This window comes from Loxodonta africana, chromosome 18, assembly GCF_030014295.1.
Source record: "Loxodonta africana isolate mLoxAfr1 chromosome 18, mLoxAfr1.hap2, whole genome shotgun sequence".
In the NCBI taxonomy this organism is placed as follows: Eukaryota; Metazoa; Chordata; class Mammalia; order Proboscidea; family Elephantidae; genus Loxodonta; species Loxodonta africana.
The window spans coordinates 3,609,976-3,682,064 of NC_087359.1; the positions used below are offsets into that span (position 1 = coordinate 3,609,976).

General features: G+C 40.8%; 1 protein-coding gene and 1 pseudogene across 1 annotated transcript; both read left to right on the forward strand.

Moving 5' to 3' along the window:
• Positions 1–25,133: 25,133 nt before the first annotated feature.
• LOC135228140 (uncharacterized) lies at positions 25,134–33,545 on the forward strand (annotated as a pseudogene).
• Positions 33,546–43,793: 10,248 nt separating this feature from the next.
• NPBWR1 (neuropeptides B and W receptor 1) lies at positions 43,794–58,636 on the forward strand. Its single transcript, XM_010599542.2, has 3 exons — positions 43,794–43,850; positions 56,962–57,176; positions 57,523–58,636. Exons 1-3 carry the CDS (start codon positions 43,794–43,796, stop codon positions 58,634–58,636), a joined length of 1,386 nt encoding a protein of 461 aa, XP_010597844.2.
• The last annotated feature ends 13,453 nt before the right edge of the window (positions 58,637–72,089 follow it).

A 72,089-nucleotide genomic window follows, 5' to 3' on the forward strand; every position in this document is an offset into this window, starting at 1 on the left:
CAACATACAGAAACAAAAATCCTCACAACTGGACCAATAAGCAATATCACGATAAATGGAGAAAAGATTGCGGTTGTCCATTTCTGAAGCCAACTCTTCAGACAGGGATTGGACTGGAATATAACGGCCTCTTGCTTTCTTCATGTATGATGTCCTTGATATCATTCCACAACTCGTCTGGATTTCAGTCATTGGTGCTTAACACCTCAAGTCTGTTCTTGAGATGGTCTCTAAATTCAGGTAAGATATATTCAAGGTCATTCTTTAGCTCTCATGGACTTGTTCTAATTTTATTCGATTTCAACTTGAATTTTTGTATGAGTAATTGATGGTCTGATTCACAGTCAGCCCCTGGTCTTGTTCTAACTGATGATATCAAGCTTTTCAATCATCTCTTTCCACAGATGTAGTTGATTTCTTTCCTGTGTATTTCATCTGGTGCAGTCCATGTGTATAGTCGCCATTTAGGTTGGTGAGAAAAGGTATTTGCAATGAATAAGTCGCTGGTCTTGCAAAATTCAATCATGTCATCTCCAGCATTGTTTCTATCACCAAGGCCATATTTTCCAACTACCAATCCTTCTTCTTTGTTTCCAACTTTTGCATTCCAATCACCAGTAATTATCAGTGCATCCTGATTGCATGTTTGATCAATTTCATACTGCAGAAGTTGGTAAAAATCTTCAATTTCTCATCTTTGGACTTAGTGGTAGGTGCATAAATTTGAATAATAGTCATATTAACTGGTCTTCCTTGTAAGTGTATAGATATTAACCTATCATTGACAGCGTTGTACTTCAGAATAGATCACGAAATATTCTTTTTGACGATGAATGCATTGCCATTCTTCAAGTTTTCATTCTGGGATAGTAGACCATATGATTGTCCAGTTCAAAATGACGAATACCAGTCCATTTCAGCTCACTAATACCTAGGATATTGATCTTTATACATTCCATTTTGTTTTTTGAAGATTTCTAATTTTCCCAGGTTCATTCCAGGTTCTGATCACTAATGGATATTTGTAGCTGTTTCTTCTCATTTTGAGTCATGCCACATCAGCAAATGAAGGTGCTGAAACCTCGACTCCATCCACCTCATTAAGGTCGACTCTACTTTGGAGAGGCAGCTCTTCCCCAGTTGTATTTTGAGTGCCTTCCAACCTGGGGGGCTCATCTTCCAGCACTATATCAAACAATGTTCCACTGCTATTCATAAGGTTTTCACTGGCTAATGCTTTTCAGAAGTAGGCTGCTGGGTCCTTCTTCCTTGTCTGTCTTAGTCTGGAAGCTCAGATGAAACCTGTCTTCCATGGGTGACCCTGCTGGTATTTGAATACCAGTGGCATAGCTTCCACCATCACAGCAACACACAAGCCTCCACAGTATGACAAACTGATAGACACATGGAGGATGTCTCCTATTATTACTATTATTATGTAAATGGCTATTTTCACTGCTGTTAGAGTTTGTTTTACGTATTTTGGAATCCTGTTGTATGCATAGATATTTATTAAGGTTATGTCTTCTTGGGGAATTGTACCTTTAATTGTTATATAATACCCTTCCTTTTCTTTTATGCTTGATTTTGCCTTAACGTCTATTTTATCCAAGATTAATTTTGCCACTCCTGTACTTCTTTTGTTACTGTTTGCTTCCTGTATTTCTTCCATTGTTTGATTTTTAATATATATGTCTTTGTGTCTAAGAAAACCCAAGAGATTATTATTCTATTAATTTTTTCAACTAAATTTTGAATGGCTTCTTTTCACAAAACTCTCTTCAAACATGAAAAACAAAGAAGTCCTGTGCCAGTTATTGTGCCCCCAGAGCCCTCTCTACCCTCTTCACCTCCTCCCTCTGTCTGGGTTCAAGAGTCTTACCTCTGTGGATGGCACCCATAGCCTCCCTTGCTCTCTGGTTTCCCACTGGGGTCATCCAATGGGATTCTCCACAAGAAGTCAGAGGGCAGGGAGAAAATGAAGGGTGTTTTCCATGGCTCCTCCCTGTGAAGGAAGAGGACTGGATGCATCTTTCCACCTAGGCCCTTGTTCCCTCCATGAAGGCTGCCCACATTGCTGCTCTCTCTTTATTCTTTCAGGACCGTAGGTGGTATGCTACTTTTCTAGGGTGGTGACAAAGCACCACAGAATCAGTGGTTTAAAACAGGAGAAATTTATTCTCTCACAGTCTGGGGACAGAAATCCAAAATCAAGGTGTTGGTAAGGTTGGTTCTTTCCGAGGGAGAGTGTTCCATGCCTAGCTTCTGATAGTTGCCAGCTATGTGTGACTTTTCTTGACTTGTAGCTGTGTCACTCTAATCTCTGCCTCCCCCTTTACATGGTGTTACCCATTCTGTGGGTCTGTGTCTCTGTGTCCAAAATTTCTTCTTCTTATAAGTACATCAGTCATATTGGATTTAGAGCCCACTGTAAATCCAGTATTTTTTTTTTTTTCTAATCCAATATGACACAACTTAACTTGATTATTTCTGTAAAGAACCTATTTCCAAATAAGGGCACATTCACAGGTTCTGAGTGGTCATGAATTTTGAGGGGACACTATTCAACCCAGAACAGGTAGTAATGCCCCCTCCTCTTTCACTGTTGCTGGCTCTAAGTTACGCTATTATTTATTTCTTATTTATTTTCCTAAAACTACCTATTTCATAGTCCTTTTATTGTCAACAGCGTTGACATCGCATTGAGTCTGACTCATGCTGACCGTACGTGTGTCAGAGTAGAACTGTGCTCCATAGGGTTTTCAATGGTTAACTTTTTAGAAGTAGATCCCCAGGCCTTTCTTCTGAGGCACCTCCGGATGGACTCAAACCTCCAACCTTTTGGTTAATAGCTTAGCATGTTAACCATTTACACCACCCGAGAACTCCAGTCCTTTCATTAAAAAAAAAAAAAAAAAAAAAATTTTTTTTTCCGTGTTTTCAAATTACCCTGTTTGAATGTGCTGTTTGTTTACTGCTAGAGCTTGAACATACTCTACAAGTGTATTTCAACAAAAATCTCTGCATGTAGACTGCCTAAGTATAACTTGAGGAAACTTGAAGTACAGAGAGTTTATTTATTAGTTCACAGGATTTCAAGTTAAAAGACCTATTATAATTGAGAAATTCTATTTCCTTAGAATTATGGTCTCATTACAAATTCTTGTACCAAAGTTTATGTCTTAACTTTGTTTTAATTTTAAATAAACTTTAATTACTTAGAAGCTTTGCTAGAAAGATCATAAAATATGAATGTAAAAAATTATTTCACACTCTGCTAACATTGGTAACTACAACTGACCTATATCATAATGTCTAGCAGTCAGTAAATATTTATTAAATTAATGAATCACCTGTAATACCAAATAACATGTTATAACATAATTTCCTGGGTGTATTTGCAAGAGAGAAAAGTATTTATGAGATTAATTAGAGAGTAGAAAAATAAACATGATTTTTAAAAGGCAGCCTATCTTCTATCTGCAAATTAACAGCAGTTATCTGGCATAATAAATAAAAAGAAAATAGCTTAGTTGGGAAAGAGGTAATTATAGAATGACCTCATAGTTTTCTGTGACAGTCATTTCCTTGGTTTATCAGGAGTTGACAGGGAACAATCTGGATATGAGTGGGTTAGCACTTTACTGACATTTAAACACAATCAAGAACTGACATTTTAAGTTATGCTTCAGTTGGTAAACAGAAGTTTTTGCAGTCTGGCAAAATATTAGGCAATTGTTCAGTTTTATTGAACCTAATTCTTTATTATATGATCAATATATATATATATATTTTTTTAATTCAAAGAGCTTCCCTTTCTATGACTTAATAATATATCTGGAAATTGTATTTTGTTTCCTTGTCTTCTGTGTCACTAACTCATGTTATGTTTGCAGTGTGGAGGAGCAATCCGGAGCCAGGGTGTGGGAGCCAAACTACTGGGTCTGAATTCTTCCTTCTCTCCTATTAGGTGACCTTAAACAAGCAACTTAACTGCTCAGTGCCTCAGTTTCCTCATCTGAGGGATGGGGACGGTAATAAAGTAAATTTTTGAGAATTAGACAAAAAACCAAACTAGTAGTCAGAGTTGACTCTGACTCATGGAGGCCCCATGCGTGTCAAAGTAGGGCCTTCGATGGATGCTTTTCCGAAGTAGATCATTAGACCTTTCTTTTGAGGTGTCTCTGGGTGGAGTCAAACTGCCAACCTTTTGGTTAGTAACTGAGTGCCTCTCCTATCTGAGAATGAAATAAGATGATATAAGTAAAAACAGTGTCTGTCTGCCATAATAAAAATTCAGTGAATGTAAGTTGTCTTTCCTGAGAGTGATTTTTCTCCTGAACCGTCTCCAAGTACACCCAATTTCCATCTGGCTATAATGTGAGGTAAAATAAAACATCCGCTTTGGCCTCACTAGTGAATAATGTAAATTCCCTTGACCAATTCTTTAACACTAATCAGTCTTGAAATAAGTCAGACATCAGAGAAAAACTGAATGTATTGACTCGTTTTCCCTGGGATACCTACAATGTAGGGAGGAGATCATGGGAGCCCTTAACTCACATCATGTTTTCCTATTAACGCTAGAAGAGTGCTTTGGGTTTTCAGGGTACTCTTGCATACTTCCAGCACAGTGTTTTTGTTTTTGCTTTTTTATTACAACACGCTCTTGTATGCCTGAGACTGTCTTTGATACTCCATAGCCAGTGCGATATTTTAAAAGGTGAAGGCTATTTGAAGAGAGCCTACTTGGGGAGCCTGGCAGCAGAGCTCCTTCAAATCACAGCAAAGGGGGAAGAAAATCTGCTTTGCTTAAAAAAAAAAAAAATGAGGTAATAAAATCTGAGTAGTCATTACTATACACATATGATGGTTATTTTGCCATCTTAACCTGTCTCCAGCTCTCAGTATTATATTTTAAGTACCTAAGTAAGAACATACATGAATTATCAATATTACCTCTGTGTTCCTCACAAAGGGCCATAAAAGAAAGTAGATAAATGATAATAGCCTTTAGTCTTTTATTAAAGTTCTGTGACCTTTTAAGTTACAAAAACTTGGGCCTTACATAAATTGCCTACAAGCCCAGCTGACAGTGATGACAGAGTTAAGCTGGGAAAATGGCCAATATTAAGGACAGTCTCTCAAGCTAGTAGGCTGGCCAAGAATGATTGCAGAGACATCGTAAATAATGACGCATAGCCAGAACCCTTCTAAGTGTACACAACACAGGCAGCACAAAATGGTTGGATTTAAGAGCCATCATAGGCTGTCCTAGCTTACAACTATTTTTCCCACTAGCCAGTTTATCCCCAGAAATTGAAAATCTAAAGGCTTTCTGCTAGGTTGAAATATTATCTTTGAAATACTTTAAACTACAAAGATTAACTGAGAAGGTTCATCATTAACTCAAAGCAAGCTTTGATATATTGATTTGCATTTATTTATTCATTAAACATTTATTGTCCATCTACTAAGTGTTTGCATTAACAATACAGAGATGAAGTCTACATTCACTTATTTCAGTCAGCACAAAGCTTGTTGGGAAACATAGAAGAGGACATAAGGAATTAGAGTTTTTTGTGAGAAAGGCTCTGAGAGAACAGGTTCAAGCCGCACAGGACACAGGGGAGGCTCCTTGGACTTGGAGGTGTTGAAGTATGGATGAAGCAGTAAGGCATTAGAAATCTATCTTATAAGTAATACAATTCAATTGAAAGATCTTAATCAAGGAACAGTATGGTCAGGTTTGGTGTTGAGAGCTATTACCCAGGCAGGAGTATAAAGTAATGATTGGAGACAGGCTGATGAAGTAGAAGTGGGGAATCTAGGAAGTTATGGCTATTCTGTAGGTGAGATATTCTTTGCCAACACCATAATTCAAAGGTATCAGTTCTTCTCTGATCTTCCTTATTCACTGTCCAGCCTTTGCATGTGTATGAGGCAACTGAAAGCACCATGGCTTGGGTCAGTTGCACCTTAGTCCTTAGAGTGACTTCTTTGCTTTTTTTTTTTTTTTTTAAATAATCTTTATTGTGCTTTAAGTGAAAGTTTACAAATGAAGTCATCTCTCACACAAAAACCCATATACACCTTGTTATGCACTCCCAATTACTCTCCCCCAATGAGACAGCCCACTCTCTCCCTCCACTCTCTCTTTTCGTGTCCATTTCACTAGCTTCTTACCCCCTCCACCCTCTCATCTCCTCTCCAGGCAGGAGATGCCAACATAGTCTCAAGTGTCCACCTGATCCAAGAAGCTCACTCCTCACCAGCATTCCTCTCCAACCCATTGTCCAGTCCAATCCATGTCTGAAGAGTTGGCTTCAGGAATTGTTCCTGTCCTGGGCCAACAGAAGGTCTGGGGGCCATAACCACTGGGGTCCTTCCAGTCTCCGTCAGACCATTACGTCTGGTCTTATGAGAATTTGGGGTCTGCATCCCACTGCTCTCCTGCTCCCTCAGGGGTTCTCTGTTGTGTTCCCTGTCAGGGCAGTCATTGGTTGGAGCCAGGCACCATCTAGTTCTTCTGGTCTCAGGATGATGTAGTCTCTGGTTCATGTGGCCCTTTCTGTCTCTTGGGCTCATAATCACCTTGTGTCCTTGATGTTCTTCATTCTCCTTTGATCCAGGTGGGCTGAGACCAATTGATGCATCTTAGATGGCTGCTCGCTAGTGTTTAAGATCCCAGATGCCACTCTTCAAACACTTTAAAGAGGTATTTTGATGTATATTTGCCCAATATGATACATAGTTTGATTCCTTGACTGTTACTTCCATGGGAGTTGACTGTAGATCCAAGTAAAATGAAATCCTCGACAACTTCAATATTTTCTCCATTTATCATGATGTTGCTTAATTGTCCATTTGTAAGGATTTTTGTTTTCTTCATGTTGAGGTGTAATCCATACTGAAGGCTGTAGTCTCTGATCTTTATCAATAAGTGCTTCAAGGGGGTGCCAAGATGGCAGAGTAGTCAGACGATTCAGGTGATCCCTGTTACAACAAAGACCTGAAAAAACAAGTGAAACGATTATATATATGACAGGCTAGGAGCTTTGAATATCAAAGGCAAAGTTAGAAAATGAACTGAGTGGTGGGGGGAGGGAGAGACAGTTCAGAAGCAGTGAGGAATTGCCGGACCTGACTCAGCAGAAACCAGTGCCTCTCAGGCACGTACCTCTGGAGTGACCGTGACAGGGCTGGTGGTAGTGTTCCGGACTCAGTTTCTTCAGGGAGAGACAAGTCACATGGCCTACTCACACCTCAGGAACCAGAGAATAGTGGCACCCTTGGCAAAATCTAAGTCCTTGCATTTATTTTACTGGGCCCCCAACCCCCAAGGCAGCTTCAGTGGCTTCCTATTTCCCTGGGCCTCAAATAGGTCCTGCTGCACACTCTAAGTAATTCTCCCAGCCTTGGAGAAGGAATAAATTAACAAGTGGGGGAAAAGATAATCTGCCAGCTCCACTAAGCTGGGGAGCTCACAACAGTAGTAGCTCCTGTCCAGGCACAAAAGGTCTGCAGACTTTGAATACCATTCACCCCTGCATGGACCTGGGTGGGCCCATTTCAGGAGAATAGGCCCTTGTTGGCAGACTGCAACTGTTTCAGCTGTGTGGTGGAGAGGTGGGGGTTTTGATGTAGGACACCTCATTGCCTATTACACATGTCACCTAGCCACTGGTGACAGGATAAGTGCTACCTCCCAGTCTTTACAACCAAAAGCACTGGGTGCCCATGGTCTGGCTGCAGAAGCCACCCACTTGTACTATCTAGGAAACAGGGACACGCTTTCCTCACAGATACTCAGGGGCTGGTTTTCAGCCTCCTGCCTTGTTCAGAGCATAACCCCCTGCTGCAACCAGATACCAGTGCCTACACCAATCATCCCTACACCTCTAAGACTGTAGGACAGAGCATGTACCATATATTTTATGACCAACTACCTGGACACCTGAGCTAAATTCTACAAGAAAAGTGAATGGACCCCTTGGCTCATATACTTGGTAACAGCTCTGGCCATCTGGGGACAGGACGTTAGAGCTAATCAAGCTAGCTCACTCAAGCAACCTATTTGGGCATATCAAAAGAAAATAAAGCAAGAAGGTAGGATAAAGTAAGCAAACATAAAAAAATTAATACAATAACTTCTAAATGGCTCAGAGACAAGTCAATATCAAATTACATAAAGAAGCAGATCATGATTGCTTCAACAAGCTCTCAAAATGAAGAATCAAGGAATATCCTGAATAAAGGTGTATTCCTGGGATTACCAGATGCAGAATACAAAAGATTAATATAGAGATCCTTCAAGACATCAGGAACAACATCACGCAAAACACAGAACAAGTCAAGGAACACACAGATAAAGCAGTTGAAGAAATTAAAAAGGTTATTCAAGAACATAATGAAAAATTTAATAGGCTGCAAGAATCCATAGAGAGACAGCAATCAGAAATTCAGAAGATTAACAATAAAATTACAGAATTAGACAACTCAATATAAAGTCAGAGGAGCAGAAATGAGGACGTGAAATGCAGAATTAGTGAGATTGAAGATAAAACACTTGGAACCAATATATTCAAAGAAAAATCAGATACAAGAATTTTAAAAAATGAAGAAAAGTTAAGAATCATGTGGGACTCTGTCAAGAGGAATAACTTAGAAATGATTGGACAGGGAAGAATAACAGAAAATACAGAGAGAATTGATGAAGATTTGTTGGCAGAAAACTTCCCTGGTATCATGAAAGATAAGAAGATATCTATCCAAGATGCCCATCAAATTTCACATAAGGTAGATCTCAAAAGAAAGTCACCAAGACATATTATAATCAAACTTCTCAAACCAAAGATAAACAGGGAATTTTAAGAGTGACTAGGGGTAAACGAAAAGTCACATACGATGGGGAGACAATAAGAATAAGCTTGGACTACTCGGCAGAAACTATGCAGACAAGAAAGCAATGCGATAACTTATATAAAGCGTTGAAGGAAAAAAAATGGCCAGCCAAGAATCAAATATCCAGCAAAACTGTCTCTCAAATATGAAGGCAAAAGTAGGACATTTCCAGATAAACAGAAGCTTAGGGAATTCGTAAAAACCAAACTAAAACTACAAGAAATACTAAAGGGAGTTCTCTGGTTAGAAAATCAGTAATATCAGATACCAACCGAAGACTAAAATACACAGGACAGAGCAACCAGATGTCAACCCAGATATGGAAATCACAAAATAAATCAAGATTAAAAAAAACTGTGAAAACAGCGATGTCATTATGTAAAAGAAGACAACATTAAAACAATAAAGAGGGACTAAAAAATGTAGTCATAGGCCTTTCATATGGTGAGGAAGTCAAGGCAATATAAAGAAATAAAAGTTAGGTTTAAAAACTTAGAAAAATAGGAGTAAATATTAAGGTAACCACAAAAGAGACTAACAATCCTACTCATCAAAATAAAATACAAGAAAAAATAGAGACTCAACCAAAACAAAACAACAACAAATAAGAGGAAAAGATAAACTACTAAGCACAAAAAATTAAGTGGGAAAAAGAAACTCTCAACAACACACAAAAAAAGGACATCAAAATGACAGCACTAACACCTATCCATAATTACGTTGAATGTAAATGGGCTAAATGCACCAATAAAAAGACAGAGAGTGGCAGAATGCATAAAAAACACAATCTGTCTATATGCTGCCCACAAGAGAAACACCTCAGACTTAGAGACACAAACAAACTAAAACTCAAAGGATGGAAAAATATATATCATGCAAACAACAATCAAAAAAGAGCAGGAGTGATAATATTAATTTCAAACAAAATAGACTTTAAAGTAGAATCCACCACAAAGGATAAGGAAGGACACTACATAATGATTAAAGAGACAATATACCAGGGGAATATAGCCATATTAAATATTTATGCACCCGACAACAGGGCTGCAAGATACATAAAACAAACTCTGACAGCATTGAAAAGTGAGACACACAACTCCACAATAATAGCAGAAGACTTTTACACACCACTATACATTTAATGCAATTCCGATCCAAATTCTAATGACATGTCTTAATGAGATGGGGAAACAAATCACCAACTTCATATGGAAGGGAAAGAAACCCGAGTTAAGTAAAGCATTACTGAAAAAGAAGAACAAAGTGGGAGGCCTCACTCTACCTGATTTTAGAACCTATTATACTGCCACAGTAGTCAAAACAGCTTGATACTGGTACTACAACAGATACACAGACCAGTAGAACAGAATTGAGAATCCAGACATAAACCCATCCACATATGAGCAGCTGATATTTGACAAAGGCCCCAAAAGTGTTAAATGGGGAAAAGACAGTCTCTTTAACAAATGGTGCTGGCTTAACTGTATATCCATCTGTAAAAAAAATGAAACAAGACCTATACCTCACACTACGCACAAAAACTACCTCAAAATGGATCAAAGACCTAAATATAAAATCTAAAACAATAACGATCATGGAAGAAAAAACAGGGACAAGTCTAACAGCCCTAATACATGGCATAAACAGTACACAAAACATTACTAACAATGCACAAACACCAGAAAAGAAACTAGATAACTGTGAGCTCCTAAAAATCAATCACCTATGCTCATCCAAGGACTTCACCAAAAGAGTAAAAAGATTACCTACAGACTGGGAAAAAGCTTTTAGCTATGACATTTCTGATCAGCATCTGATCTCTAAAATCTACATGATACTGCAAAAATTCAACAACAAAAAGACAAATAACCCAATTAAGAAATGGGCAAAGGATATGAACAGGCACTTCACTAAAGAGGACATTCAGGTAGCTAACAGATACATGAGGAAATGCTCATGATCATTAGCCATTAAAAAAAATAGAGAGGTGCAAATCAAAACTATAATGAGATCCCATCTCCAACAATGCTGGCATTAATCCAGTAAAACACAAAATAATAAATGTTGGAGAGGTTGTGGAGAGACTGGAACACTTACACACTGCTGGTGGGAATGTAAAATGGTACAACCACTTTGGAAATCAATTTGGTGCTTCCTGAAAAAGCTAGAAATAGAACTACCATACGATCCAGCAATCCCACTCCTTGGAATATATCCTAGAGAAATAAGAGCCTTTACACAAACAGATATATGCACACCCATGTTTATTGCAGCACTGTTTACAATAGCAAAAAGATGGAAGCAACCAAGGTGCCCATCAAGAGATGAATGAATAAATAAATTATGGTATACTCACGCAATGGAATAAAGAACAACGATGAATCCATGAAACATTTCATAACATGGAGTGAAATTAGTGGGTTGCAAAAGGACAAATATTGTATAAGACCACCATTATAAGAAGTTAAGAAATAGTTTAAACAGAGAAGAAAACATTCTTTGATGGTTATAAGAGCGGGGAGAGAGGGAGGGAAGGGTTTTCACTAATCAAATAGTAGATAAGAACTATTTTAGGTGAAGGGAAAGATGTCACATAGTACAGGAGAGGTCAGCAAAACTGGACTAAACCAAAAGCAAAGAAGTTTCCTAAACAAACCAAACACTTCAAAGGCCAGAGTAACAGGGGCAGGGGTTTGGGGACTGTCATTTCAGGGGACATCTAGGTCAATTGGCACAATAAAGTCTATTAAGAAAACATTCTGCATCCCACTTTGGTGAGTGGCATCTGGGGTCTTAAATGCTAGCAAGCAGACATCTAACATGCATCAATTGGTCTCAACCCACCTGGAGCAAAGGAGAATGAAGAACACCAAACACACAAGGTAATTATGAGCCCAAGAGAAAGAAAGGGCCACATAAATCAGAAACTACATCAGCCTGAGATCAGAAGAACTAGATGGTGCCTGGCTACAACTGATGACTGCCCTGACTGGGAACACAACAGAGAACCCCTGATGGAGTTCTCCTGAGCAGTGGGATGTAGACCTCTAATTCTGGTAAAAAGACCAGACTTAATGGTCTGACTGAGACTGGAAGGACCCTGGAGGTCATGGTCCCCAGACCTTCTGTTAGCCCAAGACTGGAACCATTCCCAAAGCCAACTCTTCAGACAGGGATTGGACTGGGTTATAAGATAAAAAATGATACTGGTGAGGAGTGAGCTTCTTGGCTCAAGTAGACACATGAGACTATGTGGGCAGCTCCTTCTGGAGAGGAGATGAGATGGCAGAGGGGGACAGAAGAATGACAGAAGAATGGACACAGGGATACAGGGTGGAGATAAGGAGTGTGTTGTCTCATTAGGGGGAGAGCAACTAGGAGTATATAGCAAGGTGTATATAAATTTTTATATGAGAGACTGACTTGATTTGCAAACTTTTGCTTAAAGCAGAATAAAAATTTAAAAAATGAGTACTTTAAGTCCTCTTTGTTTACTGCAAAAAAGGTTGTGTCATCTGCATATTGCAGGTTTTAAATGAGTCTTCCTCCATTCCTGATACCATGTTCTGCATATAGTCCAGCTTCTCAGGTTATTCGCTCAGCATAGAGATTGAATAGGTTTGGTGAAATGATATGCCACAAACTTCCAGAAGAATGAAGAAATCTGTTTTGGAAGAGGTACAGCAGGAATGCTCCCATAGAAGCTAGGATGGCAAGACTTCATCTCATGTAGTTTGGACACATTATCAGGAGGGACCAGTCCCTGAAGAAGGACATCATGCTTGGTAAAGTAGAGGGTCACCAAAAGAGAGGAAGACCCTCAACAAGATGGAGTGACACAGTGGCTGCAATGATGGGCTTAAGCATAGCAATAATTGTGAGAATGTCACAGGACCAGGCAGTGTTTCCTTCTATCGTACTTAGGGTCATTATGAGTCGGAACTAACTCAATAGCACCTAACAACAACAACAGGTGAGATATGATGAAGGCCTGAATTTGGGCTGGGCTAGTAAGAATTTAAAGGATGATTTGGATTTAAGACATATGTAGGAATTGTGATCAGAGATTTGGGTAAGAGAGGCAGTCTGGCAAGGCTTACTGGATATGCATGTGGGTGCCACTCGCCAAGAGAATGTGACAGTCAGGTTTGAGGGCTGGGGAAGGCAACTGGTTGAGTTATGAAAAGTTGGGTTAGAGCTTCCAGTGCATATGCAGAAGGAGATGGCTCACAGGCACCTAGACTTATGTGCACAGACCTCAGCAGGGGAGACCTAGACTGAGGGACAGACATGAGTGTACCACTAAAACAGAGAGCTGCTGGAGTGCTGAGCGTGTGGTTATTTGTTTTTAACTACTATATTCAAAACAAGTGATAAAATCTGGATAACAAATTAACAAGTGCTACAAGTGTCTGTCAGTTTGTCGTACTGTGGGGGTTTGAGTATTGTGTCGATGCTGGAAGTTAAGCCACCAGAATTAAAACACCAGCAGGGTCACCCATGGCAGACAGATTTCAGCTGAGCTTCTAGACTAAGATAGACTAGGAAGAAGTACCTGGCGGTCTACTTCTGAGAAGAATTAGCCAGTGAAAACCTTATGAATAGCAATGAAACATTGTCTGATACAGTTTCAGAAGATGAGCCCCTCGGGTTGGAAGGTACTCAAAATACGAATGGGGAAGAGCTGCCTCTTCAAAGTAGAGTTGATCTTAACGACATGGTTGGAGTCAAGCTTTTGGGACCTTCATTTGCTGATGTGGCACGACTCAAAATGAGAAGAAACAATTGCAAAGATCCATTAATAATCAGAACCTGGAATGTATGAAGTATGAATCTAGGAAAATGGGAAATAGTAAAAAATGAGACGGAATGCATAAACATCAATATCCTAGGCATTAGTGAGCTGAAATGGACTGATATTGGTCATTTTGAATCAGGCAATCATATGGTCTACTATGCCGAGAATGACAGCTTGAAGAGGAATGCTGTTGCTTTCATCATCAAAAAGAACATTTCAAGATCTATACTGAAGTACAGCACTGTCAGTGATAGGATAATACCCATATGTCTACGAGGAAGACCAGTTAATATGACTATTATTCAAATTTAAACACCAACCACTAAGGCCAAAAATAAAGAAATTGAAGACTTTTATCAGCTTCTGCAGTCTGAAATTTATTGAACATGCAATCAGGATGCATTGATAATTACTGGTGATTGGAATGTGAAAACTGGAAACAAAGAAGAAGGATTGGTAGTTGGAAAATATGACCTCGGTGATAGAAACAATGTGGAGATCACATGATAGAATTTTGCAATACCAACAACTTCTTCTTCATTGCAAATAGCTTTTTTTCACCAACATAAACAGTGACTATACACATGGACCTCACCAGATGGAACACACAGAAATCAAATCGACTACATCTGTGGAAAGAGATGATGGAAAAGCTCAGTATCCTCAGTCAGAACAAGGCCAGAGGCCTACTGTGGAACAGACCATCAACTGCTCACATGCAAGTTCAAGTTGAAACTAAAGAAAATCAGAGCAAGTCCACAAGAGCCAAAATACGACCTTGAGTGTATCCCACCTGAATTTAGAGATCATCTGAAGAATAGATTTGACGTGTTGAATACTAATGACTGAAAACTATACAAGTTGTGGAATGACATCAACAACATCATACATGAAGAAAGCAAGACATTGAAAAGACAGGAAAGAAAGAAAAGACCAAAATGGATGTCAGAGGAGACTCTCAAACTTACTTTCAAAAGTCGAGCAGCTAAAGCAAAAGGAAGAAATGATGAAGTAAATGAATCAAACATAAGATTTGAAAGGGTGGCTTGAGAAGACAAAGTAAAGTATTATAATGACATGTGCAAAGAGCTGAAGATAGAAAACCAAAAGGGAAGAACACACTTGGCGTTTCTCAAGCTGAAAGAACTGAAGAAAAAATTCAAGCCTCGAGTTGCAATACTGAAGGATTCTATGGGGAAAATATTAAATGAGGCAGGGAGTATCAAAAGAAGATGAAAGGAATACACAAAGTCATTATACCAAGAAAAATTAGTTGACGTTCAACCATTTCAAGAGGTAGTGTGTGATCAGGAACCAATGGTACTAAAGGATGAAGTCCAAGCTACACTGAAAGCATTGGGGAAAAACAAGTCTCCAAGAATTGACAGAATATCAATTGAGATGTTTCAACAAAAGGATCCCATCTATGCCAAGAAATATGGAAAGCAGCTTCCGGGCCAACCGACTGAAAGAGATCCATATTTATGCCTATTCCCAAGAAAGGTGATCCAACTGAGTGAGGAAATTATCGAACAATGTCATTAATACCAAATACAAGTAAAATTTGCTGAAAATCATTCAAAAGTGGCTTTAGCAGTATATCAGCAAGGAACTACCAGAAACTCAGGCTGGATTCAGAAGAGGACATGGAACCAGGGATATCATTGCTGATGTCAGATGGATCCTGGGTGAAAGCAGAGCATACCAAAAGAATGTTTACCTGTGTTTTATTGACAGTGCAAAGGCATTGGACTGTGTGGATCATAACAAATTATGGCTAATATTGGGAAGAGGGAGAATTCCAGAATACTTAATTGTGCTCGTGAGGGACCTTTACATAGTTCAAGAGGCAGTTGTTCAGACAGAACAAGGGGAGTGGTTTAAACTCAGGAAAGCTGTGCATCAGGGTTGTATCCTTTCATCATACCTATTCAATCTGTATGCTGAGGAAACAATCCAAGATGCTGGATTATATGAAGAAGAACAGGGCATCAGGATTGGAGGAAAACTCATTAACAATCTTTGATGTGCAGATGACACAACCTTGCTTGCTGAAAGTCCAGAGGACTTGAAGCACTTACTAAGGAAGATCCAAGATCACAGCCTTCCATATGGATCATACCTCAAAATAAAGGAAACAAAAATCCTCACAACTGGACCAATAAGCAACATCATGATAAACTGAGAAAAGATTGAAGTTGTCAAAGATTCCTATTTCACTTGAATCCACAGTCAACACCCATGGAAGGAGCAGTCAAGAAGTCAAAAGAAGAAAAACTAGATAACTGGGAGCTCCTAAAAATCAAACACCTATGCTCATCCAAAAAGACTTCAGCAAAAGAGTAAAAAGATTACCCACAGACTGGGGAAAAGATTTTAGCTATTACATTTCTGATCAGGGCCTGATCTCTAAAATCTACATGACTGCAAAAACTCAACTGCAAAAAGACAACCCAATTAAAAAATGGGCAAAAGATATGAATAAACACTTCACTAAAGAAGACATTCAGGTAGCTAACAGATATATGAGGAAATGTTCACGATCATTAGCCATTAGAGAAATGCAAATCAAAACTACAATGAGATTTCATCTCACTCCAATGACGTTGGCATTAATCCAAAAAACACAAAATAATAAATGTTGGAGAGGCTGTAGAGAGATTGAAACATTCTACACTGCTGGTGGGAATGTCAAATGGTACAACCACTTTGGAAATCAATTTGGTGCTTCCTGAAAAAGCTAGAAATAGAACTACCATAGGATCCAGCAATCCCACTCCTCGGAATATATCCTAGAGAAATAAGAGCCTTTACATGAACACATATATGCACACCCATGTTTATTGCAGCACTATTTACAATAACAAAAAGATGGAAGCAACCAAGGTGCCCATCAACGGATGAATGGATAAATAAATTATGGTATATTCACACAATGGAATACTACACATCGATAAAGAACAGAGAGGAATCTGTGAAACATTTCTTACCATGGAGGAACCTGGAAGGCATTATGCTAAGTGAAATTAGTTGCAAAAGGACAAATATTGTATAAGACCACTATTATAAGAAGTTGAGAAATAGTTTAAACTGTAAAGAAACATTCTTTTGTGGTTAGGAGAGGGTGGAGGGAGGGAAGGGGGAGGGGGCATTCACTAATTAGATAGTAGGTAAGAACTTTTTTAGGTGAAGGGAAAGACAGCACACAATACAGGCGAGGTCAGCACAATTGGACTAAACCAAAAGCAAAGAAGTTTCCTGAATAAATTGAACACTTTGAAGGCCAGCATAGCAGGGGCAGGGGTCTGGGGACCATGGTTTCAGGGGACATCTAAGTCAATTGGCATAATAAAATCTATTAAGAAAACATTCTGCATCCCACTTTGGTGAGTGGCATCTGGGATCTTAAATGCTAGCAAGCAGCCATCTAAGATGCATCAGTTGGTCTCAACCCACCTGGATTAAAGGAGAATGAAGAACACCAAGGACCCAAGGTGATTACAAGCCCAAGAAACAGAAAGGGCCACATGAACCAGAGACTACATCATCCTGAGACCAGAAGAACTAGATGGTGCCCGGCTACAACCGATGACTGCCCTGACAGGGAACACAACAGAGAACCCCTGGGGGAGCAGGAGAGCAGTGGGATGCAGACCCCAAATTCTCATAGGACCAGATTGAATGGTCTGACGTAAGCTGGAAGGACCCCAGCGTTCATGGCTCCCAGACCTTCTTTTGGCCCAGGACAGGAACCATTCCCGAAGCCAACCCTTCAGACATGGATTGGACTTGACAATGGGTTGGAGAGGGATGCTGGTGAGGAGTGAGCTTCTTGGATCAGGTGGACACTTGAGAAAACTATGTTGGCATCTCCTGCCTGGAGGGAAGATGAGAGGGTGGAGGGGATTAGAAGCTGGCGAAATGGACACAAAAAGAGAGTGGAGGGAGAGAGCAGACTGTCTCATTAGGGGGGAGAGTAATTGGGACTGTGTAGCAAGGTGTATATAGGTTTTTGTGTGAGAGACTGACTTGATTTGTAAACTTTCACTTAAAGCACAATAAAAATTATTTAAAAAAATCAAAAGATGCATTGCATTGGGCAAATCTGCTGCAAAGAACCTCTTTAAAGTGTTGAAAAGCAAAGATGTCACCTTGAAGACTAAGGTGCACATGACCCAAGCCATGGTACTTTCAATCACATCATATGCATGTGAAAGCTGGACAATGAATAAGGAAGACCGAACAAGAATTGACCCCTTTGAATTGTGGTGTTGGTGAAGAATATTGCATATACCATGGACTGCCAAAAGAATAAACAAATCTGTCTTGGAAGAAGTACAACCAGAATGCTCCTTGGAAGCAAGGATGGTGAGATTACGACTCACATACTTTGGACGTGTTGTCAGGAGGGATCAACCTCTGGAGAAGGACATCATGCTTGGTAAAGTAGAGGGTCAGCAAGAAAGGGGAAGCCCCTCAATGAGATGGATTGACGCAGTGGCTGCAACAATGGGCTCAAGCATAACAACGATTGTGATGATGGCGCAGAGCCAGGCAGTGTCTAGTTCCATTGTGTATATGGTCTCTATGAGTCCAAACCGACTCGATGGCACCTGACAACGACAACAACAGCATTGTCTCTATTTTTTCTTCCATGATCCTTATTGTTTTAGATTTTATATTTAGGTCTTTAATCCTTTTCGAATTAGTTTTCATGTATGGAAGCCCTGGTGGTGTAGTGGTTAAGTGCTACGGCTGCTAACCAAAGGGCTGGCAGTTCGAATCTGCCAGGCGCTCCTTGGAAGTTCTATGGGGCAGTTCTACTCTGTCCTATAGGGTCGCTGTGAGTCGGAATTGACTCAACGGCACTGGGTTTGATTTTTTTCATATGCTGTAAGTATGGATCTTGTTTCTTTTTTTTTTTTAACAGATGGACATCCAGCTATGCCAGCACTGTTTGTTAAAGAGGCTGCCTTTTCCCTGTTTAGCAGACTGTGGCCGTTTGTCAAACATCAACTGCTCAGTGACGGATGTATTTACGTCTGGGTTCTCAATTCTGTTCCATTGGTCTATGTGTCTGTTTTTTTATCAGTGCCAGGCTGTCTTGACTACCGTCGCTGGATGCTAGGTTCTAAGATCTGGTAGTGTGAGGCCTCCCACTTTGTTCTTCTTCAGTAATGCTTTACTTATCTGGTGCCTCTTTCCTTTCCATATAAAGTTGGTGATCTGTTTCTCCATCTTGTTAAAGGATGCTTTTGGAATTTGGATCAGGATTGCATTGTATCTTGTAGATAACTTCAGGCAGAATTGATGTTTTCACAATGTTGAGTCTTCATATCCATGAGCATGGTATGTTTTTCCAGTTTTCTAGGTCTCTTTTGGTCTCTTGCAGTAGCGTTTTGTAGCTTTCTTTGTATAGGTCTTTTACTTCCCTGGTTAGATTTACTCTAAGTATTTATATTCTTGATGGCTATTGTAAACTGCATTGATTTGATGATTTCCTTTCAAAGTTCTCTTTGTTAGTGTAGAGAAATTTAATCAATTTTTTATGCTGATCTTGTATCCTGCTACTTTGCTGAAATCTTCTATTAGTTACAGTAGCTTTCTTGAGGATTCTTTGGGGTTTTCTGTGTATAAGATCACATCATCTGTGAACAGGGATAGTTTTAACTCTCCTTGACAACTTAGATGTCCTTTATTTCTTTTTCTTGCCTTATTGCCTTATTGTTCTAGTTAGAGCAATAAGGGTGGATGTTGAATAAGATTGGTGATAAACAGCATCCTTGTCTGGCTCCAGTTGTGAAGGGGAATGCCTTCAATCTCTCTCCATTCAGAATGATGTTGGCTGTTGGTTTTGTATAGATGCCTTTATTATGTTGAAGAATTTCTCTTCTATTCCTATTTTATTGAGAGATTTTTTACAGAACAGGTGTTGGGTTTTATTAAATGCCTTTTTTGTGTTGATTGATATGATAATGTGGTTCTTTTTTTATTATTATTATTTATGTGGTGAATTCTAATGTTAAACCATGCCTGCATACTTGGTATGAATTGCAGTTGGTCACGATGTATTGTTTTTTCGCTATGCTGTTGAATTCTATTGGCTTGAATTTTGTTAATAATTTTTATATCCATATTCATGAAGGATATTGGTCTGTGGTTTTCTTTTTTTGTGGTGTCTTGGTATCTGGGTTATGGTAGCTCCATAGAATTAATTTGGGAGTATTCCTTCCTTTTCTATGCTCTGAAACAATTTGAGTAGTGCTTGTATGAGCTCTTCTGTGAATGTTTGCTGGAATTCTCCAGTGAAGTTTTCAGGGCCAGGGCTTTTTTTGTTTGTTTGGAGATTTTTTATTTCCTCTTCAGTCTTTTCTTTTATTATGTATCTGTTTAGTTTTTCTACCTCAGTTTGTGTTAGTTTAGTTAGGTAGTGTGTTTCTAGGAGTCTGTTCATTTCTTCTAGGTTTTCAAATTTGTTGGAGTGCAATTTTTCATAGTATTCTGTTATGATCTTTTTTATTTCACTTGTGTCTGATATCACCCATCTCATTTCTTACTCGGGTTATTTGCTTCCTCTCCTCTTTTTGTTTTGTCAGCTTGGCCAATGGATTTTCACTCTTGCTGATTTTTTCAAAGAACCAACTTTTGGTTTTATTGATTCTTTCTATTGTTTTTCTGTTCTCTATTTCATTAATTTCTGCTCTCGTCTTTATTATCACCTTTATTCTGGCTCCTGAGGTCTCTTTTTTTTTTTTTTCCTCAATGTCCTTGCTTCTAATGTGCATCCTGTCTCTATTTCTTCCAAGACAGATTTGTTTGCTCTTCTGGCAGCCCATGGTATATTCAATATTCTTAACCAACACCATAATTCAGAGGCGTTAATTCTTCTTAGGTCTTCCTTATTCATTGTCCAGCCTTCACATTCATATGAGACAATTGAAAATACATGGCTTGGGTCAGGCGCACATTAGTCCTTAAAGTGACATCTTTGCTTTTTAACTCTTTAAAGAGATCTTTTGCAGCAGATTTGCCCAATGCAATATGTTGTTTGATTTCTTGACTGCGGTTTCCATGGGTGTTGATTGTGGATCCAAGTAAAATGAAATCCTTGACAACTTGTCTTTTCTCCATTTATCATGATGTTGCTTATTGGTCCAGTTGTGATGGTTTTTGTTTTGTTTATGTTGATGTTTAATTCATAGTGATGACTGTTGTCTTTGATCTTCATCAATAAATGCTTCAAGTCCTCTTCACTTTCAGCAAGTGAGGTTGCTCATGGGTCCATGGAAAAGTTCTAGGTGCTGGTCCTGGTAAGAAAAAAGCAGCCGACACCTGACACCCACAGAGCACATTATTTGTCTACCCGGCTATGAGAACCTCCTCTGCAGTGGATGACCTTCAATGAGCAATCACATGATTTACAAGGGATAGGCAGCCTTCTCAAATTGTTCGTGCCTCCTGATATTCATGTCCTTGTGTCATCTCCTATTTTTGTGTATGGGCTAGACCTAGCGGCTTGGTTCTAGTGAATAAAATGTGACAAAAGTAATGATATGTCATCTCAGAGTGCAGGTTATACAAGACTCTGGATTCTGTCTTATCGGTATTCTCTCTCTGGCTGTTCTTGCATGCTTGCCCTAATGGAGAGGGCAACCTGTCTAGGAATGAAAGTGGCCTGTGACCAGTAGCCAGTGAGGTACTGAGGCCATCAGTCCAACAGCCCTCAAGAAACTGAACCCTGCCAATAACCATGTGAGTGAGCCTAGAAGTGTACCCTTCCTCAGTTGAGCTTCATCTGAGACCATAGCTCTGGCTTACACCTTGATTGCAACCTTGTGAAAGGCCATGAAGCAGAGGACCCAGCATAGCTATCACTGGGTTCTTTTAATCCACTAAGTTTTTGGTAAGTACTTAATTACACAATAGATCATGATTACACACACACACACACACACACACATCTTCACAGTTTATGCCCATTTTGGAGTTCTAGCCACATAATTATTTCTCAAACTTCCTTGTAACTAGTGTTCCAATTCTATTCTTTATAGAACCCTGATCATTCAGCCAAGAAATTAGCTACTGCCCATGAATTAAGGTGTATTAATACTTGCTATGGATTGAATTGTGTCCCCCCAAAATGTATGTTAACTTTGTTAGGCCATGATTCCCAGTATTGTGTGGTTGTCCACCATTTTATCATCTGCTGTAATTTTCCTATGTCATATAAATACTGCATCTATGATGTTAGTGAGGCAGGATTAGAGGCAGTTATGTTAATGAGACAGAATAAGATTGGGTTGTATCTTGAGTCAATTTCTTTTGAGATATAAAAGAAAGAAGTGACCAGAGAGACAGGGGACTTCATACCACCAAGAAAACAGCACTGGGATCAGAGCACATCCTTTGGACCCAGAGTTCCCATGCTAAGAAGCTCCTAGAGTATGGGAAGATTGACGACAAGGATATTCCCCAAAACCAACAGAGAGAGAAAGCCTTCGCCTGGAGCTGGCACCCTGAATTTGGACTTCTAAACTTCTAGACTATGAGAGAATAAATTTCTTTTTTGTTAAAGCTATCCACTTGTGATACTTCTGTTATAGCAGCACTAGATAACCAAGACAGAATTTGGTACAGAGAGAGTGGGGTACTGCTCTGACAGACACCTAAAACATGGAAGCTGTTTTGAAACTGTGAATGGATAGAGGCTAGAAGAGTTTTCAAGTGTCTAATAGTAAAAGCCTAGATTGCTTTGACACAGTGGTTTGACACAGTGGCTGTAACAAAGGGCTCAAGCATGGCAACGATCATGAAGATGGTGCGGGACCAGGCAGTGTTTTGCTCTGTTATACATTGGGACACTATGAGTCAGAACTGATTCAATGGCGCCTAAAAACAAGAGCAGATTGTCTTGAAGAGACTGTTGATGGAATTATAGACGTGTAAGACAATTCTATAATTCCACCAACAGTCTCTTCAAGGCAATCTGCTCTTATTGTTTTTAGGCACCATTGAATCAGTTCTGACTCATAGTGTCCCTATGTATAAAACTCGACAGCACTGGATTTGGTTTTTTTTTTTTTTTGGTAAGACAATTCTGGTTAGGATTCAGAAGAAAATGAGGAGAGCTGTTACACTGGAGACAAAGCACAGGGTGAGAAGCAGCGTTAGAGAAATGGCAGCATCAGAGAAAAGGCAGCAGCAGAACCAGGAGATCAGAGGGAGACAGTGCTAGAGCCAACCCATGGAATGAGAGATCTGAGTGCCTTTTTGCAGGAGGCTTCATGGTGGACTAGGGTGCCTCCAGGAGCTTATCAGTGGAGCTAAAGAGCTTTGGAACACTTGCCCCAGCAGGGCAGATGCAGGCAGTGAGGGCTGTGGGGCCGAGAGCCAAAGAATCAGGAAGCAGAACCTGAAGACACAAGGGGCACAGGAAGCAGAGCTGCCTCAGTCTCCAAGGGTAGGGCCACGACCACTGCAGTCTCAAGGGGTGGAGCTGCCACACAGACGTAGTAGGGGAATGGGGCCACCCAGAGCTGAGGGAGCAGAGTTAAAGTTTCAGTGGGCCTGAAAGGCTGAACCAAAGCCCAGGGCCATGGAATCTCCACTCAGAATTCAGAGAGTATGGCCAACATCAGAGCCTGGAGGACAGGGCCTTTGCCTAAATGGCCTCAGAGAACAGAGGATTATTTGCAAGCCTTGAGTGCTAATGTAATGTGTTCTGCTGACTTGCTTAGTGCCTGCTGTCCTTTATTTCCCTCCAATTTCTCCCATTTGTAATGGAAAGGTCTAGCTTCTGTCTGTTCCACCATTGTACTTTGGAAGTAGATAACTTGTATTCTAGATTTCACAGATGAAGAAGAATTTTTGGATTTTGGACTTCAAGTTCATTTAAGGCTTTTGCTATGATATAATGGGGTGAATGTATTTTACATGTGGCAAGGACATGAATTTTTGGGAGCCAAAGGGTGGAATGTTACAGATTGAATTGTGTCCCCCCAAAATGTGTGTCAAATTGGCTAGTCCATGATTCCCAGTATTATGTGATTGTCTACCATTTTGTTATCTGATGTGATTTTCCTATGTGTTGTAAATCCTGCTTCCATGAAGTTAATGGGGCAGGAGTAGAGGCAGTTATGTTAATAAGGCAGAACTCAATCTACAAGATTAGATTGTATCTTGAGTCAATCTCTTTTGAGATATAAAAGAGAGACGCAAACAGAGAGAATTGGGACCTCATACCACCAAGAATGCAGTGTCGGGAGCAGAGTGCATCCTTTGGACATGGGACTCCTGCACTGACAAGCTCCTAGACCAGGGGAAGATTGATGACAATGACATACCCCTAGAACTGACAGAAAGAGCTGGCACCCTGAATTTGGACTTCTATCCTCCTAAGCTGTGAGAGAATAAATTTCTTTTTGTTAAAGCCATCCACTTGTGGTATTTCTGTTATAGCAACACTAGATGACTAAGACAATACTTCTGGCCATCTATTAGGCCAGACAAGGTGGACCCATTTCCCACTAAATAATTTATTTACATGGACAGATGGCTGGAAATCAGAGAGTTAGAATTAAATCTTACTTTCATTTTTTGAGGTCCTACTATATGACTATGCTTTATGTCATTAGATATAAATACAATCTTTAAGAAGCTTATATGTACTAGGATCAGAAATCTTACTCTCTGGACATAATATTGATCCTTCATCAAGTACTTTGCTTTCTGAGATATACAATTAATATCACAAAGCATTGATATCTGATAAGCTACTTTACACATTTCCGTATATTTGAATATTGCTTATAGGAGAAGATTATCCCGACTATTTATCTTCTCCTCATAACTTTTTTGTACTTCTAGGCTCAAATTTCCAATTTTCTCTTAAAAACATCACCAGGAACTTCTTTATAACAAATTCATTGTTGTTGTTAAGTGCCATCGGGGCAGTTCTGACTCATAGTGACCCTATGTACAACAGAATGAAACACTACCCAACTTTGTGCCATTGCAATCATTGCTATGTTTGAGCTTATTGTTGCAGCCACTGAGGGTCTTCCTCTTTTTTGCTGACCCTCTACTTTACTAAACATGATGCCCTTCTCCACGGACTGGTCCCTCCTGATAACATGTCCAAAGTATGTGAGACAAAGTCTCACTTCTAAGGAGCACTCTGTCTGTACTTCCTACAAGACAGATTGGTTTATTCTTCTGGAAGTCCATGATATAATCAATTTTCTTCACCAACACATAATTCAAATGCATCAATTCTCCTTCGGTTTTCCTTATTCATTGTCCAGGTTTCTCATGTATGTGAGGTGACTGAAAACACTGTAGCTTGGGTCAGGTGCACCTTAGTCTCTGAAATGACACCTAAGCTTTTCAACACTTCAAAGAGGTCCTTTGCAACAGATTTGCCCAACGCAATATGTCGTTTGATTTCTTGACTGTTGCTTCCATGGGCATCAATCGTAGGTCCAAGCAAAATAGAATTTTGACGACTTCAATATAGTGCATGTTTATCCCAATATTGCTTATTGGTCCCATTGTGAGGATTTTTGTTTTCTTTATGTTGAGGTGTGATCCATACTGATGGCCATAGTCTTTGATCTTCATCAGTAAGTGCTTCAAGTCCTCTTCACTTTCAGCAAGCAATGTCGTGTCATCTGGATATCACATGTTACTGAGTCTTCCTCCGATCCTGATGTCCTGTTCTTCATATAGTCCAGCTTCTCAGATTATTTGTTCAGTATACAGATTATGGTGAAAGGATACAGTCTGTACACACACCTTTCCTGACTTTAAACCATGAAGTATCCTCTTGTTCTGTAAAATGTCTACCTCATGGTCTATATACAGACTCCTCATGAGCACAATAAATTGTTCTGGAATTCTCCTTCTTCTCAAAGTTATCCATAATTTGTTATGAGCCATATAGTCGAAGCCTTTGCATAGTCAATAAAACACAGGTAAACATCTTTCTGGTATTGGCCAGGTAGCTTGCAATCACAAATTTAACAAGTCCAAAACAATTCCTTACCTCTGTTTTCTTTGCTGTCTGTCTTCACTTCATCTTCTAGCTTTTTATGTTCAAGTTGTTTATTTTTTCTTTTTTCCTATTACTGGTTAATGGCATCATCATCCTTATAGTCTTTTAGAACAAAACAGTCAGAATTACCCTCTTTCATTCAGGACATTTGATCAATCATCACGTTGAAGTGGAAATAGAATCAGTGCCTCTCTATGGCTGGTATCCTACTTCAGGTTTTAGTTCTGATCTTTTCAGCTCTCCCTTAAAACCAGAAAATGAAATCCATTGCCATCGAATCAATTCTGACTCATAGTGGCCCTACAGGACAGAGTATAATTGCCCCATAGGGTTTCTAAGGCTGTAAATTTTTATGGAAGAAGACTGTCACATCTTTCTCCGAGGGAGTGGGTCATGGCTTCATACTGCTGACCTTTTGGCTTAGCAGTTGAGCACTAAACGACAGCTCCACCAGGGATCCTAGCTCTCCATTGGACTAGTGTAATAGTCCTCATCTCTGAATTCATCCTCTTCAGAAGTCCCAGTGATGTTTTTATTAACCAAGTATGACAATGGACTCCCCACCATCCACCCCCTTCAATTCAAACACTTCAGAATCACCAATTCTAGACTGTGATTTTGGTGTTTTTGTTAGGTGCTGTAGTCAGTTCTGACTCATGGCAACCCTGTGTACAACCGAATGAAACACTCGCCATGCTAATTTCCAGTCTCATTTCCCACTCCATCTCTCCTGGACCCTATGTCCCAACCGCAGTGATCTGATCACTGTTCATGGGAAACCATGCATTTTCATGTCTTTATTCTTTTGCTCATCCTCTCTCTTTGACCAGGACTGTCCTTATCCTCATTTTCTACCCAGAAACCCAGTGCCGTTGAGTCAATTCCAACTCATAGCGACCCTATAGTATGGAGTAGAACTGCCTCATAGAGTTTCCAAGGATTTTCTACAGCCTTCATAAATAGCTGAAATGCTACATTCTCAATGGAGCGTTCCCTAATTTCCCCCCATTGGCAAAAAAACGTTCCTCTTTGTGGGACTTCCACAAGACTGCCCAAGCAGTACTTCACTTTTATTACAGTATTTATTCTGTCTTGCATTTTCTAAAATGAGTTCTGAAGAATACTAGTCCCCTATAAGCATTCACATAAAGAAGTGCACTTAAGTAACTAAATCTAGAAAATGTTGCCTATTGTTGTTTGTCTTAGAGTTCCCTGCTTTATATGCATACTCTGACGATTCCGAGAGGACCTGCAATAAAGAAACATTTTCAGCCTTAATTTACATTGTTTTTATCATTTTTCACTGTTTACCTACTATTATCATGCAGAACACTTTTGTCTTGTGCAATATCTGCTTCTCTCTGTCATATTTCTTAGTACCTGTGATGGTTAAGGTTGTGTGTCAACTTGGCTGGGCCATGATTCTCAGTGGTTTGGCAGTCATGTGATGTTCTGATTATTTGCATGGTGAGATTTGATACAAAGTGATCACTTCCATGATGGGTTCTGCTGTCAGTAGCCAGTCAGTTCAAAGGGAGTGTCATGGATTGACTTGTGTCCCCCTCAAATATCTGTCAGCTTGGCTTAGGTCATGATTCCTTTGTACAACTGTATGATTGCTTACCATTTTATCTTCTGATGTGATTTCCCTATATGTTGTAAATCCTATCACTATGATGTAATAAGATGGATTAGTGGCAATTATACTGATGAGGTCTACAAGATTAGATAGTGTCTTAAGCCAATCTCTTTTGAGCTATAAAAGAGAGAAGCAAGCAGAGAGACATGGGGACCTCATACTGTCAAGAAAGCAGTGCCAGGAGCAGAGTGCATCCTTTGGACCTGAGGTTCCTGTGCTGAGATGCTCCCAGACCAAGAGAAGATGGTTGACAAGGACCTTTCTCCAGAGCCAAAAGAGAAAGAAAGCCTTCCTCTGGAGCTGATACCCAGAATTTGGACTTCTAGGCTACTAGACTGTACGAAAATAAATTTCTCTTTGTTAAAGCCATCCACTTGTGGTATTTCTTTTATAACAGCACTAGATGACCAAGACAGGGAGTTTCCTTGGGCATGTGGCCTGCATCGAATATAAGAGAACATTCTGGCAAGGTTCAGAGGCTTTTACTCTTTCTGGATCCTGCAGCTGGCTCTGGTTCATCTGACCTCCGGTTCTTGGGACTTGAGCTAGCAGCTTACCTGTGGTCTTGCCTTCAGATCTTGGGATATGATGATCTTCACAGCCTATGAGCAAGGGCCCTGCTCTCTGATCTGCCAACCTTGGGTCCACCAGCCCCTGTGGCGTGAATCAGGAGAAACCTCTAACCTGACCCACGGACTTGGGACGTTACAGCCTCTACAACTTCGTGAGCCATTTCTTTGATATAAATCTCTCTCTACATATATATACTTATATGGTTTACTGGTTTTTCTTCTCTAGAGAACCCAGCCTAAGACATTTGGTACCAAGAGTGGTTCTAGAGAAACAAAATTGCAAGGATGAGTTTTCTAAATTGGTTCTCAAGTCTGGTTAATGTTAAAGATGTTGATGACTCTGCTTCCAGTAGTAAAGAGGGCAATGCTAATCCATGGCATGAAGTGGCAATACAAATACGCAAAATATCACCACCAATAGATCAGGTGTTGCTGAAAGGCGAGGCTCTAGGTGATTGCGTGTGTGATGCCTTTCTACAATTTTGTCATAATGAGAAGTATAAGCGTAACCTGACCCTATGAATGCCAGTAAGTTTCCATTAGTTCTTAAACTAGCCCAAGCCAGATTTCACCCACCCCACATGCACAGAAGGGCAAGTTGTGTCCACTAATTGACCTCAACAGAGGATGCAGCAACAGGTGGAATGAATCAGAAGGAAAATCTTCACTCGGACCCTATTCTGTAGCAAGAGGCCCAACAAGAACTACGTAACCTCCTGTTTCAGGGCAGCCTTCTAGAATTTTCCCTTCCCAGTACTCCTGCATGGCTGTCATCTTGCTGCCCAAATCACATGTAAGCCCTGTTTTCCCATAGCTCGGGGAGTCAGATCTGAGGAAATTCTTCCTGGTTCCTTGCTCTGTGAATTGCAATAAAGTTACTATCTCTTTCTCAAAGCCAGTGTCCAGATTATTGGCAGGTCTGAGTGTGCTAGACAAGGATGCACTTTCCTGAGTTCACCAACTTAAAGAAGCGGGTTGGTCGGTCCTACTTTCATTAGACAAACTGGTGAAAGACAGAGATGAGATCAGGGCTTCAGAGTCAAAGCTCAAGTGCTACATAAATGACCTCAAAGTTTCCACTTGTGCCTTGAAAGAAAACCTTATTTCTTATAATAACAGAGCTGATATTGCCAAAAATCAAATCTAGAGTCTTATCATAAGAGTGGCTAAATTACATTTCCAACTCAACTGCTAACCTCAAAGGATGTCTGAAGTTAAAGTGAGGGCATTGATTGGGAAGAAATGGGATCCTGAAACTTGGAATGGGGGCATATGGGCAGTTAATCAGGAAGCTGGAGACACTGAGCCCCTAAATACCCTTGAATCACTCATGCTGCCGACAGAACCAGCCCTCTCACTCCCGTCTGAAGAGATTATACCATGTTTGTCTGCTAATCCACCCTCCCCAGTAAAACCATTAGCCTCTCCACCCCCATCCAATGAGATTAACCCAGCTGCATCTAAAAAGTCAGTGTCTGAGTCATTGCCTGGGACATCGCCTGAGGCAGATGCTTTATAAGACAATGCTGAATGTTCCCATAAAACATTTCCCCACCTCTGATTTTGGCTTCTAGACCTACAAAGAGACTTAAGTCTCAGCAAGCCCCAGAAGGTGAAGTACCAAGTGTGACCCAGGTGGAGGTATGCTACACTCCAAAAGAACTGCTTTACTTCTAATATGTACAAACAGAAACCTGGAGAATATGTGTGGGAGTGGTTATTAAGGGTATGAGATAATGGTGCAAGGAACATAAAGACAGATCAACCTGAGTTTACTGATATGGGCCCACTAAGCACAGATTCTTCGTTCAGTGTTTCAACTTCAGAAGTTGGGAAAAGGTTTAATAGTTTATTGGTTGATTTGATGAAGTATGGATTACGAGGCGGCCTATACTAAATCAAGTTGAAGCACCAGGCCTGTCTTGGTATACTGCAGAAGAAGGTATCCAAAGGCTTAGGGAAATTGACATGCTAGAGTAGATTTCTCAGGTTAGATCCACAGATCTACACATGGAGTGCCCAGAGGACACAACTTTTACCACAATGATGGGGAACAAATTTGTGAAGGGAGCCCGTGCACCCTTAAGGACTGCTGTAATTGCTATTTTATGTCAGATTTGACAGTGGGAACTGCCCTAACTGAACTAAGACACCTAACAACAATGAGGTTGATTGGACCCGGTGGTGGTAGGGGCAAAGTGGCTGCACTCAATTGACAAAGGCAAGGTGGGCATGGTTACCATAATTGACAGCAGAGCCAAAGCAGTAATCAGAATAGTCTGACTTGTATGGTCTTATGCTGTTGGTTACTTAGTCATGGTGTCCATAGAAGTGAAATACATAGGAAATCTACTAAATATTTACTTGATCTGTACAAGAGGATGAATTCTAGGTCTACTGAACAGCAGTCTAACTTTAATTGCCAGAATACACAGTCACGATCCCTTAATTCCCAGACTTGAGCAAGTTTAAAGACCCACAACCCCTTGAATGAAGAGGAGGCCAGTTCTCCTTGAAGAAGGACTCCGATACACTGCCCAAAACTTATACTGTTAACCTTTCTTCCAGCCTTCACCAAAGGGATCTATGGCCTTATATGAGAGTTCACTGGGAAAAAGGAAGTAATCAGATTTTGGGGGATTACTGGATACTGGCTCTAAACTGACACTAACTGTAGGAGATCCAAAACATCACTGTAGCCCACCAGTCAGAGTGGGGCATACAGTAGTCAGGTTATTAATGGAGTCTTAGCTCATGTCCCTGTTGTAATAGGTCCAGTGGGTCCCTGAACCCATCCTGTAGTGATGGGCCAGTTCAGGAATGTATAATTAGGATAGATATACTCAGCAACTTGCAGAGCCCCCACATTGAAGCCCTGACAAATGGAGTAAGGGCTATTAAAAAAAAAAAAAAAAGAAAGCCAAGTGGAAACCATTAGAACTGCCCCTACCTAGGAAAATAGCATACCAAAAGCACTACCCCATTCCTGGAGCGATTACTGACACCATCAAGGACTTGAAGGATGCAGAGGTGGTGATTCCCGACACATTTCCAGTCAACTTGCCCATTTGGCCTGTGCAAAAAACAGATGGATCTTAAAGAATGACAGTGGATTATAAAAAGTTTAACCAGGTGGTGACTCCAACTGCAGCTGCTGTTCCAGATGTGGTTTCATAGTTTGAGCAAATTAATACATCTCCTGGCACCTCTTATGCAGCTATTGATCTGGCTAATGCCTTTTTCTCTATACCTGTTTCAATGGACCATCAGAAGCAGTTTGCCTTTAGCTGGCAAGGCCAGAAATACACCTTTAGTTGCCTACCTCAGAGCTACGTCAATTCTCCAGCCCTATGTCATAATTTAGTCTGCAGAGATCTTGATTGCCATCCCCTTCCACAAGATGTCACACTGGTCCATTACATTGATGATATTATGCTGATTGGACCTAGTAAGGAAGAATTGTCAATGGCTCTGGACTTATTGGTAAAGCATTTGCATGCTAGGAAGTGGGAAATTAATCCCACAAAAATTCAGGTGCCTACCACCTCAGTGAAATTTCTAGGGGTCCAGTGGTGTGCAACATGTTGAGATATTCCTTCTAAGTGAAGAATAAGTTATTGCATCTGGCCCCTCCCACAACTCAAAAGGAGACACAACACCTAGTGGGCTTCTTTGGATTTTGGAAGCAACACATTCCTCATTCAAGTGTGCTGCTTCAGCCTATTTGTCAAGTGACTCAAAAAGCTGCTGGTTTTGAGTGAAGCCCAGAAAAAGAGAAGGCTCTGCAACAGGTTCAGGCAGTCGTGCAAGCTGCTTTGCCCATTGGGCCATTTGATGTGGCTGATCTAATGGTGCTTGAAGTGTCAGGGGCAGATAGAGATGCTGTTTGGAGTCTTTGGCAGGCCCCTATTGATGAGTCACAGCACGGACCCTTAGGATGTTGGAGTAAAGCCCTGCAATCTTCTGCAGATAACTACTCTTCTTTTGAGAAACAGCTTTTGGCTTATTACTGGGCCTTAGTAGAGACTTAACTCTTAACCTTGGGACACCAAGTTGCCATACGGCCTGAGCTGGCCATCATGAACTGGGTGTTGTCTGACCCACAGAGTTATAAATTTGGACAGGCACAGCAGCACTCCATCATTAAATGGCAGTGATATATATGAGAATGGACTGAGAAAGACCTGAAGGCACAAGTGGGTTGCATGAGGAAGTGACCAAAATGCTCATGGTCTCCACTTCTGTCACATTACCTTCCATCTTCCAATCTGCACCTACAGCCCCAGTGGGAGTTCCTTATGATTAGTTGACTGTAGAAGAGAAAACTCTTGCCTGGCTTACAGATGGTTCTGTGTGGTATGCAGGCACCACTCAAAAGTGGACAGCGGCAGCACTACAGCCCCTTTCTGGGACCTCCCTGAAGGACAGTGGTGAAGGGAAAAGCTCTCAATGTGCAGAACTTCAAGCAGTGCACCTGGTTGTTCACTTTGCTTGGAAGCCAAAATGGCCAGATGTGTGATTGTATACTGATTCATGGGTTGTGGTCAATGGTTTGATTGGATGGTCAGGACTTGGAAGGAACATGATTGGAAAATTGGAAACAAGGAGGTATGGGGAAGACATATGTGCATAGACCTCTCTGAATGGGCTAAAGAAGTAAAGATATTTGTTCCTCATGTTCACCAAAGAATGACCTCAGCAGAGAAGGATTTTAACAATCAAATGGGTAGGATGACGTGTTCTGTGGAAATCAGTTATCCTTTCCCAAGCTACTCCTACCATTGCTCAATGGGCTTATGAACAATGTGGCTATAGTGGCTAGGATGGAGGTTTTGCATAGATTCAGCAACATGGACTTCCACTCACCAAGGCTGACTTGGTTACAGCCACTGCTGAGTGCCCATTCTGCCAGCAGCAGAGAGCAACACTGAGTCCTTGCTATGGCACCATCACTTGAGATGATCAGCCAGCAACCTGGTGGCAAGTTGATTACATCTGACCACTTCCATTATGGAAAGGGCAGTGTTTTGTTCTTACTAGAATAGACACTTACTCTGGATACGGATTTGCCTTCCCTGCACACAATGCTTCTGCCAAAACTACCATCCGTGGACTCAAAGAATGCCTTATCCACTATCATAGTATCCCACACAGCATTGCCTCAGATCAAAAGACTCACTTCACAGCAAATGAAGTGTGGCAGTGGACCCATGCTCATGGAATTCACTGATCTTACCATGTTCCTTATCATCCTGAAGCAGCTAGCTTGATAGAACAATGGAATGACCTTCTAAAGACACAATTGCAGCACCAGTTAGGTGGCAATACATTGCAGAGCTGGGGCAATGTTCTTCAGGAGGGTGTATATGCTCTAAACCAGGCTCCAATATATTGTGCTGCTTCTCCCATAGCCAGGATTCATGGCTTCAGGAATCAAGGGGTGGAAATGGCGGTGGCACCACTCACTACTATCCCTAGTGACCCACAGTAAGATTTTTGCTTACTGTCCCCACGACCATATGCTCTACAGGTCTAGAGTTCCAAAAGGAGGAATGCTCCCACCTGGAGACATATCATTGATTCCATTGAACTGGAAGCTAAGGATGCCACCTGGTTACCTTGGGCTCCTTATGCCTCTGGATCAACAGAGTTACCGTCTTGATAGGTGTGATTGATCCTGATTACCAAGAGGAAATCTGATTGATATTATATAATGGAGGTAAAGAAGAGTATGTCTGGAATGTAGGCGATCCCTTAGGGTTTCTCTTAATACTACCATGTCCTGTGATTAAAGTCAATGAAATACTACAACAAGCCACTTCCAACATGGCTACTAATGGCCTAGACCCTTCAGGAATGAGGGTTGGGGTCGCCCTGCCAGGCAAAGAACCTGCTGAGGTGCTTGCTGAGGGTAAATGGAACACAGGATATGTGGTGGAAGAAGGTAGTTCCAAATATCAATTAGTACCATGTGTCCAGTTGCAGAAACAAGGACTGTAATTGCTAGGAAGAGTATTTCTGGCTTGTACGTGTGCATCAAATATTTTTTTCTTCACTTATAAAATATAACATGTAAACAGAGCTAGTGCATTTTCCATTTTATGTGTGTTCATGTTAGGAACAAGTATGACTTTACAATTGTCTTTATTCAGAGGTTATCTATGGTTTAAGGAGCTGTGTACAGGGGCCAAGTTGACAAGGGGTAGACTGTGATGGTTATGGTTGTACATCAACTTGGCTGGGCCATGATTCTCAGTGGTTTGGCAGTCGTATGAGGCTGTGATCACTTTCTTGATGAGATTTGATATAATGTGATCTGTTGTGAGTAGCCAATCAGTTGAAAGGGAGTTTCCTTGGGCATGTGGCCTACATAAAATATAAGTGGGCATTCTGGCAAGGTTCATGAGCTTTTACACTTTTGAATCCTGCAGCTATCTCTTGTTCATCTGACCTTTGGTTCTTGGGACTTGAGCTAGCAGCTTACCTGCGGTCTTGCCTACCAATCTTGGAATTCAATGATCTTCGCAGCCTGTGAGCAAGAGCCCAGCTCTCTGACCCACTGATCTTGGGTTCATTAGCCCTTGCAGTTACATGAATCAGGAGAAACCTCTATCTTGACCCACAGACTTGGAGCATTCCAGCCTCAACAACAACATGAGCCATTTCTTTGATATAAATCTCTCTATGTATATACTTATATGCTTTACTGGTTTCGCGTCTCTAGAGAACCCAGTCTAAGACAGTACGTGACACACTGTCTTGTGTACTATAAGTACTTGGTGATTGCTAGACATCTGTGTATTCTCCATATGCTGAGGCAGGTGAGTCTCAAACAACCTTTTGCTGATATTTTCCTCTAGGAAACTCTGGTAGAACTTTAACCAGACCATCAGAAACTAAAGGGAATAAATTATTAAACTACCACCAGAGGGAGCTGACTGAGCAATTAGAACTGCTAAGACCACTATTAGGGAGAGAAGTGAAGAACAAGAACAAACTACACCATAGAATTTTAACTGGAACAATTATAAACTCTTGAAAATATATCGCTGGCCTGATGGAATAAGACTCAAGAATTATAAGAAGCCCAACATTCAAACTAAACGCTAGAGCATTATTACAGTCAGTAAAGCATTGATGAGTCAGCCCTTTCAGAGAGCATCAAATCTACACCTACTTGTATCAATGTAGAGTTCGTCAGGTCTGCACAGTTCAGGTATACACTCCATACTATGAATTTAACTATGCTGTTATATGAGTCAAGGAGCTCTGGCCGCACAATGGTTAAGTGCTCAACTGCTAACCAAGAGGTGGGCAATTTGAACCCACCAGCTGTTCCACAGGAGAAAAATGTGGCAGTCTGCTTCCATAAAGATTATAGCCTTTGGAATCATGTAAGGTAGTTCTACTGTGTCCTATAAAGTCACTGTGAGTCAGAATCAACCCTAAGGCAATGGGTTCTTGGTTTGGTACATGAGTCTGTGTGCTATAGCTCTGCCTTCTAATTAATGTGGTGGAGAGGAATCTGTTGGTTTTTCCTGAGATTTGATTAATAAAGTCAGTGACCACTTTCCTTTGATCAATTTCTCTTTTAGTAGACCCCTCAGAGGTACAATGCTCAGAAATCAGAACATGCTGTCAGCTTAGTGTCACCAAAAGCATTTCCTTTTGAAACAGTAATAACCAAGCAACTCTAAGTGGCTCCATTCCAAAAGGAAAAAAAAAAAAATCAGATAAATGTTGCAACTTGTTATGTGAAATGTCTTCCACAGAACATCTGTGCAAACAAAACAGCTTTAGGCATACACTTTTGCCCTGCCGAAACTGTATGTTGACACTTTTGGGCAAAAAGTGGGGCTGAGAGCACATTCATTGTCCATTACTCAGTCTTAATGATGCTCTTGGCACACAGGGTTCCAATATGAAAACACTTTGGGGGGGATTTTGACCAGTTTGTCATCATATTGTCTTTTTAAGCTCTAAAAGCAAACTGATACCAGAATGGTTTCTTTCATCTTTTTTTAGAATCAAAGTTAATAAACAAAGAATGATTTATTAACATTAGAGAAAACCAAAAGTTGAGTATATGGGATGAATCCCTCAACAAAATCAAAAGTGGAAGCAGATTTATGTAGATTTCTAAAGGTCTTTTCCTTACAATTGAGAAGTTCTTTCATCCTGAGGTTATCTGTTGGAATCGCCTCATTGTGGTGAACATAGGACATCAATTATCAATATACTGGTTGCTGCATTTCTCAAGAAAAATTTTGACCTGAGCTTTCTTACTTATCATACTTTTGTTTTCTTTGGCTTTCATGAAAGGAATGAGTTAGGTCCTAACTAAAATTGTAACAACTACATAGCTACAATTTATATTTGAATCTGAATGTTGACTTGACACTGAAATGGAACTTAATAAAGCAATTACAGGAATTTAGCTTTGACAATTCTTGATTATTAAACTTAAAATATTTCTCTTGGACTTTATTCCTTGCTTTATAATATCAGTGTACTAAAATTAGTGAAAATATGACAGCACAGATAATCTAGTCTGTCTTCTCACATATTTAAATATAAACTCATTGTATTTTGTAACAACTCATTATTGTGATCACATTTACAAATTTCTAGAAAACGTTTCCATTTGTGTTTTTGCTTTGCATTTTCTATGCAACAGAACTTCAGCAATTTGACAAAATTCCAAGACTTGGAATTTAGTTTTTCCTACCAGCATTATTATACAGTAGTCATCTAATGTGGTGACTTGCATACGCATCCTAAAATTATTAATTATCAAATGCAATATATATGGCAAAATCCACAACTGGACTCTTAGTGTTATACCCCTAGGTGTATGAAGGAGCAGCAAGATAGAGTCAATCTTCATCAAACTTTCCCCAAGAAATGGCATGGTAGCTTGGATGGAGGAGGGAGACAAGCTTTCTAGTTTTTGATCTAATATTAACTAAATGCTACTCTGGAAAAGTCATTTAAACTTCTGTCTTGATTTATTTATATAATAATAAAAGAAAGATTTAATGAATGTTTACTATTTACAAGGCACATAGAGTCGCTATGAGTCAGAATTGACTCAACGGCACTGGGTTGGGTTTATTCTAAATATTTTGTATATATTATCATTAAATCTTGAAAATAGCCTGTGAGATGAAAAACCTGAAGCATGAAGAGGTTAAGTAATTTATGCAACATTGCATAGCTAGTAAGTGGTGAAGAGAGATTCTAAAGTCCTCTATTAAGCACACAAAAAAGTCAAGTGATGGCAGGAGTGAAGAATATCCTGGACAGAGAGATAACTAGTGCAAAGACCTGAATATAGAAATAAGAAAGGACAGAAATAAGGGAACTATGGCTGGAGTAAAATAAATAAGAGGAGAAAATGGGTAAAGATGAGATTGGAGAGGAAATAGAGTCCAGATAAAATAAGCCTTGTAGGCAATGGAATAGCATTTCTATTTTATTCTAACTGCAATGCAAAGATTTTGAGGGTTTTACACTTTAAATACATTTACTTTGGTTGCTATTGGAAGACTGGACTACAGGTGGGCAATAGAGAAAGCAAGGAGGAACAAGTAGGAAGCTGATGTAGTAATCCAGGTCAGAGATGGTGATATCTTGTATTAGGATGGTAAGAGATTGTAAGAAGTGCCTGAAATAAGAATATATTTTGTAGATAGTGCTGGCAGGATTTGGATTTTGAAAGTTAGAAAAAGAGAAGAATTAGAGCTGAGGCCTAAATTTTGGGCTTACATGACTAGATGAATGGCCATACCATTAATTGAGATGGAGGAAGTCTAGAACAAGGAGAAAAGATTGGCTGGGACACAGGACCCATTTTAAGGTGTATATTACACATTCAAATAATGACGTCAAGTATATAGTCAGGGAGCCCAATGTGACACTCTAGAAGAAGTCAGAGCTAGAGATATAAATTCGGGAGACTTTAGCATATAAACCAAACCCATTGCAATTGACTCATTTCATATTTAAAGCCTGAGGCTTGGATGAGATCACCCAGGGAGAGAGTATAGTAAGAAATAGAGGAAGAGAGGGAGGAAGGGTGGAGAGTAGAGGAACAAGAAACAGACCTTTAGAATTTCAAAATTTAGTGAACAAGCTGAGGTGTAGAAGCCAGGTAAGAAACCTGAAAAGGAGTGGCCAGTGAGTTAGGAGAGAAACCAACAGAATGTGAAGTCACAGCGAACCAGAAAAAGAAGTGAGTCAAGGAGCCAGTGGAGAACTCCCTGAAATTCTGCTGAGGGGTTAAGTGAGATAATTGGCAAAATAAGGGTTTCTGAGTAGGACAAATGGCTCCAACAAGAGACCAAAATACAATCAGATAACCTGGTAGGAGAAAAAGCATTGAATCTACCTGATAAGGAGTTCAAAAGACTAATATTTAGAGCTGTTAGCAAAGAGATCAAAGAACGAACAGACAAAACCAAGAGAAAAACAGACAACATGATGGAAAACACAGAGAAAACCAACGAAAAGAGACAAAATCCAGGAAACCACAGACAAACAATAGAAGAAGTCAGGAAAATAATACATGAATGAAACATCAAAATATGTAAACAATTAGAAATCATATAAAAACAGCAATTAGAAATCCAAAAGATAAGCAACAAAATTTCAGAAATGGAAAACTCAATAGAAGGTTTCAGGAGCAAATTCGAAACAACAGAAGACAGAATCAGCAATATTGAAGATGAATCCATGGATGCCACTTTCTTTTAAGGAAAAGTCAGAGAAAAGAATGAAGAAAACCTAAGAATTATGTAGGACACAATAAAAAGTAAAAGTTTTCACTTGATCAGTGTTCCAGAAGAGGAGAAAAAATGGAAAACACAGAGAAGATTGTTGAAGATTTGCTGGCAGAAAACTTCCCAAATATCATGAAAGATGAAAAGCTGACCATCCAAGAAGCTTGGGGAACCCCTTACAGGATAAACCCCAAAAGAAAGTAACCAAGACATTTAAAATCACAGTTGCCGAAACCAAAGATATAGAATCCTGATAGCAGCTCAAGAAAAACAAAAAGTCACAAAGGGAAAACAGTAAGACTAAGCTTTGATTGCTCAGCAGAAACTATGCAGTCAAGAAGGCAATGGGATGACATATAAAAAACCTTGAAAGAAAAAAAATTGCCAAACAAGAATAATGTATTTGCAAAACTCTCTCTAAAATAAGATGAAGAATTTAGGACAATTTCAAATAAACAGAAATTAAAGGAATTTGTAAAAACCAAATCAAACTTACAAGAAATATGAAAGAGAAACCTTTGGTTAAGAGAACCAACAACATCAGACAACAACTGTAGTCTAGGCCACAAGATAGCATTAGCCAGATACCAACTCAGGTAAAGAACTCTCAATAATAAAACAAATTTCTAAAAGACTTAAAACAGAGAAACAGACATCAATCTGTAAATGAATACAACATCAAAACAATAGAAGGCGGAATAAATAGGGTAGGTACAGAACTTTCAAATGGAGAGGAAGTCAAGACTATATAAAAAAAAAAATCTATATCAAGTAATAAAAAATAATTCAAACTTAGAAAGATAAGCATAAACTTCAATGTAACCACAAAAAAAGTTAACAAACCAACTCATCAAAATAAAAAAAAGAAGAAAAACATAAAGACTCAGTAAACCCAAAACCTATAATAATGAAAGAAATGAAAAGAAAATCTACTAACAAAAGGAACTCAGCATAGGAAAATAAAAGGAACAAAGAAAATGTCAGCACCACACACAAAAAAAAAAATACAAAAAATAACAATAAGATAGCAATGAACTCATAATAAAAAAAAAAATTTTTTTTTTTTAATGAACTCATACCTATCAATAATCGTACTGAATGTAAATGGCTTAAATGCATCCATAAAGAGACAGAAAGTGGCAGAATGGCTAAAAAAATGACCTGTCAATATGCTGTCTACAAAAGACACATCTTAGACACAAAGACATAAATATGTTAAAAATCAAAGGATGGAAAAAAATATTTCAAACAAACTAACCAAGACAGATCAGGAGTGGCAGTAGTAATTTCAGATAAAATAGACGTTAAGGTAAAATCCACCATAAAAGACAAGAATGGACATTACAAAATGATTAAAAGGACAATACACCAAGAAGATATAACTTTAATAAATATCTGTGCACTCAATGACAAGGCTTCAAATTCCATGAAACAAACTCTAACAGCACTGAAAAGAGAAATTGACAGTTCCACAATAAAACATCAACACACCACTCTTCGTATGGGACAGAAGATCTAGAAAGAAAATCAACAAAGATACAGATCTAAAGACCATAATTAATCAACTTCACCTCATAGACATATATAGAACACTCTACCCAGCATAAGCAAAGTATACATTCTTTTCCAATGCACATTTTAGGACACAAAGCAGCCCTCAATAAAATCCAAAACATCACAATAACACAAAGCATTCTCTCTGATCAGAAAGCCATAAAAGTAGAAATTAAGAACAGGAAGAGTAAGGGAAAAAGTCAAATACATGTAAATGGAATAATACCTGGCTTAAAAACAACTGGGTAATAAAAGAAATCAAAGTGGAAAGAAAAAAATTCCTGGAATCAAATGAGAATGAAAATATATCATATCAGAACCTTTGGGACACAGCAAAGGCAGTGCTCAGAGGTCAATTTATAGCAATAAATGCAGACATCAAAAATAAGAGTGGGCCAAAATCAAAAAGTTAGCTTTACACCTAGAACAAATAGAAAGAGAATAGCAAAAGAAGTCCACAGCTACCCATAGACAGGAAATAATAAAGATTAGAGCAGAAATAAATGAAATAGAGAACAAGAAAACAATGGAAAGAATCAACAAAACCACAAGCTGGTTCTTTGAAAAGATCAACTAAACTGACAAACTACTGGCCAAACTGACAAAAGAAAAATAGGAGAGGAAACAAATAACCCAAATGAGAAATGAGACAGAGGACTTACAGAAGACCCAAATGAAATAAAAAGGATCATAACAGAATATGGTAAAAAACTGTACTCCAACAAATTTGAGAACCTAAGGAAATGGGCAAATTTCTAGCCACAAGCTACCTACCCAAACTAACACAAACTGAGATAGAAAATCTGAACAGACTCTTAATAAGAGAAGAGACTGAGGATCTAGTTAAAAAAAAAAAAAAAAACCTCCCAACAACAACAACAGCAAAGCCCTGGTCTGGATGGCTTCACTGGAGAGTTCTACTGAACTTTCAGAGAAGGGCTCACACCAGTGCTACTCAAACTATTTCAAAGCATAGAAAAGGAATACTCCCGAATTCATTCTATAAAAGTAGCATAATCATGATATAAAAGCCAGGCAAAAACACCACAAAGAAAATTACAGATGAATATCTCTCAGGAATATAGAGGCAATAATTCTCAACAAAATTCTAGCCAATAGAACCCAGCATCATATCAAAAAAAATTATATACCACAACCAAGTGGGATTTATAGCATGTATGCAGTCATGATTCAGTATTAGAAAATCAATCGGTGCAATTAGAACAAAAGAATCACATGATAATCTCAATCAACATAGAAAAGGCATTTGATAAAGTCCCACACCCATTCCTGATAAAAAAAACTCTTAGCAAAACGGGAATAGAAAGGAAATTCTTCAGTGTAATAAAGGGCATCTATACGAAACCAACGGCCAAAATCATTCTCAAGGGAGGCAGCTTAAAAGCATTTCCCCTGAAAATGGGAACAAGACAAAATTGCCCTTTATCACCATTCTTATTTAACGTTGTGCTGGAAGTTCCAGCGGGAGCAGTAAGACAAGAAGAAGAAATAAAGGACATCCAAATTGGATAAGAAGATGTAAAACTATCCCTATTTGCACATGATATGATACCATACATAGTAAATTCCAAAGATTCCACAAGAAAACTACTGGCACAGATTCAGCAAAGCAGGAAGATACAAGATCAACATACAAAAATCAGTTGGATTCCTATACGCCAACAAAGAGAACTTCAAAAAGGAAATCATTTTCCTACCATTCATAATAGCCCCCAGAAAAATAAAATACTTGGGAATAAATCTAACTAGGCACATAAGAGATCTGTACAAAGAAAGCTACAAAACACTATTGCAAGAAACAAAAAGAGGCAAACATAAATGGAAAAACATACCATGCTCGTGGATAGGAGGACTCGACTTTGTGAAAATGTCAATTCTACCTGAAGTGACCCACTATACAGCCAAGGTAGTCAAAACCACCTGATACTGGGACAACAATAGACACATAGACCAAGAGAACAGAATTAAGAACCCAGATGTAAATCTATCTGGTTATGGTCAATTGATCTTTGACAAACAACCAGTCCATTAAATGGGAAAAAGACAGTCTTTTTAACAAATGGCGCAGGCAAAACTGAATGTCTATCTGTTAAAAAAAGAAACAGGACTCATTCCTCAGGCAATACACAAAAATTAACTCAAAATGGGTCAAAAATCTAAAAATAAAACCTAAAATGATATAAAAGATCATGAAAAAAATATGACAATGCCAGGGGTCCTAATATATTGCAAAGATACAATACAAGCCATAACTAACAATGCACAAACACAAGAAGATAAACTAGATAACTAGGAGCTCCTAAAAGTTGAACACTTTTGCTCATTAAAAGACTTCACCAAAAGAGTAAAAAGAACCTACAGACTGGGAAAAATTTTGACTACAACATATCCAACAAGGGTCTAATCTTAAAATTTATAGAATACTTAAGCACCTGAACAACAAAGAGACAATTAAAAACTGAGCAAAGGATATGAACAGACACATCATCAAAGAAGAAGTTCAGGCAGCTAACAGACACATGAGAAATGTTTGAAATTACAAACCATTAAACAAGACAACAACAACAACAAAAATACAATAACAAACCCATTGCCACCGACTCGATTTCGATGCATAACAACCCTGTGGGACAGAGTAGAACTACCCTTAGGGGTTCCCAGGAGCAGCTGGTGGATTCGAACTGCCAAACCTTTTGGTTAGCAGCTGAGCTTAATCACTGTGTCACCAGGGCTTCTATTAGCCATTAGAGAAATGCAAATCAAAACTACATTAAAATATATACCATGTCACCTCAACATTACTGGTACTAATAATAAAAATAATAATAAAACAAACATTGGAGAGGTTGTGGGAAGATTGGAACAATTATGCACTGCTGGCTGGAATGTAAAATGCTACAACCACTATGGAAAACCATATGGCACTTCTTAAAAAGCTAGTAATAGAAATATCATATGGTCCTAGAGAAATAAGTGTTGTCACACAAATAGACATATGCATACCCATGTTCACTGGAGCATTATCACAAAAGCAAAAAAAAGGAAACAACCTACATGTCTACCAACAGATGAATGGATAAACAAATTATGGTATATACACACAATGGAATACTACACAATGATGAAGAACAATGATGAATCCACAAAACATCTCACAATATGAATGAACCTGGAGGGCATTATGCTTAGTGAAATAAGTCAATTTCAAAAGGACAGATATTGTATGAGAACCACTACTATAAAAATTCAAGAGAAGATTTACACACAGGAAAAAATCTTTGGTAGTTACAAAAGAGGGGAGGGACTGGAGGAAAAATCACTAACTAGATAGGAAACAAGTGTTAACTTTGCTGAAAGGAAAGGTAACACAATATTGGGGAAGTCAACACAACTTGACCAAGGCAAGGCCAAGAAACACCTTGAGGGACCAAGTTATTGAGGCTGAGGGCTGGGGACCATAGTCTCAGGGGACATGTTGGTCAATGTGCACAATGTAACCCATAAAGAAAATGTTCTGCATCCTACTTTGGTGAGTGGCATCTGGGGTTTTTAAAGATTGCTAAAGGCCATCTAAGATACATCTGCTGTTCCCACCATGTTAGGAGAGAGAGAGAATGAAGAAAGCCAAAGACAAAGGAAAATACCAATGCAAAGGACTGATGGACCATATGAAACACAGTCCTCACCAGTCTGAGCCCAGAAGAGCTGGATGGTGCCTGGCTGCCACCACCAACCACTCTGATAGGGATCACACTGGAAGGTTCAGAATAGAGTTGGAGAAGAATGTAGAACAGAATTAAAATTCACCAAAAAAAGGCCATACTTACTGGTCTGACAGGAATTGAGGAAACCCCAGAGACTACAGCCCCAGGACACCCTGCTAACTCAGAACTGAAGCCACTCCTGAAGTCCACCTTTCAGCCAAAGACTAGATAGTCGTATAAAACAAACAATAACACACATGAAGAACATGCTTCTTAGTTCAATCAAGTATAGGAGACCAAATGGGCAACACATGTGCAAGAGCAAAGATGAGAAGGCAGAAAGGGACAGGAAACCTGGAGGAATGGAAACGGGGAGCCCAGGGTGTTAATGGGAAGGGGGAGAGTGCTGACACATTGTGGCGATCATAACAAATGTCACGAAACAGTTTGTGTATGAATTTTTGAATGGGAAATTAATTTGTGCTGTGAGCTTTCACCTAAAATACAGTCAAATTAAGAAAAAGAAGAAGGAGAAGAAGAAAAAAAAAAAGCCTATTTTGAATAGGTACAAAAAAACAGCCAAGAAGGTTTGCTGCTTGAAAGGTATACCGGAGCAAAATCCTGCTAGGCCTTGTAGACCATGTTAGTAAGGTTTTTATTTTGTTTTGTTTTTATTTAAAGGGCAATGTGGATCCATTGAAGCTTTCTAAGCAGCTCACTCTGCTTGCTGGGTGAAGAAAAGATAGAGGGTCTTGGGCAGATATCAGTAGACAAGACAGGGCTCCTGTAGCAGTTTCAATGGCATGGTACAACCTTACGCTGTGCTGGTGATCATAGAGGTGGAAACAAGTGGATGGTCTAGAGAAAAATATTTCAGAGATAAAATCCACAGGTTATGACGGTACATTAGATTTGAGCAGTGATGAAGAGAGAAGAATCAAAGAAAAATCTTTAACAAAAACAGTTACTATGGATAATTTCAAATATGCACAAAAGTGGACTGAATAGTATAATGAAGCCTCATATACCCATTATTCAGTTCCAAAAATCATCAACTCAGTGGGCAATCCTTCCTTATCCACTCCTACGTCCAGTACAATATTTTGAAGCAAATCCAAAGCATCTACCATTTTATCCATTGATATTTCATTTTGTATTTCAAATAATAAGACCTCTTTTCTTCTTTTTTTTTTTTAAAAAAAAGCACCATTATCTCTAAAAATTAAACAACAGAGAGCGAGGCTGAGATGGCGGAATAGTCAGACACTTCCTGTCATCCCTCTTACAACAAAGGCCTCAAAAACAAGTGAATCGATTATATATGACAATTTAGGAGCCCTGATCATCAAAGACAAAGATGAAGAGTAGAAATGAGGGGTGGGGGAAGGAGAGACAATTCAAAAGCAGCAAAGAAGTCCCAGTCATGAGGTTGCTGGCACCCTGCTGGCTTGGTCAGCCTGTGCACACAGACTCAGGTGAATGGTAGCATTTGGGCTGAGGTGAGCAGTAGCATCTCACCACATCAGGTGGCAACAGGCAGTGGCAAGTCTGCACACGCCTGAGGAGCTGGGTGCAAGTGGCACTGGACCTGCGAAACTTAAGTGCAAATGTCTAACCTACCACAAGGGGGGCAAAATAACCCCTTCTCCACAGAGTTTGACAGCAGAGAAGCACTTTTTTCCCCTCACCCACCTTCCACCCCACTCTGCTTTGACACCAGTCTGGCAGTATTCAACAAATGCCATGACTCCTACGCTGTAACTCAGGAGTATCTGCTCCCACACTGGTCGCCCAGCTTTAAAAAACACCATGATCTCTAAGCCAGGCACTCAGGGCAGGTCTGGAGGCCCTGTCCTTTCATCCAGCCACTGGCATAAGGGGCCCACAGACATGCAGCGCATTTCACCTGTCTAGACCTGTGCTGGCCAATTCAACACCACACGCCCTCATTAGAATAAAACAACAGGGCATGCACGTGAAGTCCATTTTCAACTGCAGCAGCCAAGAGGGAGGTGCGGATCTGTGACATTTGACAACACCCTGTCCATTAAGCAAGGACATCACCCACACGCATCAGAGGCTTGAGGGCTGACAGGACCACCCACGACAGGGATCTGAGAATAAGTGGTGCCTCCCAGTCTCTCCAGCCAATAGCACTGGCTGCCCAAGGACTAGCTGCAATACCCCCCCCCACTACGCACTCTAGGGGACAGGGACACTCTGTCCACCCAGGCCCTCAGGGGTAGTAGTCAGTCCCCTGCCTTGCTCTGCACATAGCCCCCTACTGCAACCTGTACCTGCTCCAAACACCGCTACATAGCCTATCTAGGACTGTAGGTGAGAGCCTGTACCATACACTTAGTGACCAACTGCCTAGACACTTGTGCAACACCTGCACAAGAGAAGTGAACAGACTCCTGAGCTCACACACTAGTAGCTACTCTAACCACCTGAAGATAGGACTCGAAAGCTTCAAAGACACAAATAACCAAAGTAGCTCATACACCCAGCCTACTTGGGCATATCAAAACAAAACATAGCAAAAAGCTCGAACATGGTAAACAAACATACAATAAGTAAATATAATAATTTATTGATGGTTCAGAGATAAAAGTCAATATCAAATCACATAAAGAAGCAGGTCAAGACGGCTTCAAGAAGCGACCAAAATAAAGAACCAGGAAACTTTCTGGAGGGAGATAAGGTAATGGAATTACATGAGATAGAATTCAAAAAACTAATACACAGAGCTCACCAAGAGATTAAGGAGCACAGATAAAACTCAGACCAAGCCAAAGAACACACAGACAAAGCAATAGAGGAAAACAATACAAGAACAAAATGACAAATTTAACAGGCTTTTAGAAACCATAGAGACACAGCAACTAGAAATCCAAAAGATTAACAATAAAATTTCAGAATTTGACGACTCAGTAGAAAGTCACAGGAGAATTGAGGCAATGAAAGTCAGAATTAGTGAGATTGAAGATAAATCCCTTGACGCCAATTTATTTAAGAAAAAATCAGAAAAAAAGAATTAGAAAAATGAAGAAAGCCTAAGAATTGTGTGGGAAGCTATCAAAAGGAAAAACCTACGAGTGATCAGACTACCAGAACAGGGGTGGTGGGGAGAACAGAAAATACAGAGAGAATTGTTGAAGACATGCTGGCAGAAAACTTCCCTGATATCATGAAAGATGAGAAGATATCTATCCAAGAAGCTCAACAAACCCCACACAAGTTAGAACCCAAAAGAAAAGTCACCAACACACATTATAATAAAACTTGCCAAAACCAAAGACAAAGATAGAGTCTTCAGAGCAGCTAAGGTTAAATGAAAAGTCACCTACAAAGGAGAAGCAATAAGACTAAGCTCTGACTACTCAGCAGAAATCATGCAGCCAAGAAGACAATGGGATGACATATATAAAGCCTTGAAGGAAAAACAATTGCCTGCAAAGAATTATATATCCAGCAAAACTGTCTCTCAAATATTGTGGTGTAATTAGGTCATTTCCAGATAAACAGAAGTTAAGGGAATTGGTTTAAAAAAAAAAAAATTACAAGAAATATTAAAGGAGTCATCTGGTTAGAGAACCAACAACATCAGACAACAATCCAACACTAGAACACAGGAGAGATCAACCAGTTATCAACCCATTTAGGGAAGTCACAAAGACAAGTCAAAGCTCAAAGGCTGAAAATAGGAAACCAGAGACGTCACTATGAAAACAATGACAATGTCAAAAAAAATAGGGAATAAACACTGTACTCAAAGAATTACCATATCGAGAGGAAGTTAAAGCAGTATCAAGAAATAAAAGATCACTTTAAACTTAGAAAAATAAAGGTAAATTATAACATAACCATAACCACAAGGAAGCTAACAAACTACCCATCAAAATAAAAAAGAAGAAAAATGTAAAGACTCAGCAAACACAAAATCGACAATAATGAAAATACATAAAGAAAAATGACCCAGCACAGAAAATTAAATGGAACAAAGAAACTGTCAACACCACAAAAAATAAAATAACGATAGGAGTAAACTCATAAAAAAAAAAACTCATAGCTATCAGTAATTACACTGAATGTAAATGGACTAAATGCACCTATAAAGAGGCAGAGAGTGACAGAATGGATTAAAAAAAAACTCAATCCATCTATATTCTGCTACAAGAGACACACCTTAGACTCAAAGACACAAGCAAACTAAAACTCAAAGGATGGAAATATATAGATATCAAGCAAACAACTAAAAAAGAGCAGGAGTGGCAATATTAATCTCTGACAAAATAGAGTTTAAAGAAAAATCCACCACAAAGGATAAGGAAGGATACCATATAATGATTAAAGGGTCAATAAACCAGGAGGACATAACCATAATAAATATATACACACCAAATGACAAGGCTCCAAAATACATAAACAAACTCTAACAGCATTGAAAAGAGAAATAGACGGTTCCACAATAATAGGAGACTTCAACATACCACTTTTGGCGAAGGACAGAACATCTAGAAAGAAGCTCAATAAAGATACGGAAGATCTAAGTACCACAATCAATCAACTTGACCTCATAGATATACAGAGAACACTCTACCCGACAGCACCGAAGTATACATTCTTTTCCAACAAACGTGGAACAATCTCCAGAATAGACCAAATTTTAGGTCACAAAGCAATCCTTAACAAAATCCAAAATATTACAAAGCATCTTTTCTGACCATAATGCCATAAAAGCAGAAATCAGTAACAGAAACAGCAAGGAAAAAAAAAATCAAATACATGGAAACTGACATCACCTTGCTCAAAAACTACTGGGCTATAGAAGAAATCAAGGGCTGAATCAAGAAATTCATAGAATCAAGTGAGAATGAAAACACACCTTACTGGAACATTTGGGACACAGCCAAAGCAGTGCTCAGAGGTCAATTTATAGCAATAAATGCACCCATCCAAAAAGAAGAAAGGGCCAAAATCAAAATGTCAACCCTACAACTCAAACTCATAAAAAGACAGCAAAAGAAGCCATCAGGCACCAGAAGAAAGGAAATAATAAAGATCAGAGCAGAAATAAATGAAATAGAAATAGATAAACAATTGAAAGAGTCAACAAGACCAGGAGTCGGTTCTTTCCAAAGATTTTTAAAAATCGACAAACCATTGGCCAAACTAACAAAAGAAAAACAGGAGAGGAAGCAAATAACCTGGATACGAAATGAGATGGGCGATATCACAACAGACCCAACTGAAATAAAAAGGATCATAACAGAATACTATGAAAAATTGTACTCCAACAAATTTGAAAACCTAGAGGAAATGGATAAATTTCTAGAAACACAGTATCTACCTAAACTAATACAAATAAAAAAAAAAAATAGAGATGAAAAAACTAAGACACTTAACAAAAGTATAGATTGAAGAGGTAATAAAAAAAAAAAAAAGCCCTGGTGCAGGCAGCTTCACTGGAGAATTCTACGAAACTTTCGGAGAAGAGTTAACGCCACTACTACGAAAGGTATTTCAGAGCATAGAAAAGGATGGAATACTCCCAAACTCATTCTATGGAGCCAGCATAACGCTGATACCAAATCCAGGTAAAGACACCACAAAAAAAGAAAATTACAGACCAATATCCATCATGAACATAGGTGTAAAAATTCTCAACAAAATTCTAGCCAATAGAATTCAACAGCATATCAAAAAAATAGCTCATCATGATTAAGTGGGGTTCATAGCAGGTATGCAGGGATGGTTTAACATCAGAAAATCAATGTAATCCCTCACATAAAAAAAAGATAAGAACCACATGATCTTATCAACTGATGCAGAAAAGGGATTTGACAAAGTCCAAAACCCATTCCTGATAAAAATTCTCAGCAAAATAAGAATAGAAGGGAAATTCATTGACATAATGAAGGGCATTTATACCAAACAAAGAGTCAGTATCATTCTGAACAGACAGAGACTGAACGCATTCCCCTTGAGAACAGAAACCAGAAAAGGACGCCCTTTACCACCACTCTTATTCAACATTGTGCTGGTGGTCCTAGCCAGAGCAATAAGGCAAGAAAAAGAAATAAAGCACATCCAAATTGGTAAGGAAGAAGTAAAAGTATCCCTATTCACATATGATATGATCTTATACACAGAACACCCCCAAAGAATCCACAAGAAAACTACTGGAACTAATAGAAGATTTTCAGCAAAGTATCAGGGTACAAGATAAACATACAAAAATCAGTTGGATTCGTCTACGCCAACAAAAAGAACTTAGAAAAGGAAATCACAAATCAATACCACCCAAGGAGATAAAGTACTTAGGAATAAACCTAACCAGAGATGTAAAAGACCTACATGAAGAAAACTACAAGACACTACTGCAAGAAACCAAAAGAGACCTACAAAAGTGGATAAACATACCATGCTCAACATTTTGAAAATGTCAATTCTACCCAAAGGGATCTACAGATACAATGCAATCCTAATCCAAAGGTATTTTTTAACGAGATGGAGAAAAAATTCACCAACTTCATATGGAAAGGGAAGAGGCCCAGCATCATGGACTGAATTATGTCCTCCAAAAAACATGTGTATCAAGTGGGCTGGGCCATGATTCCCAGTATTGCGTGATTTTCCTCTATGTTGTAAATCCCGCCTCTAGGATGTTAATGAGGGAGAGTGGGAGGCAGTTGTGTTAGTGAGGCAGGACTCAATCTACAGGATTGGATTGTGTCTTAAGACAATCTCTTGAGATACAAAAGAAAGAAGCAAGCAGAGAGACAGGGGGACCTCATACCACCAAGAATGCAATGCCAGGAGTAGGGTGCATCCTTTGGACCCAGGGTCCCTGCACAGAGAAGCTCCTAGTCTGGGGTTAGATTGATGAGAAGGCCAATAGAAAGAGCTTCCCCTGGAGCTAACAGCCTGAATTTGGACTTTTAGCCTACTTTACTGCGAGGAAATAGACTTCTCTTTGTTAAAGCTATCCACTTGTGGTATTTCTGTTATAGCAGCATTAGATAACTAAGACACCCAGGATAAGTAAGGCATTACTGAAGAAGAACAACAAAGTGGGAGGCCTCACACTACCTGATTTCAGAAACTATTATACCACCACAGTGGTCAAAACAGCCTGGTACTGGTACAATAACAGATACATAGACCAATGGGACAGAATTGAGAATCCAGGTATAAATCCATCCACCTATGAGTAGCAAAGTACAGGGTCAGCGGAAAAGAAGAAGACCCTCAACTGGGTGGACTGACACAGTGGCTGCAACAATGAGCTCAAGGATAGCAACAATTGTAAGGATGGTGTAGGACCGGGCAGTGTTTCGTTCTGTTGTGCATAGAGTCGCCATGAATTGGAACCAACTAGATGGCACCTAACAACAACAACATGAGTAGCTGATATTTAACAAAGCCCAATTCTGTTAAATGTGGAAAAGACAGTCTTTTTAAGAAATGGTGCTGGCATACCTGGATATCCACCTGCAAAAAAATGAATCAGGACCCATACCTCACACCATTCACAAAACTAACTCAAAATGGATCAAAGACCTAAATATAAAATCTAAGGTGATAAATATCATGGAATAAAAAACAGAGACAAAGCCAGGAACCCTAAAACATGTCATAAATAGTATCCAAACCATAACTAACAATGGACAAATGCCAGAAGGGAAACTAGACAACTGGGGACTCCTAAAAACCAAACATTTATGCTCATCGAAAGACTTTACCAGAAGAGTAAAAAAGACAACCATAGCTGATAAAGTCTAATCTCTAAAATCGACAAGGTACTGAAACACCTCAACAACAAAAAGTCAAAAAGCCCAATTGAAAAATGGTCAAAGGATATGAACAGACACTTCACCAAAGAAGACATTCAGGCAGCTAACAGACACATGAGGAAATGCTCACGATCATCAGCCATTAAAAAAGCCAGTACTGTCGATTCCGACTCATAGCAACCTTATAGGATAGAGTAGAACTGCCCCCTAGAGTTTCCATGGAAAGAAAGGCAAATCAAAACTACAATGAGATACCATCTCACCCCAACAAGGCTGGCACTAATCCAAAAAACACAAAATAAAAATGTCGGGAGAGGTTGTGGAGAGATTGGAACACTTATGCACTACTGGTGGGAATGTAAAATGGTACAACCACTTTGGAAAATGATTTGGGGCTTCTTTAAAAAGCTAGGACTAGAAATATCATATGATCCAGCAATTCCACTCCTAGGAATATATCCTAGAAAAGTAAGAGCCATCACAAGAATAGACATATGCATACCATGTTCATTGCGGCATTGTTCACAATAGCAAAAAAATGGAAACAACCTAGTTGCCCATCAACAGAGGAATGGATAAACATATATTGGTACTTACACCCAATGGAATACTATGCAACAATAAGGAACAAAGCACACACACAAAAAAATCTGACTGTATACTCTTCAAGAGGACTTGAAGCACTTACTGATGAACTTCAAAAACTACAGCCTTCAGTACGGATTACACCTCAACACTGTTGTTGTTAGGTTCTGGCAAGTTGCTTTTGACTAATAACAATCTTATGTACAACAGAACAAAACACTGCCCAGTCTTGCGCCATCCTCACAATCATTGCTATAGTTGAGCCCATTGTTGCACTTCAACGTAAAAAAAACAAAAATCCTCACAACTGGACCAATAAGCAACATCGTGATAAACAGAGAAAAGATTGAAATTGTCAAAGGTTTCATTTTACTTCAATCCACAAACAATGCCCATGGAAGCACCAGCCAAGAAATCAAATGACATATTGCATTGGGCAAACCTGCTGCAAAAGACCTCTTCAACACGGTCTTTAAAGCAAAGATGTAACTTTGAGAATTAAGGTGTGCCTAACCCAAGACATATTTTCAATCGCCTCATACGCATGCAAAACTTGAAAAATGTATAAGGAAGAGCGAAGAATTGATGCCTTGGAATTATGATGTTGGTGAAGAATATTGAACATATCATGGACTGCCAGAAGAATGAACAAATCTGTTTTGGAAGAAGTACAACCAGAATGCTCCTTGGAAGCAAGGACGGTTAGACTTTGTCTCATGTACTGCAGTGTGATGGATCAAAAGCATATGGCCTTTCTCATCATGTTCTTGCAACTCTCACGCAAACGATTGAGTGGGACTATACAAATAAGGTAATTGTGGCCCACCAATGGGATTGGGTAGCTTGCTAATAATGTAAATAAAGTTCATGGCACCTGTATACGGGTGTGACCATACAAATAAGGAACACAACCTTAATGAAAGGGTTGGTCAGTTTTGCCATCCCACTAGGGTTAAAATGAGCCATCCCAGATGAAGGAGGAGAGGATCTCACCATCACTAAAAAAGAAGAGCCTGGAGTGGAGCGTGCCTTGGGCCTAGGATTCCTGCCCTGAGAACCAGGATATCAAGAGAGAGCTGTAACACAGAAGATCGCGAGAAGCAGTGGCAGAGAAATGGCAGCAATAGAACTAGGAGACCAGCAGAAGATAGCCCAGCCCACGGAGTGAGAAAGCTGTGTGCCTTTAGGCAGAAGGCTTACCGGCAGAGTAGGATGCGTCTGGGTACTTGTTGGAGCTAGGTATGCTGACCCACGGAGCTAGAGCTGAGCACCTTTGGGCTGAATCTTACCGGCAGAATGTGGTGCCTTGGGGCACTTATTTTTCTAACATTTGACAGAGCAGGGCAGAGGTTGAGGGGACAGAAAGACACATGCCTGAGAGCATGGCTGGGTAGAAGCTGTCCTTCTCCAAGAACTGTATCCCCAGTGTTCCTGAACCTGAATTGTAACCTGTTACTTCACTAATAAACCCCATAACTGTGAATATGGTCTATGAGTTCTGTGTGGTCATTGCAACAAATTACCAAACTCAGCAGAGAAGTAGAGAGTGCTATGGGAGGGACGGATGGTGTCAGAACTGGTAAAAAGGGCTGGTGAAGAGAGGTATGTCTGACCTCCACCTCACAGCAATCAGCCTGGGGCTGTTGGTCTTGAGTCTCCTTTCCCCTTGTGAAGTTAGAGGAGGTCAGGCGCCTCCACCACACCATTTTTAACACGTACTTTGAACATGTCAGCAGGAGGGACCAGTCCCTGGAGAAGGACATCATGGTTGGTAAAGTTGCTGGTCAGTGAAAAAGAGGAAGACCCTCAACAAGGTGGGTTGACACTGAGGCAGCAGCAATGGGCTCAAACACAGCAATGACTGTGAGGATGGTGCAGGACCCAGCAGCGTTTTGTTCCATTGTACGTAGGATCGCTACGAGTCAGAATCTCTTCCAGTCAGTGGGCCATGTAGCTGTCTTCCAAATTTCTTGGCATAGACCAGTGAGCGCTTCCAGCATTGCATCCATTTGTTGAAACATCTCAATTGGTATTCCGTCAACTCCTAGAGCCTTGTTTTTCACCAATGCCTTCAGCACAGCTTGGACTTACTGCAACCTTCGATACCATTAGATCTTCATCAAATGCTACTTGCTGAAATGGCTGAATGTTGACCAAATTTTTTTTTGGTGCTGTGACTCTGTGTATTCCTTCCATCTTCTTTTGATGCTTTCTGCATCATTCAATATTTTGCCCATACAGTCCTTCAATATTACCACTTGAGGCTGGAGATTTTTCTTCAGTTCTTTCAGCTTGAGAAATGCTAACTGGGTTCTTTCTTTTTGGTTTTCCAACTCCAGGTCTTTGCACATTTCATTATAATACTTTACTTAGTCTTCTTGAATCGCCCTTTGAAATCTCTGCTAAGCTCTTGTATCATCATTTCTTCCACTGGCTTTAGCTGCTCTATGTTCAAGATCAAGTTTCAGAGTCTCTTCTGACATCCATTTTAGTCTTTTCTTTCTTCTCTGTCTTTTTAATGACCTTTTGCATTCTTCATGTATGATGTCCTTGATGTTATCCCACAACTCACCTGGTCTTTGGTCATTAATATTTAATGCATCTCTCTATTCTTGAGATGGTTTCTAAATTCAGGTGGAATATATTCAAGGTCATTCTTTGGCTCTTGTGGGCTTGTTCTAATTTTCATCAGCTTCAGCTTGAACTTGCATATGCGCACAATTGATGGCCTGTTCCATAGTCAGCCCCTGGCCTTGTTCTGACTGATGGGCTTGAGCTTCTCCACTGTTTCTTTCCACAGATGTAGTCAATTTGATTCTTGTATATTCCATCTGCTGAAGTCCACGTGTATACTTGCCATTTATGTTGAAAAAGGTGTTTGCAATGAATACGTCATTGGTCTTGCAAAATTCTATCATGTGATCTCCAGTGTCGTTCCTATCACCAAGGTCATATTTTCCAACTACTAATCCTTCTTCTTTGTTTCCAACTTTCACGGTCCAATCACCAGTAATTATCAATGCATATTGATTGTATGTTTTATCAATTTTGGACTGTAGAAGTCAGTAAAAATCTTCAAATTCTTCATCTTTGGCATTTGCAGTTGGTGCATAAATTTGAATAACAGTCATTATTATTTCGCTGTAAAAAATTAGCATAATGCACTTATAAAAATACTTCTAGAGGGGAGGGCCGGTTGGCAAACAAACATAGAAAGAACGTTATTTGCATAAAAATATGGTACGTGGATATATATTTGTTTTCTTTCATATAACATTATATGGTGTTCTGCCATGTAGTTTTTAGTTTGTGGAGACAGTCTAAGGCTCTCCTGTCATTGCCTTCACACAAAGCATGAACCTCAGGGCTGTCACATTTGGGTAGCTCCTAATGAAAGAGAAATGAGTGGTACAGGAAAACGCTTGCACTTCTACCCCTACAGTCAGCTCCACTGGTTACTTCCAGTCTCTGTCTCATTATCTCAGGCCTTTCCTCTAAAATGCACTGTAAAAGACCACAAATGTACTTTATTGGGGCTTTTGGATGCCCTTGTGGAAGGGAAATTTTTTAGAGAGAAGCAGGAAAGAATCAGGTGTTTTAATTTCCTGGCTTTCTCAAAGGGAAGGTGGAAAAAGAAAATAGGAAATGGAGAGAAGAAATACTTAGTTTATTTCATTCAGTCCTCAAAGCAACTGGCGAGATGTCTAAGGCAATTTCCTCTTTACAGAGGAAACACGGAGAGCCCTGTGAGGCAGCAGACTGTGATCCAGGCGTGCACTGTGCTCTGCCTCACCTGAGGACTGCACTGTGCTCTGCCTCACCTGAGGACTGCACTGTGCTCTGCCTCACCTGAGGACTGCACTGTGCTCTGCCTCACCTGAGGACTGCACTGTGCTCTGCCTCACCTGAGGACTGCACTGCGCTCTGCCTCACCTGAGGACTGCACTGTGCTCTGCCTCACCTGAGGACTGCACTGTGCTCTGCCTCACCTGAGGACACCAAGCTGCTTCAGCAGGGCAGTGACTCCTGACCAGGAGCATCAGGAGCGTGTGACTGAGAATCCGGAGCGTTTGCTGAACGGCTTGCAACATTTTATGAAACATTAAATCACAATATCCTATAAGGCTTTCAGAAGCAGCTTGTCTTTTATTAATCAAGTCGTTACTTACACATCTCTTTAGAAAGCATGAAATTATCTCCAATTTTAGACCACTATTTGATAGGAACAATCTTGTAATCCAGTGAAGGCAAGACTATTCGAAAACCAGTGATGCGCATTTTAAAGTTGCATACACCTTTTCCTTCTGTATAGGACAAGGTACGCCTGTAACTCACATTTAAAATACATTAGCCCTTTGACGGCATGGTGTTTAAAATGAAATGGGAGCCTCAGTGGCATCATTCTCCCTTTTAAACAGACCAGTAACATCCTAACTTTGTGTCTTAAATTCAGTACGTAAAACGAGAGCTTTTTGTTGTTTCACATGGAATGAGGTTACACTACTGAAAGAAAAAAAAAAAAAAACTTTTGAGTAAAACTGTTCCCTGTTAGTTCGCCGCTGTTTTACTTGTTGGGGGCGGGAGCCCAGGCTGTCTGGTCAGCGAGAGCGGCTGCGGCTGCGCCATTCTGCGCTCAGGGCTCGCAGGCGGATCTGCAGAGGAGCGAGCTGCCGCCTCTGAGCCGGCACCAGGAGCGGGAGGCCAGACCCTGCGGTTCCTCTCCCGCCTGACAGCTCCAGGAAGGCAGATCCTTTCCCGGCCAGCCAGGTAAGGGCAAGATTGCTGCTGAAATTGGTGTTACCGCGGACTCATGGAACCTAGGGGCACCGAAGCTTGCCGCTGCGTAATTATTTGGGGTGACCCGGGTTCTCTAGGGTGTCCTGAAGCTGGGGAGATAGGTTTGTGTTTTGACTAAAAGATTAAGGATTCTTCTCACTAGGACTTCTTTTGATAGAGTCGACTGGTTGGAATGAAGTTTCAGCAAGTAGATTTCAGCTGCTACTCACAGGTAGCAGAGAGCAATCACGTGGGGAGGCTTGAGGCGCCGCCGGTCGCCCTCCGGACCCCATCCCCATCCTAAAGCCGCACCTTGACTTTCCATTCCGCTTTCCAGCCCCAGAAGCGGCGCTCCAGCGGGTGGCCAGGAATACGTCTTCCAGGCACAGACCAGAAAAGGGCTGGGATCTCGGCCGCTGGCGCCCCCGCACAGGTACAGACGCGGGACCCTTGCTCCCGCCGAGATGCAGATGGCTTTGTCCTCCTGTCTCGGGCTGGCCAATGCGTCTTGCCCGGGTCCCACGCCGCTCTGCCCCAACGCGTCGAGCCCGCCGCCGCTGCCGCCGCCCCTGGCCGTGGCCGTGCCGGTTGTGTACGCGCTGATCTGCGCCGTGGGGCTGGCGGGCAACTCTGCCGTGCTGTTCGTGCTGTTGAGGGCGCCGCGTCGGAAGACCGTCACCAACCTGTTCATCCTCAACCTGGCCATCGCCGACGAGCTCTTCACGCTTGTGCTGCCGGTCAACATCGCTGACTTACTGCTGCGCCAGTGGCCCTTTGGGGAGCTCATGTGTAAGCTCATCGTGACCATCGACCAGTACAACACCTTCTCCAGCCTCTACTTCCTCACCGTCATGAGCGCCGACCGTTACCTCGTGGTGCTGGCCACCGCCGAATCCCGCCGCGTGGCCCGCCGCTCCTACGGCGCCGCGCGCGCCGTGAGCCTGGCGGTGTGGGGCCTCGTCACGATCGTCGTGCTGCCCTTCGCCGTGTTCGCGAGACTCGACGACGAGCAGGGACGGCGTCAGTGCGTGCTGGTCTTCCCGCAGCCCGAGGCCTGGTGGTGGCGAGCGAGCCGCCTCTACACCCTGGTGCTGGGCTTCGCCCTCCCGGTGACGGCCATCTGCGCGCTCTACACCTCCCTGCTGTGCCGGCTGCACGCCATGCGGCTGGACAGTCGTGGCAAGGCCCTGGACCGCGCCAAGAAGCGGGTGACCGTGCTGGTGGTGGCCATCCTGGTTGTGTGCCTACTCTGCTGGACGCCCTACCACCTGAGCACCGTGGTGGCGCTCACCGTCGACCTCCCGCAGACGCCGCTCGTCGTTGCTGCGTCCTACTGCATCACCAGCCTGAGCTATGCCAACAGTTGCCTCAACCCTTTCCTCTACGCTTTTCTCGACGACAACTTCCGCAGGAGCCTCAACCAGCTGCTGGCGTGCCGCGCCACTGCCTGATGCTCCGCCTGCCTGGTCCCCGGCCTCCGTCCTGGGCCACCAGAGAGTGTTCCCGGGTGACACCCTCGGCACCTTCTTAAAAACCTGCTAGAGATGCATTTTCTTGGGCCCCACTCCAGACTTACTGCACCCGAAACGCTGAGGCAGGCCCGACAATTTAAGTTTGCAGAGTCCTGCACGGAATGCAGATACACGCTGAAGTTTGAGGACCACAGAGGCTGCCAAAGCCCGACTGACAGGTTTATGAAGTTGAGCGGCACCGAGTGGGCTCCGGAGCTCGGCACTGCCGGGATTGAGGAGAGGACGAGGTCAGAGGTCGGTTTTGCTGGGACATCCTTGCCTCTTCCCCCTCTCCTCCCCACCCCCGCCCCCGCTGCCCTCAGCCACGCCTCTAGGGGGAGCCCTGGGCCTGCTGAGCGCGGCTCGGGCTCTGCGCGGGCCTCTGCACTTCGCGGCTCCGGTGCGCAGCAGCGACTGCCCTGTGCTTTTGCTGCAGCTGGCAGGCGGTCCGACCCGGCTCCATTCCCTTCTTTGGCCTGGGTAACCGCTGGAGAAGGGTGAAGGCGGCGTTGGTTCTGCGCCCCTCCCTGGGAGGAACGCGGAACCAGTGGAGGGCGGGAGGAGGGCCGCCCAGGCCGCCGGGGACAGCACAACAACCTGGCGGGGTGTGCGTGTGCGGTGTGTGTGTGCGTGTGTGTGTAGGGCAGGCGTGGGGTGGAGTGAAGGGGCCTTTTTCTTCTTTTGCCTTTTTTCCGTCTCTACCCCTGCCGTCGCCTGAGAATCTTCCGAGACCCTTAAACTCTGAGGGAACCCCGCTTGTCAGGCCCTAGGAGGTCCAGGTCGGAGGTCGTGCCCAGATGCGCGGTTCCTGCGCCCCCTGGAGGAGCCAGATTCCCAGCGCTGAGCATCCTAAGGAAATCAAGCACTGCTGGCAGCGGAGCACACCTGTGAACCTGCCGTGGACGCCTCTGGGTTACAGTTATCGCTTTTCTTTGTCCCAGTCGACCTCACATCCGACTCAGACCAGTTGTAAGCCTTGGTATGAGTATTGCTTTTCTTGATTGTAAACTTTATAAAAAATATATGTCCTACTCTCAGTTCTGAAAGGAATGGGTGACATAAAAATAAATGCATATCAACTTGCTCTGTCATTTCCTTTCTCCGGTATTCTGTCCCTTTCCCCTCACGTTCCTCTGACGCCCTCATATTCCCTCTGCTGAAGCCCTTTCCACATACCTGAGTCCCAGAGGGTATCTGGTAGTCTGGGTAAACCTGGTATGTGTCTGGCTCTGAGCTCACAGGGGAGGCCAGGCAGCACTCAACCTTTATTTTATCTCTACTTACGGGAGATCCGTGAAGTAAGAGAATGTAATTAAGAGTATTGTGATAATCCATAGCTATCCTTTAGAAAATATAAATGTAAAGACCTTCTTCTTTGGGTGGTAAATAATAGTAGTTGCTCAAAATCAAGCTTTGCATCTTCAGTGCGTTTTGAACAGTGGACATCATTGCATTTGAACAGTCATCTGCTAGGGAGCTTCAGAGGTCTCTTGGAATTCACTTTAGAGTCTTTCAAATTTCTAGGAAACATTTCACTGATTTTCTTTATGGCTCACAAAATTCTTTTATGTAATTTTTGAAAACAAAAGCGTTAAGTTTAGAGTAATTGCCAGATGACCCAAGGTGACAGCACAGTGGACATTTGGCTGCACACACAGTCAGGTGTGATCATCTGAAGCCCAGCCTCACCTGTCTTCATGAACTCCGTAGCTGCACACAGACAACTCTGGACGCTGAAAGAGACCCAAGTAATCCGTTTGTCCACTGCGCCGTCCACTGGCGCAGATCAGATCCGGAGCTGTCTCAGCACCCACAGAGATGACTGCAGGGAACCCGTCGCCCTGGCACTGCTGTGCTGTCCACAGCAAGGCAGGGACTGGCATCTTAGTGCGTGTGTGTGCTCAGCTTCACCCTGGCTTTTGAAATCACTTGATAAACTCTTGTATCATTTCCAGGTTGTTACACTTTGTATTAACATGTAGAAGCCCAGCTGTATGTCTCAGGCTTCCTTTTTATGCCTCAGGTTGAATAAATATGTAAATAGCTTTGAAGAAAGTAGAATTGATTTAGATCATTGTGTTGCAAAGGTTGCAACTGTGTTGAATGCTTGTAGTCTTCTTGTAGATTCTATTGATTTTACCATTTCTGAGATTTAAAAATGTCAATTTGGTTTCACTTAGTGCCGTTATGTAATGTATTTGCTTATGCTGTCTCTTCAGAAATGCAGAAATGCTGCTATGCCACTGCAGAGAAGCTCAGTCTAAAATAAAAGCTGAAACATTCCATATGATCAGTGAATATTCTGTTTCCTGAGAACATGGGGTCCCATAGTTCAGGCACCTTAGTATTTATGCATTATTAATTTCTTAATACTGCCTTCATCAAAAACTTATCTAATGGATAAGCAGTGAATAAAGAGAAATCTTTGACAGGACAGGATTGAGAATAAGAGCCCCCCTCCCTTTATTTTGGTGATTGTGAAAATGCTAGTTCACACAAAGACTCTAAGACATATGCTGGAAAGAGACTGATTAGCTTTTATCATGCAATCACAAACTTGTTTCTTGAATATTCGAGCAGCTTGTGTGAAGGGTGAGAAGGAAAAAGAAATTGCTGGAATTACTAGCACCCATATTGCTATTTCAGTTAGCAGTATGCACAGATATGGCAGAAACATGTGCAAAGTAGGGGATCTCACTTGGAAAAACCCTCCTCTCCTCGGCAACATGCTGGGAAAACAACAACAACAAACAGGATTCTGTAGTGGGTGGTGGTCACTGTGCTCACCCATACAAAGGAAAAGATCGTGGAGCACTTCACGTGATGCTCCTTGAGTAGGACAGGTATGGGCCTGGCACTTTGGTCCTCATTTTACACACAAAGAAACTGAGATACAAGGAAGTGGATCAATTCAGTCAATGCCCACTGAGACCAATCAGGACTAACCAAAGCAATCATTAATAATGAAAATTCAGTCCTTACTCGGAGTCTTGGAAAATGTGCAGGGTTGTTACAGCGGTAGAATTCTTGCCTTCCGTATGGGAGAGCCAGGTTGGGTTCCCGGCTACTTAACCTCAAGCCCAGCCCTTACTTATCAGTGGAGTCTTGCATGTTGCTATGATGCTGAACAGGCTTCAGCAGAGCTTCCAGATGGAGAATGGGCATTTCGTTCCATTGTGCACGGGGTCGCCACGAGCCGGGGTGACTCAGCAGCAGCTGACAACAACAGATTATAGAAGAATAAAAGCTCCTTGAACAGAGCTGTTCAAGTGTCCAGGACCATGAGCCTTGTAATCTCTGTGCTGTGCCTATGAAGATTACAGGTGCACCATTTAGACAAAGCAGAATGTCAATGGCTCCTCTGTTAATATAGAATATAGTTTTGAAATGGATGACATTGTCCTTGAATTTAGGGCAAGATTCATTTGTTTAGTTGTATCATATCTCTTAAGGTTACATACAGACATCAGATTACATTAATTAAAAGAAAAAAAAAGATAGGGAAAGGGAAGAAAAGTTAAAATGACATTGTATCAGGCAAGGTTCTACCAGAGAAACAGAACCAGTAGGATATGTATATACTAAGAAATTTATTTTAAGGAATTGGTTTATGAGGTTATGGAAGCTGGCAGGGCCAACCAGAAGACTGAACGTTCTTCAGTTTGAGCTGAATTTTCTTCTTCCTCAAAGTTACCTTCTTTGGCTCTTTAAGGTCTTCAACTAATGGGCGAGGCCCACCTAGATGATCAAGGGTAACTTCTTTACTTGAAAAGTCAACTTATTATAGATATTAACCGCAGCTACAGAATACCTTCACAACAACATCTAGATTAGTGTATTGGTTGAATAACTGGGTACTCTGGTCTTGCCAGTTTGACCCATAAAGCTAACTGTCACAGATATCTTTTAGAAACTCTGTAAGAATGCTGTGTGCTTCCCACAGTTCCCCCAGAGCAATACTTCTCTTTTGATGAATGTCAAAGTAAGAAGGGTTGAAGATAGGGAGTGGGAAAGTGGGGAGGGGGTGGGAATGGGGAATGGGAGGGTGGGAGGGTGGGCTGTGTTCTCCACAAACACCCAAGGACACTGATGCCCACAGACCAGATGCCTTAAGGGACAAAGAGGAGGGAGAGAGTGACAGCCTTCTGTGAAATCTGGATACTTCAAAAAGACCGTGTGAATGGAAAGTCATCCCACTCAATTCCGAGGTGTCCTGAGAAGCACCCCCAAGTCCCAGGAACTCTGGGCTCTGGCAGACATGGAAGCAATGACCACACTAATCAGCACCATCCCTCCCTCCCCCACACATACTCTGAGGAGAGTGGGTGGACCTTCGATATTCTGTAATGGGTCCTCTAGGAGGTAGGAGAGATTGCCAGTGTCCCCAAGGGCGAGGGACTTACCATTTATGAATGTGAAACAGTAACCACAAATGGATGGTGAAAATGGTTCATCTATTTGACAAATCAGCTTACTTTAGACAGCAGTGGATTATCTGGTAGATGACAAACAGCTGCTTAGTATAGGTGGTATTAAGGAAGTATTTACACAGGTAAGAGTATCAGTGTGTTATCCATATCCTCCTAGAGGGCACTTGCCTCCTATAGCCCCTCCCTCAGGAAACCAGCTACTCCTTATTACTTTCTACGTGTTCTCTTTACAAAGGGATTCCAGGGGGTCTAGTTAAAAGGGAGTTTCTCACATATTTCCTACAGAAATTACATCTTAGTTTTATTATAAAAAACCTATCAAAAAATTATATAAAATAAAAGTTCCTTGAAACAGAGCTGGCTATACCGCTCAGGCTGAAAATTACAGTATACATTTAAACACATTTATTTAAAATGCAGGTACGTTTTAAATGTACAAATTATGTTAAGTAATAAGATTTCTCAGGATTTTGCTTCCAATTGAAAGGGGGCTTTACACAATGCATTTACATAACTTTCTATTGAACGTTTCAGAAATGATATTTTTAAAAACTCATTCAGTTTTTTAACTTGCATTAAACATTCTGAGCACAATGCATATTTAATCCTGAAATAACTATTTTAATCAAAGAATGCATATTTTAAACTTTAAAACTCTAGTTGTACTTTTAAACAAATAGCAGTTGCCTGCCCAGTGTTTCCATCCCTTCTCAGAACAATTTTAGCTGTTTATTCTGGGCTTTATCTCCTTATTGAATAAATAATGGGTTTATACCTCAATGTTTTAATTCATTACTTTTAGAAATTATTTCAAAGGGTTTATATGGGCTGTTGCCATACTTGAAAGCTAGGGGTGTTGGCTCCGTGTCTCCACCTCATTTTCATTTTTTATGTCATCTCCCTGTTCACATTCCAGTTCTTTGCTGTCTTCCTCAGTGCCTGGTCCCCAGTATTGGCACATACTGTTTGGGTCCAATTTCTCCAGAGAATAAGCCTCCAGTCTCCCGTAGGGGTGGGAGGAGCAGTCCTCTGGCCTTGTGGGTTGGACCAGAGACCCTAACCTCTCTTCACACAAGCTCTCATTGTACCTTCTATCTATTTGTAGCCCTGAAACCCCACCCAGCTCCTACCAGCCTGGTGGCCTTTCCCGACCCCTGTGGAGGCAGATCAGATGGGACTTCACTGGGGTCCCCTCTGTAGAAGGCCCTTCATTGCCGTCACTATCTCTCCTGCTTTCCACGCTCAGGCAATCTATCGATATGGAGCACCTTTTTGGTCTCTTCTCCTTTTTAAACATTTCCCTCCTGTTATCGTAGTAGGGTTTTGAGAGAAAATAATAAATAAAAAATAAATATTGTATAAATTCTATAATTTTAACTGGAATATCTTTAAGTTTTGATGAAATTTACTGAACCTTCTTATTAGCCTAAAAGAACTCAGTAAGAAATCCAGTTACTTGGAAGTTTAGTGTATAAAGGTAGACACGTCATCCAAATGTCAGAGAATGTCAGAGAATGAAATGCTACATTCAAGCAATCTAAAATACTCAGTTTCTCGGGCAACAACTATTCTGATATTTGGTGGTAGCTTCGTGTAGGCTGTCAGGAAAACATAATCCACTTGAGTTACAGCAGCCCTCTGTGTGATTTGGCCCTGCCCCGTGCTGGGGCTGAGCGGACATGACAGCAGATGCCCAGGCGATAGACCCACTAAACCAGGGTTACCAGTGGGGTACCAGGATCCCAGGATGAGCAGACAGAGCAGAGGTGCCCCAGCTGACACACGTGTGTGTGAAGGGACAGCAAGTGCTGTCGTTGTGTGCCAGGGACATATGTGGCATCACTGTGGTAAAAGCTGAGACACCTGACAAGATTTTATTTTCTCCCCCGTCACTCCTTATGTAAATAACTGATTTAGCCGATCTCCCTCAGGTCCTCACTCTTTTTCTTGCCTGATCATTGTTTAACATATTTTATAATAGTAACCCAATATCATCTGGGATCCCTGGTGGTACAGTGGTTAAGCGGTTGGCTGCTAACCAAAAGGTCAGCAGTACAAATCCAGCAGCCACTCCTTGGAAACCCTGCGGGATAGTTCTACTCTGTCCTATAGGGTCACTATGAGTCAGAATTGACTCCACCGCAAAGGGTTTTCATATCATGAGTAATAAATAACAGTGTCTAAAATATCAAAATATCAACTGTTTAGGCTTCTCAGGGAAGAGGCTACTCTTGATTTTAGGGTTTTGTTTTGTTTTTTAATCATACGAGAATTATTTCTTTGGCCAGCTGTCATGCTTCAAAGCTCTTTTTTTTTTCCTGCCATTAGTATACTGAAATACAAATAACCCTCAAATAAACAGTTTTTTTTCTGAATGGTAGTTTATGTTTAGTGAGTGAAAAAGAGAGCAGATTCAATTAATTCTATTTGTTGTTCTCAACAAGGGGAGCCAAACTGATAAACCTAGGGAAGCTACTATTACTTGTCTAAGGAGGTGGTAAAAAAGTGGACTTGCCTGCCAACTCCAGGGCAACTTCGGCAGAAAAATCAGCCTTCACAGCTGCAGCAGTGTTAGCCTTTTTTATTTTTTATGTTTTTAATGTACTCATCAGAAAACATCAAGAAAAAAAATCTTAATTTTTTTTTTCACTTACTGGGCTCCAATATTTCTACAGTTTTCCTAATTATTTTTTAGTGGCCAACTGTTCCATAGAGAGTGAACATGCAATACTTTTCCTTTGCCATTTCTCTATTGCTCACCCTTAACTATTATTGTTTTAAATCAGTTTTTCTTATTACTTTAATGGGCATCTTCATACATCTATTTTGTCATTGTTTTAATTTGGCATCATTTCCTGGGGATATGTGTAGAGATGGAATTACTCGTCCACTTTCCACATCTAAGCCTCCAAGTGCCTACCTCTCCTCCGTCTCCATCTCTTTCCCATAAACTTGTCTCCCTCTCCAAGGCTGGTTTCTTTGGGCTATCCCTGTTATAAACTGTCTACATCCAACTCCCACTGCATGATCTCTGTTGGCATTTAAACATTCTCTAATGTCTTTAACAACTAAAAAAAAACTTCCTTAAACTCCTCTTTGCAGATGAATGCTAACTAATACAGGTAGAAGAAATGACAGAATTAGAAAAATAACCATTTTGCCATTAGAACATCAACCATTTTGTAATAATTGATTCCACAAGTCTTACCAATGGATGCTAAAACTATTGAGTGGACAGTTTCTTGGGAACAAGGATATTTGACATGGTACCAAAATATCACCCCAAAGATTACTTGATAATTGCAAGCATTAATATACAGCATTAAAGGAGAAATCTGGTTAGGCTGCTAAGTAACCAAATTTAGCATGCCTAATGACAATTTTTTTTTTTTTTTATAATGACAAGACAGTCCCCAGGGGGTGCAAACAGTTAATGAGCTTGGCTGCTAACTAAAAGGTTAGATGCTTGAGTTCACCCATAGGCACATCAGAAGAAATGCCTGGCAATCCACTTCTGAAAAACCTGCCATTGAAAACTCTATGGAGCACAGTTCCCACTCTGAAACACGCGCAGTCACCAAAAGTCAGAGGGGCCTGATGGCAGTTGGTCTTTGTTTTAACGACAGACTGACATTATGTGCCATCTGATACCATGCACTCTAATGTGTATGACACTGCCTATGGTAGGGTCGCTATGAGTCAGAATCGACTTGACAGCACTGGGCTGGGTATGATGTATTCTTGCCGAAGACATTTAATCAGAATGTAATCAATGGTTTGACTAATTTATGGTTAACAGAAGGAAGAAAAAAAAAAAGAGGCATAGAGAAATAGGAAACAGAACACTATGAGAAAACAATCACACAAATCTACAACGTGGGGCAACTTTCCTGCTGAGCCCTCCATAAAAAGGTAATGTCACACGCCCACAAAAGAGATGGGGGAAATGTTCTAAGTAAAAAGAGGCTAAAGAAAAATAATAATCCAAAACAATGCATATGTCTTGGCTGGATGCTGATGTGAAATACCAACTCTCGAAGAGCTTTTAAGGTAATTGGGGAAATTTGAATGTGAATTGGATTTTAAAAAATAATTTTTTTTTGTAATTTCCTTACTTGTGATAATGATAATGTGGTTTTACAGGAATTTCTCTATTCTCAGGATAGAAACCGAAAAAAACAAAGAAAAAAACCCAAACCTACTGCCATTGAGTTGATTCCAATTCATAGAGACCCTATAGGACAGAGTAGAACTGCCCCATAGAGTTTCCAAGGAGCAGCTGGTGGATTCAAACTGCCAACCTTTCGGTTAGCACTTAACCACTGCGCCACCAGGGTTTCCTAGGGTATGAAGGTGCAAGTATTTAGAGGTGAACCATCATGATAATCTATAATATACTTTCAAATTGTTTGGCAAAATACCTATGTGTGTGTGTTTGTACTGCATAAATGGAGCCCATACATCAAAATATTTACAACTAGAAAGAATAGACAGGTGCTCATTGTACTTTTCTTTCAGCTTGAGCATTTTTAAAGTAGAATTTGGAAACAAAATGCAAATTTAAAATTAAAAAGTCCTTAACTTTTTTTCCTCAGGGAAAAACTCCGTTTCCGGAGTTGCACCCCTTTCTGTCTGCACTTCTCCTCTTGCCCCCTCTGTAGCACGCTCTCCTCTCCACCTTCCTATATCGCCACCCCACTGAAAAGACCTATGGATTTCTATTCAGATGGAAACTGTCCTCAATTTACTCACCTTCTCAGCAGGACTTCTGGAAACACAGACTTCTCCAGTGTCTCTCCCTCACTCTCCTTTTTTGTCTATGACACTGTCCCTCCCCCTTTGTTTGACACCAAGCTGTCAGGACCACCCAGTTGTGGCCCCTCTCTCTTTACACACCCTCTGTCTGTAATCTGAACCATTCCTGGCTGTCAAATAACTTGAGTGCTCTGAGGACACCCAGACTTACCCCTCAGCAGACATTTCCTCCCGTCTTTGGACCTGCATATCAGACTTCTACTTGGCATCTTCACCTGGATGCTTCAGAAACATCCAGAGTGTAAGAAACCCCTGAACAGAATAATCTGCCCCTCACAGACAGCTTCACCCCATACCTGTGCCCTTCCACTCCTCCTTCTCTCTATGGCGCCCCATTCAGAAGTCTGGTTTGGTTTCTCCCCTCTTTCTGTCCACATATTCAGTTTATTACCAGGTGCATTTGAGTTTACCTCCAAAGTAGACCTGGAATCAGAGCTCTTCTCTCACCCTTCACTGCCATCTCCCAGTGCGAGCCAGGACCATTTCTTGCCAGCACTACTGAAGCAGCTGGGTCACTGGTACCTGGACTTCCACTCTCCCAGAGCAGCAAGAGGGGTCTCATTAAAACATAAAATGCTCCATCCTATTCTCTGCGTGAGTCTCTTGAGATTTGTTTACCCTTTGTTCTATAGGAACTGCCCAACCCTGCTCTGCTTCCCCCTCATCCCTGCTTGTTGCTGCAGTCCCTTTCCTCCAAGCCTGTGAAGTCAGCGAAGATGTTGTGAGGCCAGACCTTCCTCCTATGGGACGCCTTGGCCTCTGCCCTTTCCTCTGCTCACAAAGCCTCAGGCTTTCAAGGCCATGCCTTCTCGCCTAGAGATCGAGTTGTATGTTATTTCCTTAGAGGGAAGACCCCACCCTGCTGCTCACTGCTACTCTCTATTTCAGCTCCTTGTTTGGTTCTGTTATGATTTCTAAGTATTTTGTTTCTTTGCTACCCTGACTTTGTTTGTCCTTCTCCCAGTATAGAAGTGCCCTGTGAGCAGGCACCCAGCTGCCCAGGTCACTGCTGAATACTTGCAACCTCAAACAGAACCTGACATGTAGGGCATGCTCCACAGATATTTCTAAACCCAGGCATTTAGGTTTCCCACCGCTCGTCTGTTAGTTTGTGGTACTGTGGTGGCTTGTGCTGGAAGCTATACCTCCAGTATTTCAAGTGCCATCAGGATTACCCACGGCGGACAGGTTTAGCTTCCAGACTAAGACTCACTAGGAGGAAAAACCTGGCAATCTACTTCTGAAAATCAGCCAGTGAAAACCCTATGGGTCACAACAGAACACTGATATAGCGCCGGAAGATGAACCTCCTAGGTTGGAAGGCAGCACACAACAGCTGCAACAATGGATTCGACCATGGCGATGATCATGAGGATGGCGTGGGATCAGGCAACATTTCACTCTGTTTTACATAAGCGTGCCATGAGTCAGAGACAAACTGATGGCAACGAACAACAACACTTAGGTTTCAGGTAGCTTATTGTGTATTTTGTTTATTTAGACAAACTGTTTAGAGTTTTGGTAAATCTTATAAAATGGTTTTTTAAATTCAGAGCATATGAAATGTGTTTTTGAGATAAGCCACCAGAAGGGGCCCTGACACAATTTGTATAAAAACAAAACAAACAGACACACAAAAAACAAACAAAACCAAAAAAGCAACCCAAAGTTACTAATTATCCAGATCAGTTAGGTTTTTCATTTAGGTAATTTTACCAGGTTTCACTAAGAACTTAAGTTTTTCTAATGACTATGTAAATATGTCTGATATATTAAAACAAAAATTATAAAGTTAAACTCATAAAATCAGAAAAAAATTGAGTCATAGATTTACTCTTAAACCAGCATCGTCACAATGAAGATAACTTTAGCCTGAAACAATCCAGATAATTATTTTGACCGTTTATAAGTTAGGGTTTTGAATATATAGTTGGACATAATTATTAGGAATTTTTAATTCTATATTTACATATACAAGATTGAAACATGGGAATTTTTATTTAAAAACAGTTTCATTTGGACATTATTTTTATATTATCTCAAAATTTGAATTTCTGTAAATACAATAAATTTAAATATAACGTGTTGCCGTCGATATAACCTCATTTTAATTGTGTTATTTATATATTTATACATCTGGATTATTCATAGACCGACTACAAAATAGATCAGCCTTTAGCAATTGATGCATGCTAACTCACCAAACTAGTGACATTATTCTCCGTACGACTTCTTTTAAGGATGGGAATTTGGTAACTAAAGAGTTCTAGCTTTCTGCATGCAGCTCTCCTATTGGTAAAGGTGGCACATATACAAGTAAACAAAACAAGCATGTCTTGCTTCACAATTTCCTAGAGTTGGTTCTTAACTCATTTAAACAATATTTTCAAAAGCCTATGTATCCGGGCGACAGTGACTTAGCCAACTACGTTTTCTTAAAAGTCTGAAGGTAGGCAGTTCAGAGTTGGTGCAATGGCTCCATGATGCCATGAATATCCAAGGATCCTTTAAACTATTCACTTTACCACTCCTTTTGTGTGCTGTTTGTCTTGTCCTTGCCGTCTCCTAGTCACAAAATAGCTGCTCCATCTCCAGCCTTTAGTCTATATTCCTGTCAGAAAAAAAGGAAGGAGAAGAAAGACAGGTCAAACTTGTATGAGGAAAGCAACAACTTTCTGGAGATGCCCAGCACATCTCAAAGCTGGTTTCTGTGGGTGCCCTTAGCTGCATGGAGCCTGGTAAGGTGAGTATCTTAGCTGTGCACGCTGTAGCTGGAATAGTCAGTGTTCTGTTAGTGAGGCTGTGTGGAGGCAACTAGCAGTGCCTGCCACACTGCTAACAGGAGCCACACATGGTGCTAGATAACAGGGGTGCAGAGATGCTGGAGACAGCTCCTTGTCTGGTGTGCTGGAGTAGACAGACTCATAGAAAAACAGTAGGATGTGTCCTGTGTAGCCAGGCATTAGCATGTATTACATGCTGGGTGAAGAATTTTACACGCAATATTTCATTTTTTCCCTACAACTCATCCGTGAGGAGAGTTTTACTAGCCCCATTTCAGAAGGAATTAAACTGAGGCTTAAAAAGTTAGACTAGCTTGGCCGAGTTTACTTAGGTAGCAAGGCCCTAGAAATATTTACCTTTAGATTGGCACCGCTAAACATTCTCAGTTCCTCCCAGGGGAGCCTTCAGTCTTGCCTGGAAATCCATTTATATGGCCACGTCATGCCCTCTCCAATTGGCCTCAGGATTTTGCACACTTTGACTTTTATTTTAGTCCACAAATGTTTATTTGGGCCCTACTTTGTCAGCACTGTGTCCTGTGCCAAGCTGCAGCCAAAACAGGCTGACATCAGCCCTGCCATCTGAGGGCTCAGGGTCTAGCACCTACATCAGCTTTGTGAAAGAACAATTACAACGTAAGAAGGGAAAGAAGTCTAGCTCTGTTCTCAGCAAAATACCTAACCCAACACCTCACCTCTCCTGCTTGCAAATGATGATCTTTTCTCTAGTTTTTGTTCAATTATGGCAACAAGGAGCCCCTCGGTTCCTTACTCCTGTAACCAAATTCAGCTCAACAGTGCTCTGCTCTTCTTTGTTTCCTTCGGCTTTGGTGCAATCATGTACGCCGTTTCTCTTACCTGAGACAGAAACCTGTAAGTCTCTTCTCCCTCATGAAGGGCTCTCTTTCCATCATCCCCTCCACCAAATGCTTCTCTCTACCTTACTGCTGACTCTGTCTTCAGAACATAGGCATGCTCACATAGGCATGATTAACTAATTCATTCAGCAAATATCACTGCGTAATGCTATGTGCCAGGCTGTGTTCCAGGCACTGGGAATATGCTGATGGACCAGACATAAGCGGACCCAACTCATATGGAACTTATTCTAGGTGACAGAATTCTAGAGGAAAGAGAGAAAATAAGTAAACAAGAAATCAGAGGCAATATGATTTCAAATATTGGTAAGTATCATGAAGAAAATACAACTAGATGGGCTAGTGGCTGTGATTTTTATGCATAAAATGTGTGTTTATATATATATATGTACGTATTGCTGTATTATATATATATTACTATGTTAAAAAAAAAACAAAGTTGCCATAGAGTCAATTCTGACTCATAGCGACACTGTAGGACAGAGTA

Coding starts and splice junctions, on each gene's coding strand:
- NPBWR1 (XM_010599542.2), top strand. CDS start 43,794: ATGTTGGTCAATGTGCACAATGTAACCCATAAAGAAAATGTTCTGCAT. Junction 43,851..56,961: donor ATGTTCTGCATCCTACTTTG/GTGAGTGGCATC, acceptor GTTCCCTGTTAG/TTCGCCGCTGTTTTACTTGT. Junction 57,177..57,522: donor ATCCTTTCCCGGCCAGCCAG/GTAAGGGCAAGA, acceptor TCCGCTTTCCAG/CCCCAGAAGCGGCGCTCCAG.